General features: G+C 44.6%; 1 long non-coding RNA gene across 1 annotated transcript; it reads left to right on the top strand.

Annotated features, from left to right (window-relative positions):
• The first annotated feature begins 14,197 nt into the window (after window positions 1–14,197).
• LOC147109312 (uncharacterized) lies at window positions 14,198–64,698 on the top strand. The gene is made up of 2 exons (XR_015080229.1): window positions 14,198–14,403; window positions 64,278–64,698. It is a non-coding gene; the product is annotated as an uncharacterized LOC147109312 (long non-coding RNA).
• The last annotated feature ends 7,391 nt before the right edge of the window (window positions 64,699–72,089 follow it).

Here is a 72,089-nt window from a genome sequence, read left to right as displayed (position 1 = left end):
CGAAGTTAGCAGAACAAAAGTAAGGCTTTTATTAACTCAGAACATAACACGTAAAATAGAGAGATGTCTTCCTTCAGGAGGCTGATGCCCGACTGAACTTAGATTACAAAGGAGCCAGGTATGGGCGGAGCCCTGCACACAACCAGTTCCAGCACATTCCAATACATAATACATGAGGACTGGGGGAAGGGAAAAGACACAGAAAGCAGGCAGTTACAAGACACAGAAAACAGGCAGTGATGAATGGAATATATTTCATCACAGTAGGGCAAGTTGGCTAAGATAGATTGGGAAACTACATTAAAAGGTATGATGGTAGACAAGCAATGGCTAGCATTTAAAGAATTCATACATAATTTACAACAAATATACATTCCTTTAAGGCACAAAAACCCCACAGGAAAAGAGGCCCAACTGTGGCTAACAAAAGAAGTTAAAGATAGTATTAGATCAAAGGAAGAGGCTTATAATGTTGCCAAAAAGAATAGTAAGTCTGCGGATTGGGAGGATTTTAGAATTGAGCAAAGGAGGACCAAGAAATTTATGATAAAGGGAAAGCAGAATATGAGAGTAAACTAGCGAGAGACATAAAAACAGACTGTAAAAGCTTCTATAGGTATGTAAAAAGGAAAAGATTAACGAAAGTAAATGCGGGTCCCTTACAGGCCGAGACAGGAGAAATCATAACGGGGAATAAGGAAATGGCAGAGAAATTAAACAAATACTTTGGGCTAGATTTTCGTGGAGCCATCAGGCGGGGTTTCAGGCGTGTGGGGGGGGGGGAAATCCTGAATTTGGGGGTCCCGACACCATCCCGCCCAAAACCCTGCCCCACGTAAGTTTCAGGGGCGGCGGGTACCCGCCCCACACTGGGACCCGCCGAAACCAGGCGGGAAGGGATTAGTGCCAATTAACTGCCTGTTAACAGTTAGTTAACAGGCAGTTTTTAGCCTAATCTCTATTTTGAGGGGTTTCGTGTGGGTTTCCCGACGGTTCCAAACCACGCCAGGTTAGAGCAGGCGGTCCGTCGGGTTGAAGGAGTTGGAGGGGTCGCGATGTTGGTGCTCAGGTGAGTGATGGGTGCATGAGTGTAAAGGTAAGTGTGTTTGGTGTGTCTAAAGTGTGTAAAGAACTTTTACTTACCTGTACTTACCTTCACAGCCTTTCTTCCTGTAGCCGTCGGGAGTGCATCACTCACCGGAACTTAAAGCTGAATGGCTGCGATCTCTCAAAAGTGACAGCCTTCAGCTTTGAGTGCCGGTAAGAGTTCTAACTGAGTCTGTGCAGAATGACTCATGGTAGAACTCAGACTATCAGTGTTTGACAGCTTTAAACAGCTGTGAGACACTGATATTTCATCTGTCAAGAACTCTTGACAGATGAAATTTCAGTCTGTGACGTCACCTGTTGCCGGGTGGCCCTTAATTGGCCTGCTGAGCCCGCTGGGTGGGCTCAACAAGGTCAATCAAGGGAAAATCGCGCAGATTGGCCGGACGTCGAAGTAGGTGGGTCAAAAACCCAAAAGGGGAAGTCCCGCCTTCTTCCCAACAGGTTCAGGAAAACCTACCCCTTTGTGTCTGTCTTCACAGAAGAAGACACAAAAAACCTCCCGGAAATAGTGGAGAACCAAAGCTGTAGCGAGAATGAGGAACTGAAAGAAATTAGTATTAATAAACAAATAGTACTGGAGAAGTTAATGGGATTGAAAGCCGATAAATCCCCTGGACCTGATGGCCTACATCCTAGGGTTTTGAAAGAGGTGGCTGTAGAGATAGTAGATGCATTGGTTGTAATTTTCCAAAATTCCATAGATTCTAGAACGGTTCCCACAGATTGTAAGGTAGCAAATGTAACCCCACTATTTAAGAAAGGAGGGAGAGAGAAAACATGGAACTACAGACCAGTTAGCCTGACATCAGTAGTAGGGAAAATGCTAGAATCTCCTATTAAGGATGTGGTAACAGGGCACTTAGAAAATAAAAATAGGATTGGGCAGAGTCAACATGGATTTATGAAAGGGAAATCATGTTTGACAAATATGTTAGAATTTTTTGAGGTTGTAACTAGCATAATAGATAAGGGAGAACCAGTGGATGTGGTGTATTTGGATTTTCAGAAGGCCACAGGAGGTGCCACACAAGAGGTTATTAAACAAAATTAGGGCTCATGGGATTGGGGGTATTTTCTAGCATGGATTGAGGATTAGTTAATGGACAGAAAACAGAGAGTAGGAATAAATGGGTAATTTTCAAGTTGGCAGGCTGTAACTAGTGGGGTACCGCAAGGATCAGTGCTTGGGCCTCAGCTATTCACAATCTACATCAATGATTTGGATGAGGGGACCAAATGTAATATATCCAAGTTTGCTGCTGATACAAAGCTGGGTGGGAATATAAGTCATGAGGAGGATGCAAAGAGGCTTCAAGGGGATATAGACAGGCTAAGTGAGTGGGTAAGAACATGGCAAATGGAATATAATGTGGAGAAATGTGAAGTTATCCACTTTGGTAGGAAAAATAGAAAAGCAGAGTATTTTTTTAAATGAGAGATTGGGAAATGTTGGTGTTCAGAGGGACCTGGGTGTCCTTGTACACGAATCATTGAAAGTTAACATGCAGGTACAGCAAGCAATTAGGAAAGCAAATGATATGTTGGCCTTTATTACAAGAGGAATTGAGTATAAGAGTAAAGACGTCTTACAGCAATTATATAGGGCCCTGGTGAGACCACACCTGGAGTACTGGGTACAGTTTTGGTCTCCTTACCTAAGGAAGGAGGAAGTGCAACGAAGGTTCACCAGACTGTTTCCTGGGATGGGGGGATTGCCCTATGAGGAGATATTGAGTAAACTAGGCCTACATTCTCTGGAATTTAGAAGAATGAGAAGTGATCTCATTGAAACATACAAAATTCTTACAGGGCTTGACAGGGTAGATGCAGGGAGGCTGTTTCCCCAGGCTGGGGAGTCTAGAACCAGGGGGTCACAGTCTCAGAGTAAGGGGTCGGCTATTTAGGACTGAGATGAGGAGAAATTTCTTCACTCAGAGGGTGGTGAATCTTTGGAATTCTCTACCCCAGAGGACTGGAGGCTCAGTCGTTGAGTATATTCAAGACAGAGTTCGATAAATTTTTGACTATTAAGGGAATCAAGGGATATGAGGATAGTGCAGGAAAGTGGAGATGAAATAGAAGATCAGCCATGATCTTATTGAATGACGGAGCAGGCTCGAAGGGCCAAATGGCCTACTCCTGCTCCTATTTCTTAGGTTCTTATGTTCTTGCCTGGATGAGTGCTGCTCCAACAACACTCAAGAAGATCGACACCATCCAGGACAAAGTAGCCCACTTGATTAGTACTCCATCCACCACCTTAAACATTCTCTTCCTCCACCACTGGCGTACCGTGGCTGCAGTGTGTACCATCTACAAGATGCACTGCAGCAACTCACCAAGGCTTCTTCGGCAGCACCTCCCAAACCTGCTACCTCTGCCACCTAGAAGGACAAGGGCAACAGGCGCATGGGAACACCACCACCTCCAAGTTCCCCTCCAAATCACACACCATCCTGACTTGGGCATATATCGCCGATCCTTCATCGTCGCTGGATCAAAATCCTGGAACTCCCTCCCTAACAGCATTGTGGGAGTACCTTCACCACACGCTCTGCAGTGGTTCAAGAAGGCGGTTCACCACCACCTTCTCAAGAGTAACTAGGGATGGGCAATAAATGCTGGCCTTGCCAGTGATGCCCACATTCCATAAATGAATTTTTAAAAAATGTTTTAATGGCCTACGCAGCCAATTCAAAATTCCACGCCTGCGCTGTTTTCCATTCAAAAGCCACTGAGCTGGCTGCGCAGGACTTCCAGAGCGGCCGTGCAGCTTACGGGGAACATTGCTTGAGACTCTCTCTGGACTGTACAGAAGGACCTCTCCGAGCTGTCCAGACAGTGGAACTGTTGTTCCAGGACACCAATGAGTTGCTCAGTCAGAACCCTTTGTTGATGCATGGCTCTTAATATATCGGTGCTCTGTGTCTGTACCCAGATTCTTGTCAGAAATCATGAGCCAGTTGGTGAGGGAATAGCCCTTGTCCCCAAGCAGCCAGTCTGCTAACCGAAGGTCTGCGTATTGAGGACTAGCACAGTAAGAAAGCGTCATGACTACTGCCAGGAAACCGGGCACTGTCTTGCATGACTCGCTGTCTGTGGTCAGAAACAAGTTGCACATTGAGCGAATCGATGACCTTCCTGTTGAGAAACAGAAGTGGTTCCTGATGGGGAGCATGCAAGGCTACGTGTGTGCAATGTATGATGCCCTGCACCTGCAGAAGTCCAGTAATGCAGGCAAGTCTCGATGCTCTTTCTTCCTGCTCGTCAGCCTCCATGGGGAAGCTAATGAACTGTTGACACAAACAGTGCGTCAGTAACTTACTCGCCGTGTGCACAGCAAACTGACTAATGTGGCTGATTTCTGCAGAAGCTGTTTGGAAGGAGCCAGAGGCATAAAAGTTTAGGGCCATGGTGACCTTCACTGCCACTGTTCTGGTTCTGAATGCCCGCACGCTATAATGCCTCCCGTGCCCTCGTCTCCTTCACCCTCTTATTGCAGCCTGTGCAGGTGTTTGCTGCATTCCTTGCTGCTGTCCCTCCTCCTGATTAGATGGCCTTAATGATAAGCCCAGCAGCACGCCCCTGTTCAGCAATTCAGAACAAGCAAATCCTGTGAAATAGTTCTTGCCCTCCACAAACTCATGCTGCCCATGTAGTAAACAGACAAACACTTGCCAAAGCAGCCAGAAACCTGGCCCAACAGTACCCTAGAAGCCTAAAACGTCTAACCAGAGACTTATCTTAATGGAGGTGAGGGTCCCTTTAAATACCATTTGTGAAAGCTGCTCATCATTTGTACCCACCATGATTTGCTGGACGGGATAAGGAAGTGACGTTTCAGATGTGCACGGACACCAATTTAACAAAACTGCCCTGATTCAGGTGCAGGCCTCCTATTAACATATTTAAATGATGCCGTAGATGCCTATCGAGCACCTGGACCAATATGGCATTGTGTGCACATCTGGCGCGGAACATCACGATGCTGAATTCGACTTCATGGCGATCGCTTTGGACCCTGAAAACATGCAAGTTGCATTCAAATCCCCTGAAATGTCAGAAATTACTTGCTCATGGTATATCTACTACAGTCTTTCACCGTGTCTTTAGTTCATTGTTTCAATGATTTAGCACCATGTTGCAGTGGTCAGATGGAGCTCCATGGAGCCAAGTGCCAACGTCACATTAATCTGAGTTAAAAGATTCCAAGAATTTCAAAAGGATTTATTGGTTTGTTCGCAGGAAATGGTTTAAAATGTGTGAAAGTTAATTACTGTATTGTCATTTATTTTATTTTTTGGTGTGTGTGTGTGTGATCACCAGCATTGCATTGTGCAGGTCTGTGCCTGCTTTCCTGGCAGCGCCAATCCTCCATTCCCCACTCTTTTCGATTCGTGGGGCACTGGCATCAGTACTGGGGAAAGAGAGAGCTGTTCCGTTGGGATGGACTACACCTGAACCATGCTGGGACCAGAGTTCTAGCAAATTGAATAACTTGGGAGGTAGATAGGGCTTTAAACGAAATAAGTGGGGGTGGGGGGGGGGGGGGAAGGGTCCCGGTGGAGAAAAATCTAGAATGCTAAAGAGAAAAGACAAGGAAGCAGTGCAGGAAAGTGATTGGGGTAAGGATAACCAGATTGTGTCAGGAAGGGACAGAGTGTACAAACAAAGGAGTGCACTAACAAATAGGCTCCGGGTAAGAAAAAATGGTAATAAGGCAAATAGGGCCATAATACAAAAAAATGTTAAGAAGTCTAAAAATGTTAAAAAGACAAATCTAAAGGCACTGTATCTGAATGCTCAAAGCATTTGTAATAAGGTAGACGAATTAACAGCGCAAATTGATGTAAATGGATACGATATAATTGCAATTACGGAGACATGGGTACAGGGTGACCAAGGCTGGGAGCTAAATATCCAAGGATATTCGATATTTAGGAAGGACAGGCAAAAAGGAAAAGGAGGTGGGGTGGCATTGTTAGTAAAGAATGAAATCAGAGCAATAGTGAGAAAGGATATTAGCTCAGAAAAAACAAATTAGCAATAATACTGTGGTGGATGAATTCCTGGAGTGTGTACGAGATGGATTTTTAGACCAGTACATTGAGGAGCCAACTAGGGAACAGGCTATCCTAGATTGGATATTGTGCAATGAGAAGGGGTTAATTAATAATCTTGTTGTGCGGGGTCCTTTAGGGAAGACTGACCATAACATGATAGAATTTTTCATTAAGATGGAAAGTGAAGTAGTCCAATCTGAAACTAGGGTCCTAAATCTAAACAAAGGAAACTACGAAGGTATGAGGAGTGAGTTGGCTATGATAGATTGGGGGGCTTCATTAAAAGGCTGGACGGTGGATAGGCAATGGCTAACATTTAAGGAACGAATGCATGAATTGCAACAGTTATACATTCCTTTCTGGTGCAAAAACACAAAAGGAAAAGCAGCCCAACCATAGCTAACAAAAGAAATTAAGGATAATATTAGATCCAAAGAGGAGTCACATAAAGTTGGCAGAAAAAGTAGCAAGCCTGAGGATTGGGAACAGTTTAGAATTCAGCAAAAAAGGACCAAGAGATTGATTAAGAGGGGAAAAATAAGAGTATGAGAGTAAACTTAAAAGGAACATAAAAATGGACTGTAAAAGCTTCTACAAGTATGTAAAAAGAAAAAGATTAGTGAAAACAAATGTAGGTTCCTTACAGTCAGATATGGGAGAATTTATAATGGGGAACAAGGAAATGGCATGGCAATTAAACAAATACTTTGGTTCTGTCTTCACGGAAGAGGACACAAATAACTTCCCAGAAATGCTAGGGAACCAAGGGTCTAGTGAGAAGAAGGAATTAAAGGAAATTAGTAATAGTTAAAAAAAATAGTGCTGGAGAAATTAATGGGACTGAAAGCCGATAAATGCCCAGGGCCTGATAATCTGCATCCCAGAGTACTAAAAGAGGTAGCCATGGAAATAGTGGATGCATTGGTTGTCATCTTCCAAAGTTCTATAGATTATGGAACGGTTCCTGCAGATTGGAGGGTGGCAAATGTAACCCCACTAGGAAGACAGAGGAAGCCCTAGAGGAGTATAAAAAGTGCAGGGGGATACTTTAAAAAATAAATTAGGAGAGCGAGGAGGGGCCATGAAATAACACTGGCGAGCAAAATAAAGGAAAATCCTAAGGTGTTTTATAAGTATATTAAGGGCAAGAGGATAACTAGGGAAAGAGTAGGGCCCATTAGGGACCAAAGTGGCAAACTGTGTGTAGAGCCAGAGGATGTAGGTGGGGTTTTAAATGAATTTTTTGCATCTGTGTTCACTATGGAGAAGGATGATGTGGACATAGAAATCGGGCAGGGGGACTGTGATATACTTGAACATATTAGCATCGAGAGGGAGGAGGTACTAGCGGTTTTAGCAAGCTTAAAAGTGGATAAATCCCCAGGCCCGGACGAGATGTATCCCAGGCTACTATGTGAGGCAAAGGAGGTTGTTTTCCTTGGAGCAGTGAAGGCTGAGGGGGGACCTGATTGAGGTATACAAAATTATGAGGGGCATAGATAGGGTGGATAGAAAGGAACTTTTCCCCTTAGTAGAGGGGTCAATAACAAGGGGGCATAGATTCAAGGTAAGGGGCAGGAGGTTTAGAGGGGATTTGAGGAAAAACTTTTTCACCCAGAGGGTGGTTGGAATCTGGAACTCACTGCCTGAAAGGGTGGTAGAGGCAGGAACCCTCACAACATTCAAGAAGCATTTGGATGAGCACTTAAAATGCCATAGCATACAAGGCTATGGACCAAATGCTGGAAAATGGGATTAGATTAGACAGGGCTTGATGGCTGGCGTGGACACGATGGGCCAAAGGGCCTCTTTCTGTGCTGTATAACTCTATGACTCTATGACTATTTAAAAAAGGAGAGAGAAAACAGGGAACTACAGACCGGTTAGCCTAACATCAGTAGTACGGAAAATGCTAGAGTATTATAAAAGATGTGATAGCAGGACACTTAGAAAATATCAACGGGATAGACAAAGTCAATATGGATTTATGAAAGGGAAATCGTGTTTGACAAACCTACTGGAGTTTTTTGAGGATGTAACTGGTAGAATAGACAAGGAAGAACCAGTGGATGTGGTGTATTTGGATTTTCAGAAGGCCTTTGATAAAGTCCCACATAAGAGGTTAGTGTGCAAAATTAAAGCACATGGGATTGAATATATATTGAATGGATTGAAAATTGGTTAACAGACAGGAAACAGAGTAGGAATAAATGGATCTTTTTCGGGGTGGCAGGCGGTGACTAGTGGGGTTCCGCAGGGATCAGTGCTTGGGCCCCAGCTATTCACAATATATATCAATGATTTGAATGAGGGAACCAAATGTAATATTTCCAAGTTTGCTGATGACACAAAACTAAGTGGGATTGCGAGTTGTGAGGAGGATGCAAAGAGGCTTCAAGGCAATTTAGACAAGTTGAGTGAGTGGGCAAATACATGGCAGATGCAGTATAATGTGGATAAATGTGAAGTTATCCACTTCGGTAGGAAAATCAGAAAGGTAGAGTATTATTTAAATGGTGATAAATTGGGAAATGTTGATGTACAAAGGGACCTGGGTGTCCTTGTACACGAATCACTGAAAGTTAACATGCAGGTACAGCAAGCAATTAGGAAAGCAAATGGTATGTTAGCCTTTATTACAAGAGGATTTGAGTACAGGAGCAAGAATGTCTTACTACAGTTATACAGGGCCTTGGTGAGACCACACCTGGAGTACTGTGTGCAGTTTTGGTCTCCTTACCTAAGAAAGGGTATACTTGCCATAGAGAGAGTGCAGTGAAGGTTCACCAGACTGATTCCAGGGATGGCAGGACTGTCGTATGAGGAGAGATTGGGTCGACTAGGCCTGCATTCACTAGAGTTTAGAAGAATGAGGGGATCTCATTGAAACGTATAAAATTCTGACAGGGTTAGACAGACAGGATGCAGGGAGGATATTTCCCCGGCTGGCGGTCTAGAACGATAGGTCACATTCTCAGGATACGGGGTAGGACATTTAGGACTGAGATGAGGAGAAATTTCTTCACTCAGAGGGTGATGAACATGTGGAATTCTCTACCACAGAATGCTATGGAGGCCAAGTCACTGAATATATTTAAGAAGGAGATAGATAGATTTCTAGACACAAAAGGCATCAAGGGGTATGGGGAGAGAGCGGGAATATAGTATTGAGATCAGCCATGATCATATTGACTGGCGGAGCAGGCTCAAAGGGCCTACTCCTCCTCCTATTTTTCTATGTTCTATGTTTCTATGTTTCTATATTTCTTTGCCCCTGTACAGCAATTGAGAGATGGTTGCTTGGGGACAAGGGCTTTCTCACATTTGTTCGTGATTCCTCTCAGAAACAACACATAGAACCACCATTGGATGAAAACCTTCAACCAGATGCCGAAGATGACAGATGACATTGAGGATGGTGAAAGAGCAGGAGAGCACCATTATCTGCCTGCAGCCAGAGCTCCTTTAAGAGGTGCAGCCTGACTTAAAGAAGCATCAGGCCCACTAGATTTCCTGCCCTCACAAATGGCAAGCTACCTGTAAGCAGCACGATTAGCTGGCAGCTCGTCAATCAAACTCAAATGAGGCCCGACCACGGAAATTAATCAGGCCTCCCACTGACATCACCGAGTGGGTGGAGCGAATGCCTACCCACTGCCTGTCCAATGTACATGGAGAAAATTGAGCACTGTGTGTTCTTCATTAGTGCATTCTGTAAATACAAAAATATAAGTTCTAACAGCCTTGTTGCAAAATTTCATTAACAGAAATGAACACAGCAATGAGAAATACTGTGATGGACGTGACTGAGAATCTTAGTTCAGCTTTAAAAAAAAATAGTTTTGATAAGGCGTAGACGTGAATCCAGGATGGTTTGTTGCCTCCCTGGTGCCAGGGTCAAGGATGTCACTGAGCGGCTGCAGGGCATTCTGGAGGGGGAGGGCGAACAGCCAGAGGTCGTGGTCCACATTGGTACCAACGACATAGGTAAAAAGAGGGATGAGGTTCTGCAGCAAGAATTTAGGGAGCTGGGTAGAAGATTAAAGAGCAGGACCTCAAAGGTTGTAATCTCTGGATTACTCCCGGTGCCACGTGCTAGTGAGTATAGGAATAGGAAGATAGAACAGATGAATGCGTGGCTAAAGGGATGGTGCAGGAGGGAGAGCTTTAGTTTCCTGGATCACTGGGTCTGCTTCTGGGAAAGGTGGGACTTGTACAAGTCGGACGGTTTACACCTGAACTAGAGGGGGACCAATATCCTTGCGGGGAGGTTTGCTAGCACTGTTTGGGGGGGGGGGTTTAAACTAACTTGGCAGGGGGATGGGATACAGAGTGGAGCTATAGTAGGGGGTGATTTACAGCCAAATACGGAGGAAAAAACAAGTCAGCTGGGAAGGCAGAGCAAATATGTGAAGGCAAAAGGCAATATGGGAAGGCTGGAAGGCATTTATTTTAATGCAAGGAGTCTTGCAAATAAGGTGGATGAACTGAAGTTGTTGTTGAACACATGGGAGTACGATATTGTTGCTATCACGGAGACATGGTTAAGGGAGGGTCAGGACTGGCAGCTCAATATTCCGGGGTATAGAATCTTCAGGCGAGACAGAGGGGGGTGTAAAAGGGGAGGGGGTGTTGCAATATTAATTAAGGAGTCAATTACTGCTGTAAGGAGGGATGATATATTAGTGGGTTCCTCTAATGAGGCCATATGGGTAGAACTTAAAAACAAAAAGGGGGCAAGCACTTTGCTGGGAGTGTACTATAGGCCCCCAAATAGTCAGGGGGAGATAGAGGAACAGATATGTAGGCAAATCTCAGAGAAGTGCGAAAATAATAGGGTAATAATAGTGGGAGATTTCAACTTCCCCAATATTAATTGGGATAGTCAGAGTGTGAAAGGATTAGAGGGTGCAAAATTCTTAAAGTGCATCCAGGAGAGCTTTTGGAGCCAACATGTAGAAAGTCCTACAAGAGAGGGGGCGGTACTGGACCTAATTCTAGGGAATGTAGCCGGGCAAGTGGTGGAAGTGTCAGTAGGAGAGCATTTTGGCGACAGTGACCATAATTCGGTGAGATTTAAGGTGGTCATGGAAAAAGACAAAGACGGCCCGGAAATAAGGGTTCTAAATTGGGGGAAGGCCGATTTTAATAATAAGGCAGGATCTGGCAAAAGTGGACTGGGAGCAGATACTTATAGGAAAATCCACATCAAAGCAGTGGGAGACTTTCAGAAGGGAAATAGAGAGAGTACAACGCCAACATGTTCCCGTAAAGGTCAAGGGTGGGACCAACAAGCAAAGGGAACCTTGGATGACAAGGGATATACAAAAATGCATTAGGAAAAAAAGGGGGGCTTTTGGCAGTTACAAAAGACTTAAGACGGAGGAAGCCCTAGAGGAGTATAAAAAGTGCAGGGGCATACTTAAAAAAGAAATTAGGAGAGCGAAGAGGGGCCATGAAATAACACTGGCGAGCAAAATAAAGGAAAATCCTAAGATGTTTTATAAGTATATTAAGGGCAAGAGGATAACCAGGGAAAGGGTAGGGCCCATTAGGGACCAAAGTGGCAATCTGTGTGTAGAGCCAGATGATGTAGGCGGGGTTTTAAATGAATTTTTTGCATCTGTGTTCACTATGGAGAAAGACGATGTAGACATAGAAATCGGGCAAGGGGACTGTGATATACTTGAACATATTAGCATCGAGAGGGAGGAGGTACTAGCGGTTTTAGCAAGCTTAAAAGTGGATAAATCCCCAGGCCCGGACGAGATGTATCCCAGGCTGCTGTGTGAGGCAAAGGAGGAGATTGCAGGGGCTCTGACACAACTTTTCAGAACCTCTCTGGCCACAGGGATGTACCAGAGGACTGGAGAACAGCTAACGTAGTACCATTATTCAAGAAGGGTAGCAGGGATAAACCAGGAAATTACAGGCCAGTGAGCCTAACATCTGTGATAGGGAAATTATTGGAAAAGATTCTGAGGGACAAAATTAGTCTCCACTTGGAGAGGCAAGGATTAATCGGGGATAGTCAGCATGGCTTTGTCAAGGGTAAATCATGTCTGACCAATCTGACTGAATTTTTCGAGGGGGTGACTAGGTGTGTGGATGAAGGAAATGCTGTGGATGTGGTATACATGGACATCAGTAAGGCTTTTGACAAAGTCCCGCATAGGAGACTGGTCAAGAAGGTAAGAGCCCATGGGATCCAGGGTGCCTTGGCACGTTGGATCCTAAACTGGCTGAGTGGCAGGAGGCAGAGGGTGATGGTCGAAGGTTGCTTTTGTGACTGGAAGCCTGTGTCCAGTGGGTTACCTCAGGGATCGGTGCTGGGTCCCTTGCTGTTTGTGATCTACATAAATGATTTGGAGGAGAATGTAAAAGGTATGATCAGTAAGTTTGCAGATGACACGAAAATTGGTGGGGTGGTAAATTGTGAGGAGGAAAGCCTCAGGCTACAGGACGATATAAACGGGTTGGTCAGATGGGCGGAAAAGTGGCAAATGGAATTTAACCCTGAAAAGTGCGAGGTGATGCATTTTGGATGGACAAATAAGGCAAGGGAATACACAATGAGTGGTAGGACCCTAGGAAGTACAGAGGGTCAGAGGGACCTTGGTGTACATGTACATAGATCCCTGAAGGCAGCGGAACAGGTAGATAAGGTGGTTAAAAAGGCATATGGGATACTTGCCTTCATTAGCCGAGGCATAGAATATAAGAGCAGGGAGGTTATGATGGAGCTGTACAAAACGCTGGTGAGGCCACAGCTGGAGTACTGTGTGCAGTTCTGGTCGCCTCACTATAGGAAGGATGTGATTGCATTGGAGAGGGTGCAGAGGAGATTTACCAGGATGTTACCTGGGCTGGAGCGCCTCAGCTATGAAGAAAGACTAAACAGGCTGGGGTTGTTTTCCTTGGAGCAAAGAAGGCTGAGGGGGGACCTGATTGAGGTGTACAAAATGATGAGGGGCATAGATAGGGTAGATAAAGAGGAACTTTTCCCCTTAGTAGGGGGGTCAATAACAAGGGGGCATAGATTCAAGGTAAGGGGCAGGAAGTTTAGAGGGGATTTGAGGAGGAACTTTTTCACCCAGAGGGTGGTTGGAGTCTGGAACTCACTGCCTAAAAGGGTGGTAGAGGCAGGAACCCTCACAACATTCAAGAAGCATTTGGATGAGCACTTGAAATGCCATTGCATACAAGGCTATGGACCAAATGCTGGAAAATGGGATTAGATTGGGCAGGGCTTGATGGACGGCACAGACACGATGGGTCGAAGGGCCTCTTTCTGTGCTGTATAATTCTATGACTTCTATGGCTACAGCGAGAGAGGAGGGTGTCTGCAGACTTTTCATTCATTGCTTTTAAAGCTCCATAAGAATTTAAGTAGTGTCAGTGACAGATAATGGCCACCTTCTCCCTTCTTCCCCCTCCTGAGCTACAGCACGACACTACAGCATGGTGTTTATCTAATGGGTTGGCTGAGAGCTAATGAACTCAACTGACTGAGGCATGTAAGTTTGAGTCACAGGCAGCCTAAATAATAATAATAATAATCAACTTTATTGTCATTGTTAGTGCACAAGTGCAGTACAACGAAATGTAAGCTTGCGGCTCCCGAGAGTGTACATTTTGATTAAGACATTTAACATACATTTGGCTTGTAACATAAACATAAACATAAAGTGCATTGACAGGTGTGCAGGCTTTAGAGTTTATTAGCAGAGTTCAGTAGGATGACAGCCCTGGGAAAGAAGCTGTTCCTAAATCTGGTCGTGCGGGTGCGAATGCATCTGTAGCGTCTCCCAGATGGCAGGGGGGCGAACAAACTGTGGCTGGGGTAGGTAGGGTCTTTGATGATGGTCAATGACCTCCGTAGACAGCGTTTCTGGTAGATGTTCTCAATGGTCGGTAGCCGGGTGCCGGTAATGCGTTCGGTCACTACCTTCGCTTGAAAGTGAACTGTTCTCATGTGAGCATACAAACAAGGTCTCATTCCTAATGATAAATGTAACATAGTACTGCTGCTGTACCTTTAAAGATGCAGAAATTGAACTCGGTGCAGTACATTAAGTGTGTACAATGAGGCAATAATCACTGATCAAACTTGCTCAAGAATGAGGTAATAATCACTGACCAAACTCACTCAAGCGGAATCACAGACGTTGTGCTGCTGTGGAAGCAAGACTTATTTTAACATCAAAGAATTCTCCGATGATTAAAACTGGTAAGAGCCGACTCCAGTTCAATTCCATTTAGTTTGTCTGTTGCTCTTGCAGGAAACACGCAGGCTGCCTCTTACTTTGCCAGCTGCCATTTTTACGATTCTTGGTTAGTGTCTGTGGTGAGCCTGTACTTCCTCAGACAGGAACACATTTATTCAGCAACATTTCTAATTTCCTCTTCAACCTTTCATAAGTTTCAGTTGCCTCTGAAATTTCTGGAAGTTTATTTTATTTTAAATATTGATGATGTTTCAATTATTCTCATCAAATAAAAACTATAATCTTTAATGTCTATTACCTTTCTCTGTACTATATACATAAATCGGATTTAATGTTGCAAATCTTGATAAACATCTGTGCATGGGTGGAGCATGTTGCTACTCAATTTCCTTGTAACCAACAGAAGGGGGGAAGCAAATTTCTCAAGTGTCTACAACACTAACTGCTTTTTGTATCTTGCAGTGTATATGCAAAGATGGTGGAAGGCAACTTTGTGACAAGATCATTGATTGAATTCACACTGTTTCTAACTAGGACTAAACTTGGAGTTCCACAAGCTACTTCTTGAACACCAGATACAATTAAATAGTTGTATCCTAGCACAGAGTGTAACAGCATTGGTTAGAAAGCCACAGGAATTTGAATTCTAATTGTTAGACTTCACATTGCATCGTTTTTAGTTCTGTTTGATTCTCACACCTATGGGATCTGGGACAGGTTTACCATATTTTATTTACATTCATTTTTATATATGAGGATTAGCTTAATATTTGCACCATGTGTACAATAAATCATTTAATTTTCCCTTGTCCGACATTTTTTGTTTTTACAGAGCGTTTGTACTAAGTGCCAGTTTGGCTCAATTAGTAACACGCTTATCTCTGAACCAGATGGTTGTGAATTCAAACCCCACCACAGTACTTGAGCCCACAATCTAGGCTGACACTCCATGGTGGCACAGAGGGAGCGTTGCCTTGTTGAACATGCAGTCCTTCAGATAAAATATTAAGCTGAGGCCCTCTTTACTGGTTCAGTGCAATGAACTCTCTGAGTTTCCTGATCAACATTCCTTCCCCCATTCAAAAACAGATTAACTAGTCATAGCTGTTTATACAGAAATAGCTGTTGCATTGGCCCCGCATAAAAAGTCACTGCAATTCAAAATAATTTGTTTGACATATTTCTGGACGATGTAATAAGGTTCTATAGAAATAAATGTATTTTCCATTTTCCTTGCTATTTCACAGTGAGTTGTTAATTTGATAGAAATGGGAAATTGCCCTGTTTCAAATAATAATATATTTTCAGGTTATATATTTTTATCTAGATTGTAATGTGGACAGGGATTTTTTTTTTAAAAATGGAGGCCATGGTTGTTGTTTCTGTTAAGTGTTTTTGTCCTTTTAGCTTGCAAGCCTGTAATCAGTGAACTGCAGGTTGGTGGTGGGGGGCGCGGGTGTTAGTGGCACTAAATAAGAGGCTCTTTCAGGAGTTTTAGTGCTAGCTTTAGAGGATGATCAGTCTCTATTTGTATCAATTACTTACAGGCAGACCTTTATCAAGACAAAAATGTTTTGATCAATTCCTCAGCAATATAGGAACATAGGAACAGGAGTAGGCCATTTAGCTCCTTGAACCTGTTCTGCCATTCAATGAGATCATGGCTGATCTGTATCCTAACTCCCGGGCTTGGCTCCATATCCTTTAATACCCTTGGCTAGCAAAAATCTATCAATCTCAGATTTAAAATTATTAATTGAGCCCCAGCATCTACTGCTTTTTGTGGGAGAGAGTTCCACACTTCTACCATCCTTTGCGTAACTTTTCTCCTGAATGGCCTGGCTCTGATTTTAAGGTTATGTCCCCTTGTCCCACCAGCGGAAAAAGTTTCTCTTTATCTACCCTATCAAGTCCTTTCAAAATCCCAATACCTCAATCAAATCACCCCTTAACCTTCTATATTCCAGGGAATACAAGCCTAGTTTATGTAATCTCTCCTCATCATCTAACCCTTGGAGCCCTGTAACATTCTGGTGAATCTGCACTGCACTCCTTCCTAGCCCTCTAAATATAAAGGCTAACATTCCATCAGTCATTTTGCTTATTTTTTTGTACCTGACTATGACTACTACATATTAGTGATCTGTGATCCCTAAATCTCTTTTCACTATTTAAAAAATACTTGGATCTATCCTTTTTTGGTCCAAAATGGATGACCTCACACTTACCTGTGTTGAAATCCATCTGCCGCAGTTTTGCCCATTCACTTAGCCTATCAATGTCTTTTTGTAATTTTATGCTCCCGTCTACACTACTTACTATACCATCAATCTTTGTGTTATCGGCAAACTTGGATATATGGCTCTCAATTGTGTTATCTAAGTCATTAATAAATATAGCGAATAGTTGAGGCCGCGGCATAGATCCTTGTAGAACATCACTAGTCACTTCCTTCCAATTCGAGTACATACCCATTGTTCCTACTTGCTGTCTTCTACCATCTAACCAATCTCCTAACCAGGTCAATAATTTGCCTTCAATTCCATGAGCTTAATTTTAGCTAACAGTCTCTTATGTGGAACCTTTTCTACTGCCTTCTAGAAGTCCTTTTAAACTATATCTGCAGACATTCCCCTACCTACTACTTTAGTTACTTCCTCAAAAAAATTGAATTAGGTTTGTTAGACGTGACCTACCCTTTACAAATCCAATTTGGCTCTCTTCAATGTATGCAACTTTGCCACTGTGAGAAAGCGACAACGCCATTGGGGGTGAAATTGATCCTTGTCAGTGGCGCAAAATGGTCTGATAACAAATCGGCAGCCTGTTTTACACTGCACCCAATTTGCTTTTCCATGAAGTCAATTCACTAATAGCCTGTTTTGTGCCAATTTCCCCCCATTATCTGAAATGGCTGTTCCTTAATTGGTGTCCTATTAGGGAAGTCATTGTTCTCTAAAAATTAGCACCTGTGATATGAAAGGCTTCTTTTTAGCATAAAAGCTTTGAGATACCTTCTCTACTTTGATGAGACAGACCTCTGAGGCAGAGGTGTGTATTTAAATTAAAGAGAATAATCAAAAGACTGTTAAAAAGACTCTGAGAATTTGAAATGCTTTCTTATTTTGGTCTCAGAACATGGTTAAAAATATCAGTGACAGATAAGCACTGTACTACAATTTTATTTGCTGCTTTATTTTGCTTTGGTATAATTTAAGTCTTGCAATAATTTATGCTCCCATCTACACTACTTACTATACCACCAATCTTTATGTCTTGTCACTCCAGTGCAGTACTGAGGGAGCGCAGCACTGTCGGAAGTGCCGTCTTTCAAATGAGACATTAAACCGAGGCCCCATCTGCTCTCAGGTGCACGTAAAAGATCCCAGGGCACTATTTCGAAGAAGAGCAGCGTCGTTATCCCTGGTGTCCTGGCCAATATTTATCCCTCAATCAACATAACAAAAACAGGTTATCTGGTCATTATCACATTGCTGTTTGTGGGAGCTTGCTGTGCGCAAATTGGCTGTCGCGTTTCCTATATTACAACAGTGACTACACTCCAAAAGTACTTCATTGGCTGTAAAGCGCTTTGGGACATCCAGTAGTCATGAAAGACACTATATAAATGCCAGTATTTCTTTCTTTATAAGTTTGGTGAGTAGTTTTGCCTTAACCTATATGATTTATTAGCAAGGTGTTTTTCTGTCTATTGGAGAGATCAGGTTGTATATTGAACATTCCATATGACTTGTCGTGTACAGGAGTATTGGCAGCAATTTTAAAATTGTACACAGCCCTCACAAATAGAGATTCCCCCCACCCTGATGACCTCAGTACATACTATTATGGATATTCCTGGGTGGGGGAGGGGGATGGAAATCTGGCAGCATTCCCTCCAGAAAACGTTTGAATTTTATATTAAAATTATGACTCTGAAAATCCATGGCTGTTCTGGTGGACTCCTGCCATAAGAACTCCACTGGAATGGCTGCAAACTTCCTCATTTTTTAGTGGGGGAATTCATCACTCTTTTTACAGCGAGACAGCATCACTTTTGAAAATAATGGTTTTTGAAATCATTTTTAGTAAATAATTCCACCATTTTTGAATTCAATTAATTTTACAATCATTTTTAATAAAAGTTCCATTTTTTTTACCCAGAAATATTCAACGTTGCTGTTCAACTGGTATATTGTGACCAGAAGCAGCTAATGTTACACGTAAAAAGCACCACATATAATCTAAGGTTAATAAATTAAGTTCATACTGCTTCCAGATCCAGAGGCTGCTCCCTGCTGCTTTAAAATATCTTGGCTGTTTAGTCTTAATATTTTTACATGTTGGCAAGTACGGAGCACCATGTGGTTCTGCATGCGTGTGCGTGACTCTGTATGACACCAAGGGTGCATGTTAGCTGGCTGCTCTGTTACGCACATTTGTGTACACATGATTGGGTATTGCTGATTTTGAAACTGTGTGTCGGTTGGGGTTTTTGCCTGAAGCACAGGGACATCACCGTGTATAGTTGCACTCATGCATGTAGGTGTTAGCCGTGGCTCAGTGGTAGCGCTCTCGCCTCTGAGTCAGAAGGTTGTGGGTTGAAGTCCCACTTCAGGGACTTGAGCACATAAAGCTGGGCTGACACTTCAGTGTAATATTGAGGGAATGCTGCACTGTCAGAGGTACCGTCTTTCGGATGTCTTCCCTTTCAGGTAAAAGATCCATTGCGCTATTTCAAAGAAGAACAGGGGAGTTCTCCCTGATGTCCTGGCTAATATTTATCCCTCAACCAGCATCACTAAAAAACAGATTATCTGGTCATTTTCACATTGCTGTTTATGGGACCCTGCTATGCACAAATTTGCTGCTGCATTTTCTACATTACAACCGTGACTACTTGGGATGTCCTGAAAGGCACTATATAAATGCAAGTCTTTCTATCTTCACGCTTGCTTTTTTCCTCAGTTTTAAAATCAGCAATCCCTGATCCCATTCCATTAAAAAATTGTACAGTGCATATGCCTGCTTATGTGGACACCAGTGGTACTAGGGAGGATTGTTAACCCTGAGGGCATGCTATTCTCAGTCATAAGATTACGCTGTGGCTCACAGGAAGCATGGGCCTTGCACATGGAAGCTGTCTTTTGCCATGAGCATGAGTTAGAGTGTTGGGAGAGGAGCCCAAATTGTAATAGTGAGTTCTTCTGTGTAAATGTCACCTCTTTTTTCTGTGCAGTTTGAAAGAAACACCTAGCAGGAGGGAGCATGCTCAGGTTCATGGCCTACAGGGGGGTGTAAAAGATCCGATGACACCATTTAAGGAATAGCAAACAAATTATGTGCGTGTCCTGGCCAACATTTCTCCATCAATCTACACAACCAAAATAAAACAGATTAACTGGTTATTCATCTCATTTGCTTTTTGTGGAACCTTGCTGTGCACATATTGGAAAAGAAAAAAGAAAACTTGCATTTATATAGCGCCTTTCAAGACCTCAGGACGTCCCAAAGTAGTTTGCAGCCAATGTAGTCATTGTTGGAAATATGACAGCCAATTTGTGCACAGCAAGCTCCCATAAGCAGCAATGTGTTAATAAATCAGATAATCTATTTTTGTGATGTTGATTGAGGGATGAATATTGGCTAGGACACCAGAGATAACTCCCCTGCTCTTCAAGAGAACAGACGGGGCCTCTGTTTAATGTCTTATTTGAAAGACGACACCTCCAACAGGGCAGCACTCCTTCAGTACTGCACTGGAGTGTCAGCCTAGATTTTTGTGCTCAAGTCTCTGGAGTGGGACTTGAACCCACAACCTTCTGACTCAGAGGCGAGGGTGCTACCCACTGAGCCACAGCTGAGACTTATTGGCTGACGCGTTTGCCTACGTAACAAGTGACTGCACTGTAAAGATAGTTCATTGATGGTCAAGAACCATACATTGGCCTAGAAATTGGATCCCATTAGAATTGGGATGCGATTCTGCTGCTGGTGCTAATGAGGTCAGCGGCAGCACCACGGCAAATTGGTCATCCAGCCTCATTTGTATGGTACGATCAGCCTGCCCACCCCCCCCGCCACCCTGCTATCTTCTAACAGGCCCATCTGCTGTTTGTCCTGGTTGTTGAGGCTGTTCCTACTGCTCCTCTTCCTCCATCCAAAGCAATAAAGCAAAAATAGCAATCAGGATAAGCGTTGAGAGCTTAATCACTGATAGTAAGGCAACAAAACTCCCCACAGAAACATGCAATCTCCAAACTCAAAATCCCTTAGAAATCCACTAAGCACAATATGACCTGAGTGTCCCTTTTAATAGGGCTTCCAGTCAGTCAGTGCTGAAACCAATCCCGCGAGGTTCCGTCCTGTCCAGTTAAAATCGCGTCGGGGTTCTAATTACATCTTAGGACCCCGATTTGAATGTATGCCTGAGGCACCAGCCTGCTTCCAGCAGGCACCTCAACCACCTAAATGAAATCAGGAGTTAAAATGGCTTGCCCATGGGATTACAGATGGAATAGGGCGATAAGTCAAATTGATCGATTTTAACGGCCCCACTGCTCTGTTTCTGCTGGGCCATGTGGGTTAAAATTGATCCCACCATTTTGTCCCTGGTGATGATTGATTCCAGTGTCTGCTGGACTTCCTGCTTATTTGTTGGATTCCTTTCAGACCTATAAGGGACAACCATTTTTATTCCCTTGTGCTGTCAACTACAATAAATTACAGGGCATAAGTAAACCTGGGTTTTCTGCACCTTGCTCATTCTAAACTGTAGTTTACTCACTGATTGTAACCCCTACATACCAAATGTGCTGGTTAAAGAGTGATTAAACTTCACAGCAAGTGTGATTTTGTTAGCTTTTCTGTTCTTCATTAATAATAATGTACCAGACCTCAAAGATATTGCACTGGGTAAAGTTGTGTGGAAATAACAGCACACTAAAAAAAACAGGAATTACAATGAACTCATATTCAATGCGCTTGCTCGCTAATATTAACTAGATGCCTACAGGTGTTAATTGAGTCATGAATATCTCACTTAAAATTGTAAATGTTATTTTAAATGGAATATACCATCTTGCAAGACAGCTCCTTGGCATTCTGTAACCACAATGTCAATCAGAAAGTGAAAGATGCTAGCAAGTGCACAGAACAGCAGAGAGACTGCAAAAAACATGGAACTGCTTTACTTGCTGCAAAGTGAACGTCCCTTCACTAAGAAATATTGTAGCCTCACAGCACAGGCTGTTATATCTGTAAAACTCCAACTCAAGGCAACACAACCCATGAAATAAACAAAAGCAAGGTTATTCCTAAAAATGTAATAGCCTCTCTCCAAACAGTTTCTCTCTATGTGTCAGTTACACCCATAAGTATTGCAGCTACATTCTTCCCCTTGAGGGTGATATAAATATATATTTTTATATAGCCACTTGACTAAAACGTCTTTGTGCATGCAACCATTACAGGAAATAAGAACTGCATGACTTAAGTGAAGAGTAGTCTATCTGATAAAGGATGTGGTGAATCTGTACATACTGCTCTTATAATTCAGGCTTTGCGTGATTAACTACTGGTCACTGGTCACACACAGAGTTTGCTGTGTTCAATGACTGTGCAAAGTTATAAAAAGTGATTGTGCTTATCATGAAATCTAAGGTTTACTACTGTGATAGGTAGAAGCATGGAAGAGTATTTCACACACTGACAAATTTACATAAATGTAGACAACAAAATTCAATTCGATTTTAGAGTTAGCAGTCAGCCTGCACTCAATCATTAGTCAAGTGATGGAAGGAGTCGTCAACAGTGCAATCAAGCAGCATTTACTCACCAAGAAGCACCTCACTGATGCTCAGTTTGGTTTCAGCCAGGACCACTCGTCTCCAGACCCCATTACAACCTTGGTGCAAACATGGACACAAGACCTGATATTCCAGAGGTGAGGTGAGAGTGACCACCCTTGACATCAACAACAACAACTTATTGTATTTATATAGCGCCTTTAACATAGTAAAACATCCCAAGGCGCTTCTTCTTCTCCTTCTTAGGCAGTCCCTTGGAACTGAGGATGACTTGCTTCGACACTAAAAATGAGGCTTTTAGGGTGTCCTTGAAGCATTTCCTCTGCCCACCTGGGGCTCTCTTGCCGTGCCGGAGCTCCAAGTAGAGTGCTTGTTTTGGGAGTCTCGTATCGGGCATGCGGACAATGTGGCCCGTCCATCGGAGCTGATCGAGTGTGGTCAAAGCTTCGATGCTGGAGATGTTGGCCTGAGCAAGAATACGGACGTTGGTGCGCCTATCCTGCCAATGGATTTGCAGGATCTTGTGGAGGCAGCGTTGGTGGTACCTCTCCAGTGCTTTGAGGTGCCTGCTGTACATGGTCCATGTCTCTGAGGCATACAGAAGGGCGGGTATCACTGCTGCTCAGTAGACCATGAGCTTAGTGCCGGGTTTGAGGTCCTGGTCTTCAAACACTCTCTTCCTCAGGTGACCGAAGGCTGCACTGGCATACTGAAGGCGGTGTTGGACTTCGTCGTCGACGTCTGCCCTTGTTGACAGTAGGCTCCCGAGGTATGGAAAGTGGTCCACGTTGTCCAAGGCCTTGTCGTGGATTTTGATAATTGGGGCTGTATAGCGGGGGCAGGTTGGTAGGGGACCTTTGTCTTACGAATGTTTAGTGTAAGGCCTATGCTCTCGTATGCTTCAGTGAAGGTGTTGACGACGGTTTGGAGTTCGACCTCCGAGTGAGCACAGACGCAAGCGTCGTCTGCATACTGTAATTCGACGACAGAGGATGAGACGACCTTGGATCTGGACTGGAAGCGACGGAGGTCGAACAGTTTCCCGTTTGTTCTGTAAATTAGCTCCACTCCAGCGGGGAGCTTACAGAGGGTGAGATGGAGCATTGCAGCAAGATCGAGAAGGGCGTTGGTGCGATGACACAGCCTTGCTTGACCCTGGTTCGTACGTGAATTGGGTCCGTGGTGGAACCATTGGTCAGGATCATGGCCCTGCATGTCGTCGTGAAGCAGGCGGAGGATGGTGACAAACTTTTGAGGGCAGCCAAATTTGAGGAGGACACTCCATAATCCCTCACGGTTGACAGTGTCGAAGGCCTTTGTGAGATCAAAGAAGGCCATGTACAGTGGTTGGTGCTGTTCCCTGCATTTCTCTTGTAATTGACGTGCGGTGAAGATCATGTCCATTGTGCCCCTTAGTGGGCGGAATCCGCATTGCGACTCTGGGAGGAGCTCTTTGGCCACTGGGAGAAGGCGATTGAGGAGGATTCTTGCGATGACTTTCCCTGTGGCAGACAGCAGGGAAACTCCTCTGTAATTACCGCAATTGGACTTGTCACCTTTCTTGAAGATGGTCACAATTATGACATCTCTGAGATCCCCTGGCATGCTCTCCTCCTTCCAGATAAGAGAAATTAGTTCATGAATTCGTGCCAGTAGTGCTTCTCCACCATGCTTTAGTGCCTCGGCGGGGATTCCATCTGCTCCTGAGGCCTTGTTGTTCTTCAGTTGTTGGATGGCCTTTTCGACCTCATGCGGGCTGGGGTTGTGCTGAGATGGTGGCGGGTAGCATGCTGCGGGATGGAGTTGCGGGCACTCGTGTTGAAGACAGAGTCGCAGTTAAGGAGATCTTCGAAGTGCTCCTTCCAGCGGGCACTGACTGCCTCTCTGTCCTTGATGAGTACCTCTCCGTTCTTGGCCCGCAGCGGGGTAGGGCCTTGGGTGCTTGGGATGTAGATGGTCTTGACTGTGCTAAAGAATCCATGCACATCGTGGTTGTCGACTAGCTGCTGGATCTCCTGGGCTTTCTCCACCCACCATCTGTTCTTTAGGTCCCGAGTTTTTTGTTGGACCTCAGCCTTCAGGCGTCTGTAGAGCTGCTTTCTTGCTCTCGAGTTCTGTTGCTGTTTCCAGATCAGGAATGCCTTGCGCTTGCGGATTATTAGCTCCTGGTCGTTTTCGGCGAGCCAGTCTTGGTGTTTCCTGGTCTCTTCACAGGTGCTGATTATGGAGGCCTTGAGTGCAGACCAGGCACTGTGGGCACTCTCTGTCTCTGCATCACCGGGAGTTGTCAGGTTGTTTGTGAGGCACAGGCTGAATAGGGTTTTCTTAGCGGGGTCTTTGAGTGTTCCAGCATTAATTTTCCTGCGGCATTGTTTCTGTTGCTGCCACTGTTTTGGGGCTACATCTGCTGGACTACGTCATCGTCCGAGCGAGGGACCGCAAGGACGTCCGCATCACCCGCCCCATGACAGGAGTGGACGACTGCTGGACAGACCACCGCCTAATCCGTTCTGTCATCTCCATCAATGTAGCCCCAAGGCGCTTCACAGGAGTGTTATAAGACAAAAAATTGACACCAAACCGCATAAGAAATTAAGACAGATGACCAAAAGCTTGGTCAAAGTGGTAGGTTTTAAGGAGCGTCTTAAAGGAGGAAAGAGAGGTAGCGAGGCGGAGAGGTTTAGGGAGGGAGTTCCAGAGCTTAGGGCCAAGGCAGCTGAAGGGACAGCCACCAATGGTTGAGCGATTATAATCAGGAAATCCTGGAACTCCCTACCTAACAGCACTGTGGGAGTACCATCACCACACAGACTGCAGCGGTTCAAGAAGGCAGCTCACCACCACCTTCTTGAGGGCAACTAGGGATGGGCAATAAATGCTGGCCTTGCCAGCGACGCCCAGATCCCATAAGCGAATTTAAAAAAAAATAATAATTAGGGATGCTCAAGAGGGCAGAATTAGAGGAGCGCAGATATCTCAGGGGGTTGTGGGGCTGAAGGAGATTACAGAGGTAGGAAGGGACAAGGCCATGGAGGGATTTGAAAACAAGGATGAGAATTTTGAAATCGAGGCGTTGCTTAACTGGGAGCCAATGTAGGTCAGCGAGCACAGGGGTGATGGGTGAACGGGACTTGGTGTGAGTTAGGATTTGATCGAGTGGAGGACCAACGAGCCCTAGTAAAACTGGTATCAATGGAGATTAGGGGGAAATCTATCAAGTGCTTGGAGTCCTAACTGGCACAAAGTAAGTTTGGGCTTATAGCATTAATTAGAACGTGTAGTGTTTCTGATCCGCATGCACCTTTGTATGCTGTCCCTTAGAGAATTAGACTGTATTCTGCTCTGTAGTGCAATCCAAGAGGTTTAAAATGATACGATCTTGGAAAGTGTTTTTGTTTGGCTCACACAAAAACGGGCCTGTTGTTAAAATGTTAAAAATCTGAATCCCGCCTCCAACTTGCCCACTTCCGTTTTTAATGGAGGTGGGATGGGAGGTAGGCAACCAACTCGCTTGCAGGAGGCAGGTTGGCAATTTAAATATAATGAGGCTGCATGCCTCATATTTATCCATCATTTTAAATTTAACCCTGGCCGGCCGGGTTTCCCGGACCTCCGGCGACTAAATGGAGGCGAGAACTGCTGGATCCAGGAGGTAAGTACCTTTCCACTTACCCGCTGGATACAGTTTACCTGCTTCACCCAACCCCCACGATCGGACCCCCCCCCCCCCAAACTCCCCCCTGCTCTGGCCTCCGATCTTCCTTGTGGCCTCTGGAGTCTGATCACACCCTGCTCTGGCCTCCCTGATGTTGCCTGCGGACTCCGATCTTCCTCTCCTCCCTGCCCCGGCCGCCCTGATCTCCCCTGGCTCAGGACTCCGCTCTTCCTCCCCCACCCACCCCACCCCAGGCGCCTGATCCCTCCCTCCTTCCTCTCCGCTCCCTGGCTGCGGCCTGGTGCCGAAGGGTTACCCACCCGACAGTCAGACAGCTTCTCAATCTAACTGGCTGCGGCTGGGAAATGGAGACAAAAAATGGTAATTAGGCTCCACGTTAAAATTGGCAGGACCCGAGGGAGACAACGCTCCTTCCCGGCCTCCAAATTAATATCCAGCCCATAGTTTACCTTTGGCAATGCAGGATGATTATCCCACTTTGTATGATCTAGCAGCCCAACTTGTAACACTTATTACAGGGTATTTCTAAATGTTACTGTGTTGCTACGCTCCCCTTTGTTTGAGTGGTATTCTGTTAGTGTGTCCAATCCTCCCTGCCTGCTTGTGGGTGCAGCCAATCGGACAGTGATGGCTCTCGATCACCCTAGCATGCCATTTTTCATGCAAGTACCTTCCAGCATAGCAGCCAGTCAGGCATTCACATCTTGTAGTGGTTGGGCCCTCTGTCCTTTGCTCCATGCTATGGCACGGGATCCCAAAGCACTCTCACATGCCTACAGAGATGTCAGAGCAGCCCTTTGAGAGCTGCTGCTCTTTGGATTGGCTCCCCTCCCACACCCCAGGTTCAACAACACTCCCTGCGGATGTGCAAAACATAAAAGGAGCTAATTTAAATTATTTAAAAGACTCAACCCCACGGAATCCAGTGGGTTCCATGCAAGCAATGCACTGAGAATGCTCCTGTTTTTGGCACAAATGGGAGATTGGCCCTTTTGTTCTATATGTAATTTATATTCACAGCAAATTAAACATCCTGATAGGATTTATTTAAATCATTCCTGGTTGAACTAAAATAAATCGACTTTCATGAACTAATTAGAATTTGAATTCCACTTTTTAAATATTGATTGAAGATTGTCTCTGGGGAACTTCCTTTATGGGACACAGTCAAATTCTGACTTTTACAAATTTCACTATAACTCAGTAACTAGAACAATGATTCATCAGATAAACCAATCATAATGTCATGATAAATCCCCTTTCCACGCTATCAGCACAGGAAGTGAATAGTAATTGAAGAAACTGAACCAGATCTAATGAGAAAAGATGCTTTGAAAGCACAACTTGTGTGTTTTTCCGTTGAGGTTAGACAGTGAAACCGTGAAAGGTTAAATGCAGGGATTCTGTTGAATGAAGGAAAAAGTTGTAGTAAATTACCATCACAAGCCAAATGAAACTGTTATTAGAAATTGTTGTACAGCTGTACTACAATGGGGAAAAAGAGGATTCACATGAACTGCATTGCTTTCTTTTTAAAAAATAAAATGACCCTCGGTAAACTCTATCTTATCATTGGTACTATTATTGTCAGTTTTAATTGGATGGAGATACAGTTGGAGGAAGAGAAGCAGCAACAACCACCAGCAGCAGCTGACCTATTAGAAGACAGGTTGTGAGGAAGGCTGCTCTTAGGAGGTCATACCCAGGGTGTACAGGCCAAGAGTCACTTTGTTGGATCTATCTGAAGAGCAGTGCACCAGGAGGCTGCGCTTCACCAGACAGGATGTCGCAGACCTCTGCAGCCTCCTGCAACAGGTCCTGCTGCCTGCTGAACCAGGGGGCCATGCTTTGTCAGTGGCTCTCAAAGTCACCACAGCCCTTAATGTCTTTGCCATTGGCTCCTTCCAGTCTGCTATAGGGGACGTCAGCCACATCTCCCAGTCTGAAGGACACAGTCCCATTAAGTAGGTCACCAATGCCCTGTTGCCAGGGCTGACTAATATATCACCTACACATTGACCCCAACAATCAACACAAGCGAGCTTGGGGATTTGCTGTCTTTTCCTTCATGTCCAGGGCATCATTGACTGCACTCATGTTGCCATAAGGACGCCAGAACACCAGCCAGCTGAACTTGTGAACAGTAAGGGCGGCTACTCCATTAATGTCCACATACTGTCCAATCACAGAAAGAGGAGCATACAAGTATGTGCAAGGTACCCAGGCAATTGTCATGATGCATTTATCCTGTGCCAGTCCACCATCGTCCCCAACATTGGACCATTCCACCATCATGACAGGGTGGCTGCTTGGGGATAAGGGATTTCCCTTACATGTGTGGCTGATGACATCCCTCGGTAACCCCACCACGCTTGAGCAACACAAAATGCCATGGGATGACCAGGATGATTATTGAGCACACATAGGGCTGCTGAAGCAGAGTTTCAGGTGTCTGGACAGGCCTGAGGGCTGGTGACACTGACTCCCTTTGTGAGGGCCCAGTTGCAGTGTATCTGGAGGTGGCCACATTCTCCTTGTAGACGGCCGAGTGCTAATGCCATGTGAGATGAGACCACACAGGCTGGAAGCAGACTCCGCCAAACTCCTTGGCAGGCCTTTTAATACCTAATATAGCTGCATGTGAGGCAAGCAGTTTTCCCTTCATGCTGGGTCCCTGAAATTCTCATCTCTTTCCTTCTCAGCAGAGCTCAGAGAGGAACTCACCCTCCAGCAAGCTCTCTCTTTGGCAGTACCCGATGCTGCTCACTTTACCACGTGCAGACACCTCTAGTTAATCCAAGCGGAGCGCCAATGCCTGTGCTGGTGCTTGGGAGGGATGGAGCGCATGATGGTGCATCTTCAGTAGGTGTCTTCTTCAGGGAGCCCTTGCTGCTGAGAAGGAACTGGAGGAAACAAAAAAAGGACAAGAGTTAGGATAGCATTGAGAGACTGGACATTAGCAGGTGAGAGTTTTGAACTTGCAGCTTGAAGTTGTGAAGCTTGATGACTATTTGCTGTTACAAGTAATATCCAGACACCCTGCTCGGAGAAGCTGCCAGCCTTGTCTTCCCTTGATGCTCATAGTTTTGCCCAGATGACTAATCTCCAGCGCTTTGTCCTCCACTTGGGTGAGGGTTACAATGTTAGGTGCTCCTCCCCCTCACATTATGGGCTCTTCTGTCCTGCAGTAAGAAAGGGGGAGAGTTAGTGAGTGGATGTTGAAAAGTTGAGTGGAAATGTGTAGGGCTTGTGCATATAGTGCATGTGCTGAGAGCTAGAGAAGAACCAAATGGAATAAGGATGGACAGGTGATGAATGTAAAGCCAGGTGTGTAGAATGTGATGTAAAGTGCTTGGAGGGGTTGCTGGTTGTGCAAGTGCTAGGATGTGAGAAGAGAATGCTGTTACTGTCTGGTGTGAAGAGAGCAAAGCAAGAGCTGAGTGTGTTTGCAATTAGAAAGAGAGGTGTTGCAGTGTGCACTTGTGATTGTATTCTGAGGTATGTGATGGAGGGGAGAGAATTGCTGAGAGTTGTGCAGGAGAGGGTGAAAGGAGTGTTGGCAGATGTTGTTGAGAGAGATGGAGAGATGAAAAGCTGTACTCACCCTTTCTGCTCTTGTGTTGTGAGGTCTTTGAACCACTTCCTACACTGAAGCTATGCTGCTGGCACTGACCCCATTAGCCACCTCTGTCCAGGCCTGCTTGATAGTGGCTCTAGGAATGCCCTGCTGGGTTAGTGCCCTCCTTGTCCTGACCTTCTCTACAAGGACCTCCAGGGAATCACCTGAAAACCAGAGGGCTGCCTTGCGGCTCATTAATGTGATGATTATCCTTTAAGCACTGTTGAAAAGAAATCTGGCATCAGGGAATGCAGCCTCGCTTTAAGAGGTGCGTTCCCACTTTAGCCCTTGGGAGGCCTGCCGGAAATTGCACTGCGAAAATGTGCAGGTTGCCCATTTCCTCACCGATCCCGACGGACAGGCAGCCCGTCAATCATGAGGTCTGGAGTTAAAATCATACGGCCTTCACGCAGGCAATGTTATGGGGGTTTCTCGCTTGCCCTGCCCACCCAATTACCATCTCCCCCTCCGCGAGCTAAAATTGGGGTTTCTGTTGTAGGATGAGAAGGAGTTTGCATTGTTCAGTCTCAAAAACCTGTAAGAATGTCAGAGCAGCAGAATTTCAATGACATTTTAAATGTGTGTGATATAAGCTTTCATTCTGATTTATATTTGTGGCTTTCATTACAGTAAAGTATGCAAACACTTGTGTTTAATGATTTTCCTGCGCTGCATTTGCTGAGCTTTTTCTACTTTTAGTCTTGCCCCACTTTACATTAAGTCACCAACATGCTCGATCCATTGTTTATAAGGTCAATAACAAGGCTCAGCTGGACGGTTGCACATTAATGGAATAAGGCAGATGGAATGTCAGTTCTTTCAACATTGTATGTGTGCTGCAGCTGGGCACACTGGCTTCCTCACTTATATGCAGATTAATCGATTCTACTGTTGCCTATGACTGGATTTTATTAATAGCGCCCTTCTGTTGTGACCAGTGTGAGGCCTGAGCCATTTTGAGGCCCAGGCCTCATTTACGTGCCACCTGTGAACTGCGGGTGCCGAGCAGGCATACCCGCTGCATCTCGCCTTTTGTGGGAGGATGGAAAATTGGCCAGCTCCCACACTGAGCTTCCTGACAGATTGGATTTGGACTGGTGGCGGGCAGTGAGGGCTCAGCAATCCAGGGGTGTGAGGTGAGGGACCCCTAAATAGGCCAGCAACGGATCTGGCCCCTCTGAAAAACAAATTAAAAGTTGCCTGGGCTGTTTTGTGAGCAGTGTCCAGCAGTCCCTTTAAGGACCACTGGTTAGGCTGCTCAATGCCTGTTACAACTAGGAGGAGCGTGCATGGCGCATGGTCCATCCGCTTGTACCTGAAAATTGTAATCGAGGTCATACAAATGGCGGAGAACCCTGATTTGCATATTTAAGCAGCCTGTTTCAGGCAGGTGGGCTGCTCGCCCATTTACAGACCTGCCTTAAAATTGCGTCAGGTGGGCCTTGGCGTCAATGGCTGATCTGCCTCCCAATTTTCAACTACTCCCCACCCGTTTTTCAGGCAAGAAAATTCTTCACAGAGTACAAAAGTGAAGAAGTAATCATAAAGTTGTATGGGTTCTCCATTATACAAAGGTCAATAAAGCAAGTGAGAGTGTGTGGCATAGATTCATCAGGATGACATTAAGGATAAGAGACTTGAGATGCTGTGGGGAGCAAAATTGGACCTCGCTTCACAAGTTTTTCGGGTGCAAAATGTGTCGACAGCCTACTAAAATTTGTCGCTGATCGCACATGGCCAAAACTTACAGGAAGTACATCGGTCGCTATGTTGATTAGAGCACTCGTTAGTCATCCCAGGGGCTTGCCTGATACGAGTGTTAGGCCCATTGCCTGTGCAAATGGAGGGCCTAACATCAGTTCCATAGAAACATAGAAGATAGGAGCAGGAGTAGGCCATTCGGCCCCTCGAGCCTGTTCCGCCATTTAATGAGATCATGGCTGATCATCCAAATTCAGTACCCTGTCCCTGCTTTCTCCCCATATCCCTTGATTCCTTTAGCCTTAAGAAATATATCTAACTCCTTCTTGAATATATTTAATGAATATATTTAATCTGCCTTTTGTGGTAAAGAATTCCACACGTTCATCACTCTGGGTGAAGAAATTCCTCCTCACCTCAGTCCTAAATGGCTTACCCCTTATCCTTAGACTGTGACACCTGGTTCTGGACTCCCCCGCCATCGGGAACATCCTTCCTGCATCTAGTCTGTCTAGTCCTGTTAGAATTTTATAAGTTTCAATGAGATCCCCTCTCATTCTTCTAAACTCTAGTGAATACAAGCCCAATTGACCCAATCTCTCTTCATACGTCATTTCTGCCATCCCAGTATCAGTCTGGTGAATCTTCGCTGCACTCCCTCCATGGCAAGAACATCCTTCCTCAGATAAGGTGACCAAAACTGCACACAATACTCAAGGTGTGGTCTCACCAAGGCCCTGTACAACTGTAGCAAGACATCCTTGCTCCTGTACTTGAATCCTCTCGCTATGAAGGCCAACATACCATTTGCCTTCTTAACCGCCTGCTGCACCTGCATGCTTACCTTCAGTGACTGGTGCACAAGGACACCCAGGTCTTGTTGCACTTCCCCTTTTCCCAATCTATTGCCGTTCAGATAATAATCTGCCTTCCTGTTTTTGCCACCAAAGTGGATAACCTCGCATTTATCCACATTATACTGCATCTGCCATGCATCTGCCCAATCACCCAAACTGTCCAAATCATACTGGAGTTTCTCTGCATCCTCCTCACAGCACACATGCCCACCCAGCTTTGTGTCGTCTGCAAACTTGGAGATATTACATCTAGTTCCCTCGTCTAGATCATTAATATATATTGGGAATAGTTGGGGTCCTAGCACCGATCCCTGCGGTACCCCACTAGTCACTGCCTGCCACTCGGAAAAAGACCCGTTTATTCCAACTCTTTGCTTCCTGTCTGCCAACCAGTTCTCTATCCAAGTCAGTACCTTACCCCCAATCCCATGTGCTTTAACTTTACACGCTAATCTCTTATGCGGGACCTTATCGAAAGCCTTCTGAAAGTCCAAATACACCACATCCACTGGTTTGCCCTTATCTATTCTACCAGTTACATTCTCAAATAATTCCAGTAGATTAGTCAAGCATGATTTACCTTTTGTAAATCCATGTTGACTTTGTCCGATCCTGTCACTGTTTTCCAAGTGCTGTGCTATTACATCTTTTATAATAGACTAGCATTTTCCCCACTACCAGGGTTCATTGCTAGATTGGATTGTGTCTGACTGTAGCGTGCATGGCTGCGATCAATTTTCTCAAGCCTTGAATCAGCCAAACCAATGGTCCTTAATGGAGCCTCTGCAGGCTGCTACCAAAAAGATTTCACTTACTTGAATGTGGAGCTAGAAGGTACAGGCGTGCTCCTCCCGTCTCCACAATGAAATTGCGGGCCGCATCCTTAAACCCACAATCCCCCCACCCTGATCTCCTTCCAAACTTAAAACGGGCCCAGTGCCAGCGTCCAGGATGGCTGATCTTCATCATCGTTAGGAACAGTGCATTGTCTCTTAGGGTGTAACTAGCGCACCCAGCACACTGGTCACGAATTGATGATGCAAGAGGACCAATTTTGCGTGGTCCTCTTGCATCATCAGTTTTAGTGCCACAATTTCTACCCCAGGAACTATTTCCACTGGAGCAGAGAAGGCTAGGAGGAGATTTAATAAAGATTTTTAAAATTGCGAAGGGTTGTGATTGGACGAATAGGGAAAAACTATTTCCTCTGGTTGGGGGGTCAGTGATGAGGGATTATCAATTTAAAATGATCATTAATAAAGTGAGGAGAGAGATTAGGAGACGTTTCTTTACACAGAGATTTTAGAGCATGGAATGCTTTGCTACCGAGAATGGTTAAGGCAGAGATAATTGCATACCGAGAATGGTTAAGGCAGAGATAATTGCATCTTTTATATAGAATTGCAAAGTATTTACAGCACAGAAACAGGCCATTCGGCCCAACTGGTTCATGCCGGTGTTTATGCTCCACGTGAGCCTCCTCCCACCCTCTTCATCTAACCATATCAACATATCCTTCTATTCCCTTCTCCCTCGTGTTTATTTAGCTTTCCCTTAAATGCATCTATGCTATTCGCCTCAACTACTCCTCATGGTAGCGAATTCCACATTCTAACCACTCTCTGGGTAAAGACGTTTCTCCTGAATCCCTATTGGATTTATTAGTGACTATATTATATTTATGGCCCCTAATTTTGGTCTCCCCAAAAGTGGAAACATCTTATTTCACTTACCTCATCAAACACTTTCATATTCTTAAAGAACTCTATCAGGTCACCCTTCAGCCTTCTCTTTTCTAGAGAAAAGAGCCCCAGTCTGTTATCATCCTTGTAAATCTTTTTTGCACCTTCACCAGAGCCTCTATATCCTTTTTATAATATGGAGACCAGAACTATTCACAATACTCCAGATGTGGTCTAACCAAGGTTCGATACAAGTTTAACAGAACTTTTCTGCTTTTCAATTCGATCCCTCCAGAAATGAACCCCAGTGCTCTGTCTGCTTTCCTTTTATTAACCTGTGTCTTTTAGTGATTTGTGTATCTATACCCCTAGATCCCTTTGCTCCTCTACTCCATTTAGACTCTTATTTCCCAAGGAGTATACAAAGGGAAGAGTGGGACAATACAAGGCTATGAGGAGAGAACAACGCAGTAGGATTCATTTTGGATTGCTCTTGAAAGAAAAAGTTGTTAATTAGGGATGCAATCTAAGGTAGGACAGGAATGGTTCTTATCAATTCTATATGTAGAGCACAAGCTTATTTATATTTAGAAGTGCATTTGATTTATATTTTTGTGTCAAATTTCTTTGCACATTTACAATGCTTTAATGTTCAGCTTCAGAAACACCTTGTTATTACAATAAATCCTAGATTCTAGACTCAGGATTACAGTATGCTTTATGTAGGGGGTGGCGTGTGCCCAGTCAGCTTCACCTCTGACTGTCTCTGAGCGGTTCGAATCGCTCCCACACCCCTGGGTTCTAGACACCGGACTTAGGTACAGGCGGCGATACAGAAAATCGAGTAGGCAAGTGGTTTGGTGCAAGAAAACCAAAATTTTATTAAAAGCAGAATAAAACACAATCTTATTGAGAATTACTGATATGAATACAGGCATAAACAATTACACTTATATGGGAATGGGGAACACACGGCACATCGAGGGAAACAAATACATTTAAAAAAATCCCCTTATCCTTATCCCACCCCCTATACCTAACTAGATTAAGCTATGAGGGGCCAGGAATTCATGCTCACCAATCCGAAACCTGTTGCTTTAACTGGTGGAGTTTTGAGGTCCACTCTTTCTGTCCTTTGGGGTATCCCGTCGCCACGTGGTGACAGGGCGCGGCGCTGAAGTTGTTTGTGCGAAGCACCCTCCTTTTCCTCAGCTAACGTCGTCGTCGAGTTGTGATGGGTCATCTTCTTCCTTGGGCGGTCGTCGACGGTATTGCTGCGGTTGGGGGTCGGTTGGCAGTCTTTACCATTTAATGATTTTGCTATCCAAGCTTCGAACACCAGCTTATTCTTAAACTGGGCTATTATTGTCCATGTAACAAACGCCAGCTCATAACTAGGCCATTTGTCTTGATTTTGCTACCCATCCTTCGAACGCCAGCTTATTCTTAAACTGGGCTATGATTCTGGGGTTTTACTGTCCATGCATGTAACGTCAATTTATTCTTCAAACGCCAGCTTATAACTAGGCGTTTGTCCCCCAACGCGTCTTTCCGCTGCTCTTCTCTGCCCTTATCGGTTTACCGTATTCTTCGTCTCATCTGCCCGTTTGTGGCCTGTGTGTTTTCGAATCGGGTTCCGTTCTCCTCCCGCGTTTGGCCCCGGTGTAATGGCCGTCCTTGGTGTTGAGCGGCGCGGGGAGCGAGAAGAGAGCCCGCCACGAGGCCAGGGCACGAGAACGAGAGGCAGGAGCAAGAGCTAAGAGCAAGAGCCAAGAGATAAGAGACCGATCACTGCCGATGGGCCTACAATTATACCCGGCTCTTCATTCCTTATCTGCGTGCCAAATCAGGTCAGTCCTTTGTCTAACTTTTGGCGGGCTCGTTTAAAATGATTACAGCCATTTACTTTAACGGCTTCTGGAGTGGTTGTCTCCATGCTTAATGGCCTCGATGTCCTGGCTGTTTGTCATTTATGAAACTTAATTGTCCTCATCCTGGCTTGATGGCTACTGTGAGCTGTTACTGATTAAATATGCAGAAACCTAATGGCCTTGATTTAGGCCCATTCTAACCTGATCTGTTCCAAGGTGAATGAATGCATATTCTGTGTTTGCTTAGCTGTCTGGCTCCACAAAGTCTCTTCACAGATTCATGCATTTTAGGTTTCGTTTCAGGTTTTGAAAAGTGCCTGCCCTTTTGCAGGGCCTTGCTTTTAAAATCCTGCACTTTTGGTCACGAGGTTAGAGAAGCCATTTTGGGTACCCTTTTTAATAACTTGTCCATACAGGGTCCCTTTATCCATAACCTTTTGGGGAATGTGGGAATTTTGAGAACCCTACATTTACAATGCCCACAAAGAAGCAAAAAAAGATAAGACAGGGTAAAACAGAGTTGAATGAGTTAAGTCAGACAAAACTTAAACCAATTGATGATTTAAAAAAAACTCTGGAATTAACCCTGAAAAATTGGTTAAGATTTAGGATCACACATGGGGAATTTTAAACATTTAAGAGCTTTGGTTCAGTCAGAATATTCTTTACATTGCCCTAAAATTACTTAATTAAAAACTATGTTCTTGTTTATTTTTGCTTATTGTCATAAATCTTTGAGTATAGTTATACATCTCATTCCCCTTAAAAAAAATTGTCCAAAATTTGGGGGGGGGTGGGGGGGGTATATTATACACAGAATTGGAATGCTCTCCTTTTTTCTTCCGAATCACTCCAAAAGTCACACTTAAGCTTCAATTACATAGAACACTTCCCCAGCAGCTCCATTGACCACACAGCTCAATGTACTCAGCTATCTTAAGCTTTTGTGCTGTGCTGTAGCTCTTACATGAAGTATTTGGCCATGTGCCCATGCAACAGTTCGAAAGCCAAAAGCAGTGTGGGGGTGGGTGGAGGGAACATATTACACATGGATATTATGTTTTTCCTACAGTTCACAGTCCAAAGTATGAGTGTGTATTATACAGGGGGAGCATTGTCATCAAAGATTTACAGTAAGCATTCAGAATTTTCTGAAAACATTCCAAGAAAGAAAAATCTGTATTTCTGAAAAATATATTTCAGTTCAGTTCTTTAAAAGTGAGTGCTTTCATGTATGAAAGCTTGTTTAAGCGGCTCCTCCCTACCCCAGCTTGCCTGGTTGTAGTTCAACAAAACAACAAATCAAATCCATGCATCACTTGGTTTTACTGAACTAGAAATTTCCTGATACGTTCCATGTGTCTTTTTAATATATTTTCAGTGAGCCATTAAAAACCATTCTATTGAATTTTGTACAATCCTGAAATGTTCTCCGCTCGAAATTTATTGAAAAACCCTTGAATTTCAAAAAACATTTGAAAAAACTTGAAATATCAAAGGGGTGAAATAGGCCTGGGACGGACATGCAAAACAGATGATAGCAAATCAGCAGCTCGTTTTACCCCCGTTTGATTTTCTTGAGTGAGGGGCTGATTGGAGACCATAGGGAGGAAGAGAAAATCAACAGCCGAGTGACCATAGGCTGACCTTGCACAAAGGCTGGTTTATAGAGCAGTATCAGCAGAGTTCTGGGAGGCTCCCTATCCATCTGCCCTCTTGGTCAAGGTATGGTGTGTAGGCTGACCTAACTAAAGGAAAGCTAAAAATAATTGAGTTTCTTGCCTTGCACACTTTTGCTGTTCAGGATGCTCCATCAGTTGTAAAAACAGAAGTCAAAACCACTGATTTCTTCAGAACTGTAGTTAATGATACTGCATGGGGAGTGAGTTAGGAATATTGGGGGGGGGGGGGGGGGCGTGGTATTTCTGTGGAGGTTGTCCCGCTTGTACACTATAACTTAGTTTTTCCTGAGTTTCTGCAGCTCTTCTGCCAAAGTTATGACGGAAGAGCGAGAGAATCTTTGCAGAGATTCAACCATCCTTTGGGACATGTGTTTAAATTCATCCCAGATGTGCTAAAAGACTTCTTTCTGACAGATCTTATGGGCCCTAAATGAAATTAACTTAAGACATTCTCAACTCGTTCCTAAGGTCACAGCACAAAAACGGTCTGTAATTTCACGCTAATTGGCAGGATGGTTTGCATGACAAATGGAAAATCACACTGATATAGAACAGGACATGGTTCCTAGTTGGAGGTGAATGCACAATGTTAAAGCAGGCTAGATGATGCTGTGAACTGCATCTAACCTGGGGCTCATCAAATCTGGTAGCGTTTGCTACAAACAGTGGATGTAACATGTGGAAAATATTCCATTCAGCAGCACTGCCATCCTTCATCCTGATGAGCAAGAAAAAATTAATGTCAATTTTATATTGCTCCGTGATTAACTGGCAGTAAAAAGTATCTGCTATTCCCCAAGATGAAACACTTTGTATCTACTTTACACTGAAACTGGATGTTAGGTGAGAAGAGATGAGATTCACCCCTCTGAGGCAAACAGATTGGAGTGGCCAGAACAGGACTTCACGATCAGGATTTAGGGAGGTGAATTTCCACATGGGTTCTCCCGTTCATCCGCTGTATCTTCAGTGGAAGAGCTGCAGAAACCTTGGAGAAACAATGTAAATGGCGCTGCCGTTTTTCTGGGGAGCCCCTGGCTCTTCCACTGTAGTTCCTCATATTACTTGTTGTTCCACCAGAGGTGCGGCGGGATGGGACATCCAGTCACATGTCTGCCGACAACATGATTCTGTCCCAAAGCCTAGGCACGAGATCATTTAAATGTTAGGGTCATCACCACTGGGCTGAGGGGGATGACGACACCCTGCAGACCTAGTGGGATTTCAGAGTGGCTTCTTGCCGTTCCATGAGAGGAGGGGGGTGCAGACCGATCTGGGTAGTCAGTGGAGGGCCAAAAATAACCTCAAAGGTTCTGCCAGCTTGTCTCCATAGGCAATCGATCCCTCTAGGAATGGTTGACCTTTGGAAATGGCATTGTGGAGCACACATCTGGTCCTGCTTCATGCATGTGTACTTACCACAGGCTGTGCAGCAGGTGTAACTGGCTGGATTCCTCTCAGACATGGCCCCAAAATTGACATTGGACTGGAAGGGATGTGGCTGGAAGTGCCTCACTCTTTGGAGTGAGGAAGGGCAGAAACGGCTTTGACCCAAAGTTTCTGGCCTTCCGCTCCCAGTCTGCTGGATTCCTGGTCCAAAAATTCTCAGAATTTCTCGGCCCTTTATTTTTTTTAAATTGAGTATTTGTTTAATTTCCACCTGTTTTTATTTTTATTTATTTTCCTGGCCTGATGCCTGAATGGATGGGGACATGATTTGCCCCCAGACCGCCGTTACTGCCTCCATATTTGGCAGCCAGGAGGTGCCAGGGATTTCTCAAGCATAACTCCCTTCTAATTTTCCCTCCCACTCAGCTTCAATGAACATCTATCTGCTGTACATGTCCCAGACTGGGAATTTTGTGAAGTAGATCTCATCCCTGTTACTGCTTATTAAAAAGTAACTGACCCGTGTGAACTAGCAAAGAGGGCAAACAATTCTGTAAATTTTTACAAGAATTGTTAAAAGAAAAATGCCCTTTCCCCTGATCCCCATGAGTTGCTCAGGTTTCTACGCTGCATTTGCAGGCAGAACAATCAAACTTGCTGACTATGACCTTGATGTCTGTGTTGCTTCAGGAAACATAAACTGAACTGAGAACTGAAAGGCTACCACTGAGATAAGAGCCAGGAATTTGCCAAGTCAAAAAGCAAAATTCTAATGGAAAAATAATTATACATTTTATAATTGTGGTATGTTGTTATATAATTAGATACCGAGACAAAAATGACAGACTGAACATGGTTCAGATGAAACAGATTTTAGGAGTAATGCAGGTTGGAATGCAAGGTTGCAGAAAAACATTTATTGCACACTTTTGAAAGTTATCTCCCATTTTCATCTCCTTCCTTGGTTATGAATGTTAAGATAAGGCGTGTCTATGTGTTCCTACAGCAGCTGAACTATATCTGGTTTAGGATGAAATAGTTGGAGGATTGCAATAAACACGAGTTTAAAAAAACTTACATTAATGACAATTATGTCTGAAGTCTTAGAAAGTTGTAAAAATTCTTTGGTTAGTTAAAGTATTACACAAGAAATATAATTGGTGAAGGTATTTTACATCTGTACTATTTTCTCCTTTCTAGGACTTTACCTGAAAGAATGAACAAGTTACCTTCCCTCAGGTCTCTGCAGCATTAATCTATAACCTGCTACCCGGTGGAGTACGCAAGTGTCTAGCCTTCACTTGGCACTTCTCCCAGTGGCAGTATCCCCCCAGCCGAGTGGGAGGGAATATTGGCAAGGAGTTATGCTTGAGTAATTCCTGGAGCCTCCTGGCTGCCAAATATAGAGGCAGTGATGAAGGTCTGGGAGCAGATCGTGTCCCCATAGCGTGGAATGTGGGGAACAGCAGGCACAAATCTGTTTCCTACATGGTGCAGCACAATGAAACTCAAGTACACTGTGTTACCATCTCAGCCCATGGAAATTGACATTTTGGATGTTTTTCTGGTGAGCACTGAAAGTATAGGTGTAACTGTTGGTGTGGATTTGGGAAGTTGAGAGTGTTTTTGGGAAGGGTTATGTCCCCATCAGCTCCCTGAACCCTGGTGTCTTCTACCTGGCCCCTCCCCCACCCCCAAAACATGCACACCTTTTAGCTGTAGTTGCAGCTCTGGCTGAAACTACACCCAGTGCGCTCTCTGTGTCTTCTGATTCTGGTAACAGGCAAATCAAATCAACAATGGTATAACTCTGACACTTTCTTTTCCTATGTTACAAATGTAATAGACAAGAAATAATAAAATAATGACAGTGATCTCAGTAAAAAATAAAATAATGATCTAGTATCTACTCAGCAACAAGGTATAATCCAGTAAACATAGAAACATAGAAACATAGAGATAGGAACAGGAGTAGGCCATTCGGCCCTTCGAGCCTGCTCCGCCATTCAATGAGATCATGGCTGATCTTCGTCTGAGATCATAGCTGATCTTACCAGTTCAGTACCCCGTCCCCGCCTTTTCTCCGTAACCCTTAATCCCCTTAGCCTTCAGAAATATATCCAATTCTCTCTTGAAAATATTTATTGAATTAGCCTTCACAGCCCTCTGTGGCAGGGAATTCCACAGGCTCACCACTCTTTGAGTGAAGAAATTCTTCCTCATCTCTGTTTTAAATGATTTGCCCGCTATTTTTAGACTGTGGCCCCTGGTTCTGTGCTCCCCGGCCATTGGAAACATTCTCTCTGAATTCAGCCTGTCCAGGCCTGCCATAATTTTATATGTTTCGATGAGATCCCCTCTCAATCTTCTAAACTCCAGTGAGTACAAGCCCAAACTATTTAATCTCTCTTCGTAGGTCATTCCCGCCATTCCAGGTATCAGCCTGGTGAATCGCCGTTGCACTCTTTCCATGGCAAGAACATCCTTCCGCAGATGGGGCGACCAAAACTGTACACAATACTCCAGATGCGGTCTCACCAGCACCTTGTACAGCTGTAGTAAGGTATCCCTATTCCTATACTCGAACCCCCTTGATATGAAGGCCAACATACCATTTGCCCTCTACATATAGGATTATATATAGGACAATGTTACACAAGGGATTAGTTCAAATCCAGCCCAAACTGGATTTAAAAAACTCCTTTCTCTTAGTCACGAGCACCTTAAGTGAAATGCATTTGAGCAGTCTCTCAACACTGCTGCATTTCCAACTTTTGTTTATGCGCAAAAAGGGGAATCCTTCTATTCCTTGCACTAACACGATCACCTGGATAAGCTTAAAACCTCACCAAAATAAAATGTTTATATTTATGAATGATCCAGCTGACATAACCAGTTTAGCAAAAGGACATAAAATAGAATGCACATAGACCACAGTTTTTATACATTAATTAGCAACGTATTTCTTATTTGCAACCTCTGTGAATATACAAGTCGTGTGTATAGGGCACATCCATGGGAAATACTTTAGGGCATCATGGCCTAGATTTTCACCTGAATTACCGCCTGTTTTGGGAGGGATTTTGGTTGGTAAATAGAGCAAGATGGGTTCTTAGAGACTAACATCTCAAATACACAAGACATCTGCATCTGAATTATTCTCTAAAAAGTGCCAGTCTCCTTTAAGGCCTGATCCACTTGATATAAATTGGGTCAAGATGGCGGGGCTAAACTCTCTGATCCAATTCCCTCAATTTCCACGTCTGCAAAAAGGTATGCCTGAGGACGCCATTTTGTGTCCTATTACTGAAGATTAGTGTTACTTTGGAGGCTCAGTAGACCTTTTGACAGTTTCACTCAGCTCTGCTCAAAGTATTGCTTTGCATTGAGGACATGGACCTAAAAATGGGAATCCTCTATTCTTCTGCTATTAAGAGGAGGAGGATGAAAACATGGAAGAGGCTAGAGTGGAGGCTCTTAGAGTCAGGCTTCACTGAAGACATCTGTTCGCTACATGCTCATATCCACTTACTACAGACCAAGAAGGTTTTACTTAGACTTTTCTGACCATCAGTGCCTCAGAAGGCTACGTTTCCATCCCTCTCTCCCTCCTCCCCCAAGTTGTTGGGAAAGTATGTCAACTGCTGGCTGAAGACTTGCAGCCCACCAGAAGACCAGTACCGTTTGCACCGCCTTGCATTTCGTTGCTTCTGCATCCTTCCACACAACAGCAGATGATCTTTTCCACATTCTCAGGCAGCTGATCAAGAAGGTCACTGATATTCAGGAGGGTTATGCATTTCATATCCTTCCCAATGGAAGCAGACAAAGAGAGATTTCCAGTTGTACAGACTGGCAGGGTTCCCACTAGTGCAAGGATTGGAATGCATGTGTCTCTCAAACTCCCCATATGACAACACACTCTATCTCCATTCTATTAATGTTCAGCTAATGTGTGGTGCCAATCTCCTTATCTTGCATGTCAATGGCAGATATCCAGGAAGCTACCAGCATACTTTCATCATATGACAATCTACCACACCAGCCCTCATGAATTAGAGCCATTTATCCTGATGGTTCCCTTGTAGCAAACCTTCCACAGACAGAGAGGGACAAGAGATATAAGGCCCATGCCACTACAAGAAATGTCATTGAACAAACTGGTCCAGCCACGTAAATGCTGTAGCTACTAGAGCTGGTCAGAGGCTGGATATCCTGCGACGAGTGGCTCACCTCCTGACTCCCCAAAGCCCCTGCACAGGGGAATACTCTCCACTTGCCTGTGTAGATGAAGCTGCAACACTCAAGACGCTTGACACCATCCAGCACAAAGCAGTTCATTCGATCGGCAGCCCATCCACCACCTTAAACATCTACTCCCTCCACCACGGCGCACCGTGGCTGCAGAGTGTACTATCTACAGGATGCACTGTAGCAACTCGCCAAGGCTTCTTCGACAGCTCCTCCCAAACCTGCGACCTCCACCACCTAGAAGGACAATGGCAGCAGGTGCATGGGAACACCATCACCTCCAAGTTCCCCTCCAAGTCACACACCATCCTGACTTGGACATATTTTGCCATTCCTTCTTCGTCGCTGGGTCAAAATCCTGGAACTCCCTACCTAACAGCATTGTGGGAGTACCTTCACCACACGGACTGCAGCAGTTCAAGAAGGTGGCTCACCACCACCTTCTCAAGGGCAATTAGGGATGGGCAATAAATGCCAGCCTTGCCAGCGACGCCCATATCCCCAAAATGATTTTTTTTTTAAATATAGGAATTCCCAAGTCATGTTTGAAGGGCCTGGACAAATCTGGTAGATCCCTGCCATGCAGCCCAGTGAGAGGTAAAGAATCATTGTAGCTTACTGTGTTCTGCAAACTATAATAATGAACAATGGGAAGGCAATGATGATGAAGAGAGAGTGAAAGGACCTCACTCCCCTTAGCATGAGGAGAGTGCACAGGAAAGAGAGGACATGGGACAGGACAGCCCAGCCAGAGACAAGAGGGTGCAACGGATAGCGGTTGCTTTCAATACATGTTCACTCACCAAACAAAGGTCACTTCAAACCTGCCTGTTCAATCCTCCAACCCTTACAAAGTTCCTCACTGACGAAGGAAACTTCCTTCAGGACAGTTGTCTACATTCCCTCTGCCATCATTCCGACCCCAAAAAGTTGGAAGTATATTCAGAAATAAACTGAAAACTGCACAAGCTGTGTTTACTTCACACAAAAAAAGTTAAAACAAACTTAGCTCTTGGCCCTGGATCCCCTCTGCATGTCTTCACCTAGCAGGAAAGCCACAACAGCTTCCCCACTCAGGCCACCACTTAAAATTGCAGTCAGGGCCCGATGATGTCATCGGACTCCAATCTGCATATTCAAAGAAATACCCTGTCGGCTTCAGGCAAGCATCCTTGTAGATCAGGTTACAAAAGACGACAGCGGGATTGGTGCGAAATGTCAGCGGGAAAATCTCCCAGCCGATTTTAACTGCCCGCTCAGTTTCCACCAGATGAATAGGGTTAAAAAATGTCCTTTTTCGTTTTTGGCTGTCACTCACTTTCCAAAGCAGAACTACCTCCAGATCATTTGCATCTCAATAGTTTCAAAAACAGTTTACTCAGCTATTAAAGTTTGGTGATGGACCAGTAAGACTAAAAGATCAAAGCAACCAATTCAAAGGTTTGGCCATAAAATAACTAAATCAAGTAGTTGCAGTTTAAATTATGACAATATCCCTTTTAGACAGATGAGTACAGTTCTTTTTTGCATATAGCAGAATCATTTTGTTAATATATTACTAGTTTTAATCAAATTAGATAATGAAAGGAGATGTAATGTCTGCAGGCCTACAAAACATTACACTACAGGAAACAAAACTTTGACAGATGGTTGAACTTTTTGCACATTCAGCTCGCTAGACAGTGCCATCAGTGGACTGGATAAGCTGACAAAAAGAAATACTGGTTCTTTTAATTCTATCTTTCTGCATTAATTTGGACTAGTCTTATTGGAAGAGTGATTTGATTTGGGGGCAGAGAATTTCCAAACACACTTATCTTAACCTTGCATTTATTTTCAAGTTTACACTGTAAGGGACTAAATTTTGTATTCTGATGTGGTAGTCTACATTGAAAGTAGCAAAGAGACTGAACTAAATTGACTTCTTATACTTCTGCTGAAAGGAGGCCTTTCTCTTTACTGCAGTTTTGTTCAGATACATTTAAAGAGGCAGCAGCTGCTTGGTAAAGCTGACAGAAATGGCATTATACAAGGCAATCCTGGAACTGAATACATCAGGTTACGTGCACCAGTGAGAGACTTCAGTGTGTTTAATAGTCTAACAGTAAATTTCATTCAAGCAGTAGTTTGGGGGCATTTAACCAAATATATTTCAGTTATTCAAAATCTATAGTGAAGTGGGCATACACACTGCACTAGTCTAGCCTAACACAACTATCACCTTTCATCCAAAAATCTCTGAAACTAAAGCGAATGTGCGCTGCTACTTTATATCTTTTTATAGTTAATAATTTATACACAATGAACAGGTTGTTATGCAACAGAGGTAGTCTAATTGACTGCCTCTGATGACCTAGTTCTAAAAGACCTGCATGTAACAAGGGTAATAATACAATAATCATGGGGGATTTTAATCTACATATAGACTGGGTAAACCAAATTTACAGTAATAGTGTAGAGGACGAATTCATGGAATGTATACAAGATAGTTTTCTAGATCAGTATGTTGAGGAACCAGCTAGGGAACAGTCTATTTTAGATCTAGTATTGTGCAATGAGAAATGGTTAATTAATAACCTTGTAGTAAAGGGGCCCTTAGGGAAGAATGACCATAATATGATAGAATTTTATATTGAGTTTGAAAGTGATTTAGTTAAATCTGAAACTAGGGTCTTAAATCTAAACAAAGCAAACTACGTAGGTATGAGGGGCGAGTTGGCCAAGGTAGATTGGGAAACTACATTAAAAAGGTAATAAAACAGAAAATGCTGGCAATACTCAGCAGGTCAGGCAGCATCTGTAGAGAGAGAAACAGAGTTAACATTTCAGGTTGATGACCCTTCGTCAGAACTGGAAAAAGTTGGAGATGGAACAGGTTTTTAAGCAAGTGTAGGAGCAGGGAAAGGGGGTGGGGAGGAAAGAACAAAAGGGAAGGTCTGTGATAGGATGGAAGGCAGGAGAGATTAAGAGACAAAAGGGATGATGGTGCAGGGCAAAAGGAGATGGTAATGGGACAAGTTAAGAAACAAAAGATGAAGTGTAAATGGCAGAATGATCGACATGGCTTATTTCTTATGTTCTTATGAATGCTGGTTGCAGTAGCCTCAAGGGTTGAATTTTTAAAAATCTAGTAATTTGCAGGCTGGCATCAGGAAAAAATTACCATGAAAGTTGCCAGATTGTCATAAAAACTCAATTGCTACCCTACCCCGGTCTGGCCTACATGAGACTCCAGTCCTAACTATGTGATTGACATAATGCCTTCAGGGCAACTAGGGATGGGCAATAAATGCTGCCTTGTCAGTGTCACCCACATCCCAAGAACACACTTTTAAAAATGCTTACGGGTAGAGAGGAATCTCCAGTTAAATTAATTAAACTCGATGCCTCAAGGATTTTGGCAACTAAAACTGGATGAAGAGAGCACCAAATACTGTACCTTCAACACACCATTTGGCAGGTATTGTTTCCTCAGAATGCCTTTCGGGATAATATCTGCATCTGAAATCTTTCATAGAGCGATGGAACACATAATTGAAGGTCTGGAAGGAGTTCGGGTCTATGTTGATGACATCATCATCTGGGGCTCCACACTGAAAGAACACAATGAGAGACTGACTAAAGTGCTACAGAGCATATGCCGGAATGGACTGAAGCTCAACAAAGCCAAGTGTCAGTTTGTCATCCAGGAAGTCACTTTCCTAGGAGATAATCTATCTGGTAAAGGAATAGAGCCAGATATGGAAAAAGTAAACGCTATACTCAACATGCTCCGACCCACTGACAAAAAAGGAGTGCTACGCATCATGGGGATGATAAACTTCATTGGAAAGTTCATTCCTAACTTGTCAGCCAAGACAACCTGTCTGCGAAGACCTGCTACATAAAACAAATGAGTTCGCATGGACAGAAAGACATGAGCAAGAGTGGATGAATCTCAAAACAGTGCTGGCAACCACACCTGTACTCACCTTCTTTGACCCAACAAAGAGAATCAAAGTGTCAACGGATGCATCAAAGGATGGCCTAGGCGCGGTTTTGCTACAAGCAGAGGGTGAAGATTGGAAGCCTGTTGCCTATGCCTCCAGGTCTATGACTGATACTGAGTGTCGATACGCCCAGATTGAAAAGGAATGTCTAGGCTTGGTAGTTGGACTAGAAAAGTTTCATGGCTACATATATGGACTTCCCACCTTCACAGTTGAGACAGACCACAGCCCACTGGTTGCCATCATAAAAAAAAATCTGAATGAGATGTCTCCAAGGATTCAACGACTCATGATGAAGCTGCAAAGATATGACTTTGAACTGATCTACACACCAGGCAAATACATAGTGTTAGCAGATGCACTATCCCGAGCACCCACAATAAGTCATGTGAGCTCTACTGAAGAAGACGTGGATGTTCATGTGAGTATGGTCACTGCTGCGCTGCCTGTGTCAGACACAAAATCAAAGCAAATAGCAGAAGAAACAGTAAAAGATACAGTGTTACAAACAGTAATAGAGAACATTCATCATGGTTGGCCAAAAGGTTCCTGTCCAAAATACTTTCACATCAGGTCAGAGTTGAGTGTCACAAGTGGACTATTACTAAAACAGAACAGAATAGTCATTCCACAGGCTCTACATCAAGACATGCTCAAAAGGATTCATGAGGGACACCTTGGAATTGAAAAATGCAAAAGGAGAGCAAGAGACACTGTTTATTGGCCTGGCATAAATAAGGACATTGAGAACATGATAGGCATATGAGAGACATGTCAGAAACACCAAAACAAACAAACAAACAAACAAAGGAACCAATGATAGTAGCTGACTTACCAACAGCACCATGGCAAAAGGTTGGTATGGACCTCTTTCATTTGAATGGTAAAGAATACCTAATAGTGATTCTTCTTATCATGTCCACGGACAGTCTATACATGGCCCAGCCAGAACTGGACACATTTTTGCGCCTTGTTGGATTCGGCAAGATCTGCTATTCTAACTACTATTCTAACTATCCTGAGATGGCGCTGCTCTCAAGCACCACAGCAAGCAGTGTCATAATGCATGTGAAATCCATCTTCGCCAGACATGGAATTTCCAGGATTGCCATTAGCGACAATGGTCCGTGCTTCAACTGTAAGGAGTGGCAACAATTTGCAGCACATTATGACATTCAGCACATCACATCCAGTCCTTTGTATGCTCAGTCAAATGGTAAGGCGGAGAAAAGGTGTTCAAGTTCTCAAGCAGCTACTGAAGAAAGCGACAGAAAGCAAGTCTGATCCTTATCTCGCCCTGCTGAGCTACCGAGCCTCACCTTTAGACTCTGGTTCTTCACCTGCTGAACTACTAATGGGTCGCAAGTTGCGCACCACGCTACCCTGCTGTGCAAAAGAACAGCAAAGTAAGGAACTGAGACAGAGACTTCAACTGCTAAAGCTGAAACAGAAATCATACTATGACAAATCATCCAAAACTCTGAAACCATTGACAAGAGATGATGTTGTCAGGATTGAGGATCCAGATGCATGGAACAGGAACGCTACAGTTCTTGAGGAAGTAGGACCAAGGTCATACACTGTTAGAACTGAGGAAGGGCAGATTCTCAGGAGGAACCGTCGTTCCCTCCTGAAAACACAAGAAACTATCCAAGAGCAGATTGATGACAATGCCGCAACTGAATCTGGTCATTTACCACCAGAACAATCTCATGAAAACACATCAGACTTACCCGTGTTAAGAAGATCCACACGTGAAGTAAAAAAGCCTGATAGACTTAATCTTTGAGTACAAAGAAAAACTATATTGAAAATGTATTGACTGTTGTGAAAATGTTTATGTTTATAGAGCACTAACAAAAGTGTTACTGATATCATCTTTATCATTTTTCTTGAAAGTTGATTGATATCGATTTTGTTTAACCTCAAAGAAAGGGGGATGTAATGATCAATAACATGTCATTCTAGAGTGGTACATTAGATGGAGACGTAGAGCTGTATATTTAGTTGTATGTGTTTAAGACTACACTACCCATGATGCACTAGGCTACCCACAAGGCAGTAGTCAAGATGGCTGCCTGCACACAGAAGTACACATGCTGAATCTCTACAGATGCTGTACCTAGAGAATGTGTACTGAATAAATGACTAGCTAGAAGCTAGCTGTTCATAATAAGAATGTCTAGTTATTAATGAACATAACAAACGGGGGCCGAGGTGACATGTCTGAAGTCAGTGGTGGGCCAGGGCAACCTTCTCCCAATGCTCTCCGCCCACCACCTCCAATGGTGAACAGGCACCGGAGCTTCCGAATACATGGGGCATAAGTGTCGAGGATTGCATCCGAAGGAATTTTGGACTAATTATCTAAGCCTTGACTGATAATCTAATTTCTCTAATTAGAACTGCGTCATCATAACAGAGTATAAAGCAGAAAAACCTAAATCAAAATATGGGTCTGTTCCCACCACCAAGTTTTTTAAAGTGGGTAAGTTCTGATATTTAATGTACTAAATAGTTGTAATATATATAATTATATTCTAAACTTCTCTATTTTCAACTTTGCTGTAAAAAAAATTTAAAACTATGTATTAGGTTGCTTTGAGCCTCATGGGTTAACTTCCAGCATGATTATTAATGTGGTGAAAATGTCACAACAGGTGCCAGAGACACAGTTAAGCCTGTTGAACATGTTTGTTTCAGCTGTTAACTCTGTGCTGCAAGTTGACACTGATCCAGTCAGAACTCAATGTTACTACTGCCTCTGCCTTTCATTTAGCAAAGAGGAAACTTAAATAACTGACATTTCCTGTCTGTTCAGATCCAAACCAGGAGAGCTTGAATGTGGAGGTCAGACGAATTGAAATGAGAGCAAGATGATGCTTCTTGAGGATAACAATGTGCTGTGTACTTACTCTTAAACTAATGGTTCAGTTCTTTCTCCCAATGTGTATACCGGTATCTGTGACTTGTACCACCTTGTACAATCTGCTACTTTACAGCTGTAAGTTTGGAGAGATTCTGAAGTTACTGCAGAATATTCATTACATTATATTCATTTGGGTCATCCAGCTGTCTGCTGAACATGCTATTGAATGTGACAATGTCCTCAAACCAAATCCAGTCTGAATTTCAAAAATAGAATATTACAAGCTCTACCAAGTGAACTTTCAGAACATATATTATTAACTAGCAATTAAGACCATTTGAGAATACATAGCTGGCTTTAGTCATATGCGAATATGATGATTCCTGTTCCACATAGATCAGGACAGACAAGCAAAGTTGCTGATAACAAGATTTACATATTTTTATATCGTAATTAAGAATTTGGTAAAAAATCCATTTATACTGAACATGATAGCCTGGGTTTGGGGATCAGTTATGCACTCATCCAATTTTCTGCTTTCGCTTCCAGAGGATAGTAGAAGTGCTCTCTCTAAAATGGACGGAGATATTTAAATGATGTGGTAATGATATGGTGACATCATACATCCCATTTTTAGCCATTAGTGGCTCACCTACGCTCAGTGTCAATCACATTCATATAAAATGAACAGCCAGCATTGCTAGGTAGTGATGAAAAGGCACAACTTGATTTAAAAAGCCCAACAGGTAATTTAGAAAGAGTCATAAAAGTTTATTTCTAAACTGACTCTGACTGTTAGCTGCAAAAAAAAACAATTACTTTATCATCTACTTTTGTGTCCTTTGCTGAGAGGCTGCCATTTTCTCTACATCACCCCATCCATCCTAAAGAGGACACAATGGGGCTTATTTTCATCTTGCTACCACCCCGTTTTGGGCATGAACTGGGAGGTAGAGGAATGAAAACCACACAAAATAAAATCGCTGACTTACTGCCGGAGGTCGGCCTGTTCCAATATTCGGGCAGACCTCAATTTAGGTGGTCAGTGTCTCGCTGGATACAGGCCTGGACCCCATTAATATATTTAAGTGAGGGTTAGATGATGCAGTTAGGACCCCAATGCGATTTTGGTGTCAATAATAACTGTCACACACCCACATGCCATGGGCAGTACAGGTCAGGAGGCTGCCATTTGCAGCTCTACTTAAAGAGATCATAAGCTGCAGTTGGGTAAAGCTGGAAACAGGCAAAGACTTTTACTTCATTCATTTTGGGACTTTTAAGCCTTAAAGGTTCCCTTAAGATTAACTCCTGCCTGCTTGCTGAGCTCTTTACATTTCCCTATCAGTTAAATCTGCTAATCCATTGACCTCACTTCACCAATCTTTTCAGTCCTCCCCTTTTAAGGTGATATTACAGGCCCACATCAGTCTATTCCGCGCATAATCAAACAAAAATCGATACCAAGCCAAAGAAGAAGCGATTGGGAGTGGTGACAAAAAGCTTGATAAAAGAGATGGATTTTAAGGAGGGTCTTAAAGGAGGAGAGGGAGGTGGTGTGGCAGAGAGGTTTAGGCAGGGAATTCCAGAGCTTAGAGCCTAGAAGTTTGAAGGCACAGCCACCAATGGTGGGAGAGTGGAGAATCCACAAAAGGTCAGAATTGGAGGAATAGAGTTCTCGGAAAAAGGCATCAGGCCACTCATCAACACGTGCAAGGGGCCTAATGCCTCTTTTAGGTGGCCATGGGGGACGACTGAAAAATTTCCTGACCCATTATGGGGTCGTCCATATTTCAGGCATACTTGGGGTTTGGGATATTGCTCCGCAAAATTGGTACTTTTCCCCCTTGTTTTCCTCTGTGAAAATAGACACAACAGGGACCAATTTCTACCCAGTGAATTTAATCTAAGTAAAAAAAGGTAAGAGAGAAAATAATGGGACTTAAGATAGACAAATGTCCAGGAACTGATGCTTTCCGCCAATGTTCCCTCTAGTTTTTTTTTGGGTGCGCGGCCCATTCACAGCTTCGCGCATACGTGAAACTTAACATTCAAAAAGCCGGTCCCGGGCTGCGCGGGACCGGCAGAGAGGGAACATTGGTTTCCACCCCAGGGTATTAAAAGAAATAAGTGAAGAAATTGCAGATGCGTTAGTCCTAATTTTCCAAAGTGTTCTCAATTCAGGAATTGTACCTTTTGGATTGGAAAATTGCAAATGTCACAATGTTATTTAAGAAGGGCGGGAGGAAGAAGACATGTAATTACAAACCTTTCAATTTAACATCAACTTTGGAGAAGTTACTAAAATCTATCATCAGGGACAGAGTGATTGAACACTTGGACAAGTATGAGCTGATCAGAGAGTCAGCATAGATTTGTGAAAGGTAGGTCATGTCTGACTATTCTAGTTGAAATTTTTGAGGAGATCACGAGCAGGGGAATATCTATGGATATTGTCTATATGGACTTCAAGAAGACTTTTAATAAGGTTTTGCACAAGAGATTATTAGCAAAAATTAAAGCGCATGGAATTGGAGGTAACCTTGTGAAATGGGTCAGTGATTAATTGGGAGGTAGGAGACAGGGATAAAGGGAACGTTCTCTGATTGGGGGGATGTGACAAGTGACCTTCATCAGGGATCTGTACTGGGGCCTCAGCTTTTCACCATATATTTCAACTACTTAAATGAAGGACTGGAGAGTTGTATATATAAATTTGCAGATGACACTAAGTTAAGAAGCACAGTAATTGTGCAGATGGGGCAAAAAGTTACAAACGGACATAGATCGTCTAAGTGAGTGGGCACAACTGTGGTAGATGGAGTTCAATGGGGGAAAATGTGAGGTCATCCGCTGAGAAAGGCAAATTGGAATATTTTCTTAATGGTGAGAGACTAGGAGTTGTGGAGTATCAAAGGGATTTAGGTGCTCATGTACTCAAATCACTAAAAGCCAGTGCACAGATATAAAATGCAACCAAAAAGGCTAATGGAATGGTGCCCTTTATCTCAAGGGGATTGGAATATAAAAGTAAGGAAGTTATGCTTCAGTTATACAGAGCCTTGGTCAGAGCCAATCTGGAGTACTGTGTTCAGTTTTGGGCACTGAACCTCAGGAAAGATATATTGGCCTTGGAACAGGTACAGTGCCGATTCACCAGAATTATACCAGGGCTTAAAAGGTTAAATTATGAGGACCGGTTGCATAAACTTGGTTTGTATTCCCTGGAGTTTAGAAGGTTGAGGGGTGATCTAATTGAGATGTTTAAAATTGATGAACTGATTTGATAGGTTAGTTACAGAAAAACTATTTCTTCTGGTGGGAGAATCCAGAACAAGAGGGCATAATCTTAAAATGAGAGTTAAGCCATTCAGCAAGCACTTATTCACACAAAGGGTAGTAGAAATCTGGAACTCGTTAGCTCAAAAATCTGTGGATGCTGGGTCAATTGAAATTTTCAAGACTGAGATTGATAAATTTTTATAAGGAACTCTTTTGGCAATATAACTTCAATTCATTTTTCTTGTCTGTAAGGTCTGCAGGAGGCTAAGAGCCCCCTGTTTGGCCAGGGAGCAGTTATTTCTCACAAAATAAGACAAGAGAAGGGTGGGAGGGAGAGATGCACATTCCAAAGGAAAGCAGCATGAGGACAGGGGCAGGCATTTCGTGCTAATAGTATCAATGATCCCTTTAAGTAGCGCGGTGGCACAGCCACGCAGCTCCCGCGCAGACAGCTCACCAGCTTTTAAATAGGAAAAATCGCGCATGTGCAGTATTTTGAATGAGCCCCTTAAAGGGCTGTGCACCCAAAAAAAAACCACAGGGAACATTGACTAGTACCACACTCCTTGTGTTTTTGCCCATGTGGAAAATCAAGGCTCATTGTTGTTGGCCTTAAAGCAGGTTTTTTTTTTAATCTACATTACCATTTTTTCTTCATAGTATTCATTTTTCTTCTTCTCATTTCTAAACACATTTTTTTAATGTATTTTTTTACTAACAAGTTTAAAAGCCTGCACTTTCTTCTCATGCCCTAGAAATAATTCTGTCTTCTGAAGCACAGTCGGTTTAGCTAACTCACATAGTCACTTGACAGTCATGGGAAGAACGTGTTCGTATGCGGCACACTCTATGCAAGAGAACAGAGAGAATTTGGAACTGTGCAAGAAGCCAAAAACTGGCCCAGGAAGTGCGCCAGGTACTTATAGCTGCACGCAGCTCCTGTCAACATAAGTAGTAATATAGCATCATTTTTCTCTCTGATCTCCGCCAAACTTTTCTCTTATTTTACTGATATTTTACCTGTTTTTGAAACGTCAAAAATAATTGATTCCAGGAATTAAAAAACAAATATAAACTGAGGCCCTGTTGTGTCTCCTTGTGTTCTTTTACTATATATATTACAGACACTTTTAGTTCATTTTTAGTTAGTGCTTTTTACTTAGCTGTATTTGCTTTGTTTCAGTGCTGCCGCATGGTGCGGGGTGATACAAGATGTCCGATGCTGCACTGTGCACTGCCCGTGCACAGTGTGCCACATAGCAATATAACTGCACCATACCAAAGTAGTTCCATACCAAAGTAGTTCCATTTAATGATGTGATACTATAACAATGTAACATCCCTCTTTCTCAAAAAACTAAAACATGACATTTAACAATTTAAATTAACAAATATATCTAAACTATTATCAACTACAAAGAATCGTGAGTTTTTTTTTATTCGCGATATCGCTCAGGTGGTTGGATGTTGTCCCTCCATCTTGTGGATTTGGTGGTGACCATTCCTCTCTGCAGTGTTTTGGTGTGTTCCGCTCTCGTTGTTGTTGTTGCTGTCGCCTTTGGAGTTGGAGTGTGCATGCTCGTGGTTGTCTGATTTGTAGCGCTTGTTTCTGGTGTTGTACTGCTTGTGGTAGCTGGTGCTGTCAATGTTGCTGGTGTTGTCTGCTGCTTATCCAGTTCAGGTGAAGGTCTGATGTGGAGTCTGTTCCGTCTGTATTGGTTACCATGTTCAGTCTCTACGAAGTAGGATCTTGGAGTATCAGCTTTTCCAATGACCTTGGCTGGATTCCAGGTTTTCAACACTGGGTCTTGCACATGCACTGATTGTCCATTCAGCAATTCTGGTAGCGTCTTTGCATGTTTATCGTAATGTTTGCTTCCTACGATTTGTGCTTCTGCCAGCTTTTGTCTGAAGTCCTCCTGGTCCTGGGGAAGATATATTTTTGCTGGTAGTGTAGTCTTAAACTTCCTCCCATTCAGCAATTCCGCAGGTGATTTCATGTCTGCTTTCAGTGGTGTTGATCTGAGTGATAGGAGGGCAAGGTCTTGGTCTTCCCCCATCTCACTACTTTTGATGAGAGTTCTCTTGACAGTCTGGATCTGTCTTTCGATGAACCCGTGTCCCCTTGAGAAATGTGGGGATGAGGTTACTATTTTGAACCCATACTTTTCTGCCAGAGCTCTGAATTCACTCGATGTGAACTGGGTTCCATTGTCACAGATTACCTTTTCCGGGATTCCTTGTTCAGCAAACAAGCTTTTTGCAATCCTGGTGGTAGTTGTGGCTCTCAAGTCTTTCATCCTTCTCACAAAAGGAAACTTGGAATAGTAATCTGCCACTATGAGATACCATTCTTGATTGCACACGAAGAGACCTGCCCCAACAGTGTGCCATGGTCTTGACGGTATTTCACTAGGTATCATCTCTTTCTGTTGTGCATTTCTGTATTTCTGGCATGGGCGGCGCAGACACGATGGGCCGAAGGGCCTCTTTCTGTGCTGTAAAACTCTATGACTCTATGACTCTATGACTACCCTTTATCCGAACTTCCGAAAACCGAAACCCTCTAAAAACCGAAGGTTTTTTCGGTCAGCGTAAGTCGTGCGCACGACATGACCAGAGTGGCACACGACTTACGCTGAGCAGAGGGTCAGCGTAAGTCGTGTGCACGACCCCCCGCGGACCCCCGCCGACCCCGACCCCCGCCGACTTACGCTGAGCATAGGGTCAGCGTAAGTCGTGCGCACGACCCCCCGCCGACCCCCCCCGCGGAACCACCTAACTCTCTTCCAAAGGCTCGAAAGCAACGAGAGCTCTGAGCCCGCGGTGGTGCCGGCCCCTGTTCCGACCGAGCACGATGACCTGTTGGTGGAAATGCGGAACTTCATTGCATTCCAGGCTAGCAGCGACGGACAAGCCACGACTGCGGACCCCCCCCGCGGCCCCCGCCGACCCCCCCGCCGACCCCGACCCCCCCGCGGACCCCCGCCGACCCACCTTTCGAAATCCGAAATTTTCCGAAAACCGAAACACGGCTGGTCCCGAGGTTTTCGGATAAAGGATAGTCTACCTGTACCACATGCAGAGACCATCTGTTCGATATTTTTTACATGCCTATCCAGTATACAGCTGATCTGGCTCTCAGCTTGCATTTCTCCATTCCCATGTGGCCTTCATGTATGAGATGGAGAAGTTGTGTCTGCATCGTCTTTGGCATGATGATCCTCGATCCAGCAAGGAGAATACCGTCTTCTACTGCAATATCGTCTTTAATCGTCCAGTATTGACGAATTGTCGCCTGTACCTGCTGGATTCTCTCCGGCCACCCCTGTATTACTTGTTGTGTGAGTAGTTGCAATTCCTCATCTTTGCTAGTCTTATCTCTGATTTGACTGAGCTTTGTAGGGGTAACATTCACTAGGTGGTGGATTTTTACTGTTAGGCCCTCCACCTCGTGTTTCTCATATGGTGACAATCGAGACAACGCATCTGCTAGCACCATTTCCTTTCCTGGCTTATATTTAAGCGTGAAGTCATAGCTTTGGATCCTTAGAAGTAGTCTTTGCAGTCTTGCAGGCGCTTTGCACAGATTCTTCTTATAGATCTGTTCTAGTGGACGATGGTCACTCTCTATTGTAAATCGCCTGCCATATAGGTATGTATGGAATTTCTCGCATCCGTACACTACTACTAATAGTTCTCTTTCGATGTTGGCGTATCTCGTCTCGGCTGACGTCAAGGCCTTTGATGCGAAAGCTATCGGCTTTCCTTCCTGCACCAGAGCTGCCCCTAGTCCTCTGGTAGAAGCGTCTACTTGCAGAGTGACTGGTTTTCTTCTGTCATAATATGACAGACTTGTTTCTTTGCACAACAGTTCTTTAAGTTGTTTGAAATTCCTTTCGTGTGATTCAGACCACTGGTATTCGGCGTCTTCTTTCAATAGCTCTCTGAGATTTGTTGTATGTTCCGACATGTGTGGGATGAAAGAACTCATGTATTGGACCAAGCCGAGGTAACTCCTCAGCTCTTTCTTGTCTTTGGGTGGTTTCATTTCAGCAATCGCCGCAATCTTCTCTGGATTTGGCTTGACTCCCTCTGGTGTATAAATCATACCGAAGAATTGGCATTCCTTGACTTTAACTGTGCACTTATCTGCATTTAACTTGATGCCAGCCTTCCTGGTACTCTCCATGGCCTCATGTAGGTGCATGTCATGGTCTCTTTCATCTGCTCCATAGATCTGAATATCATCAGCTATTCCTATAGCACCTTCACAGCCTCTGTATGTCTCGTCTATTTTCTGCTGAAAGATATCTTGACTGACCTTTAACCTGAATGGTAGCCGCAGGAATTTGTAACGCCCAAATGGTGTGTTGAATGTTGTCAGTGTTGTTGATTCCTCATCCAACTTCACGTTCCAATATCCATTTCTGGCATCTAGTTTTGAGAAAACCTTGGCTCCTGCCAGTGATGGTGTAATCTCCTCTAGCGTTGGGGTGGGACAGTGGTCCCTCTTTATCGCCTGGTTTAGATCTTTGGGGTCCAAACATATTCTGAGACGCCCGTTTGGCTTTTCTCGTACCACAATTGAGTTTACCCAGTTTGTGGGTTCAGTGACCTTTACGATCACTCCCTTTTCTTCCATCTCCTTTAGCTCTCTTTCAAGCTTTGTCTTCAGCTCGATGGGTACTTTTCGTGGAGCATGGATAACGGGCTTTACCTCCGGATCGATGGTGATGTGGTATTGGAAATCTCCAAAACATCCCACTGTATCATCGAAACATTCCAGATACATGTCTATCAAGTCTTTTTTACTCTTGATTTGTGGGCGGTCCTCCAGTGGGGTGTTGCTGTCTATCTTCAGTGGCATTTCCGTCAGCTCGTGATGCACTGAGATCAATTTCAACTTCTCGCAGCTGTTTAATCCCAGGATCGCTGGCCCCTCAGTGTCGGTGACATAGAACATGCAGTTGATGTTCTTTCTTTTATGTGTCCCTTTGATAAAGGTTATTCGGAGTTGTTTAATCTCACTCCCCCCGTATGCTGTCAATGTGACATTACTTGCCTTTAAACAACCATTTTTCGGGTAGCCATCTTCTCTCAGGTTTTCGGGAAAGATCTGCTGGTACAGTCTCAATGGGAGAATGTTGCTCTGAGCCCCTGTGTCCAGCTTCAACTTTAAGTTGATGGTTTTGGGCCGACCTTTGATCTTTTTTTTGATTTGGATGATGGTGTGCAATTCTCTCCTCGGAGTATTTTCCGCTCTGGACATCTTGTGAAGCTGTATCTTTATGGTTTCGATGTTTAGTGCATTGTCGTGATCATCATCATCATCAAGCTCATCCATGGCATGGATATTGTGTTTCTTTCTCTGGTTCTGCTGTCCGCCTTTGTTTTTGATGTATGTTCCTTCTTTCTTCGTTCTACACCTCTTTTCCCTGTGGTTTAGTTTGCCACATGCATTGCAGCTTGTTCCATATGCTGGACATTTCCTCTCGTCTGTGTAATCGTGCGGTCTTCCACAATTTCTGCACGTTTCCCCCGTAGTCATGTGCATGTCTTTGTGTGTTGTACTTTTCTCTCACTGCATCCACTCTGTTGTCCGTCTCAGAAGCCGTCCGCATGTCAGCTGTTTGAGAAATCAGCGTTTTCATTTGCTGCTTCATGGCTTCATGAGCTCTCGCAGTATCTACAGCTTCTGTTATTCCGAGCTTTTCTTTTCCTATCAGGGCTTTTTGTACCTCTACATGCGCTGACCCCCATATTAGCTGGTCTACAAGCCTTTCTTCCATTTCCTTAAATTTACACTTGCTGGCTTCATTTCTCAGCCTTGTCAGGAAATCGTCAGCTGTTTCATCGGGTTCCTGTCTTAGACTCTGGAATTTGTATCTGTGTATACGGTGATTGGATTTAGGCTCTAGATGGTTGCTGAATTTATCCAAAATTTTCGCAGGGTTTTCCTTTTCCTCTTCAGCCAAACTCCAGCTATTATACAAATCTAGACCTTTTTCTCCTGTCCACAACAGAATGTAACTAACCTTTTCCTCGTTGGTAGCGCCCTTCAGGAAGCTTTTGAATGTAAGCTCACATTTCTGTTTGAACTTGCGGAATGCTTCTACTATATCGTCGACTTCCCAGTTCATGAGGGGTTGCATTTGCACCGTCGTCATTTTAGTTTCCCGTACGATTCACTCTCAAATCACCGCAGACATCGGCACTCACAATCAGCTCATAAAATCACTTTTCGTCTTATTCGTAGTTCGTATAGCACAATTTTTTTACTCACTTATACCGCTGCCACCATGTTGTGTCTCCTTGTGTTCTTATACTATAAATAATACAGACACTTTTAGCTCATTTTAGTTACTGCTTTTACTAGCTGTATTCTTGCTTTGTTTCTGTGCTGCCGCATGGTGCGGAGTGATACAAGATGTCCGACGCTGCACTGTGCACTGCCCGTGCACAGTGTGCCACATAGCAATATAACTACACCATACCAAAGTAGTTCCATACCAAAGTAGTTCCATTTAACGATGTGATACTATAACAATGTAACAAGATGTTTTGCCACTTGTAGGGAACTGTAGCAAACAGATCTCTGCTGCTTTCCAGGGGTTCCGTCAGTCTCCTGCCACAGTCACAACAGAATTTAAGCCCCAATAACTTCAATTTATTAATTTTCTCAAAGCACTCATTAAAATTAACTTTTTAACTGACTAACGTCTGCTCAATTGGAAGGTCTCCAAACTCTATTGCATTAATTACAGCGAGTCCTCTAAGCTTGGTATTAGAGAGTTGTGGGAATTGGCAAAACATTTTTCTTAAGTGATTTTAAGGAGTGGCATTTATGATCAGTTAGAGATCCAGATTACATTTAAACAATTTAAAATCAAAATGAATGACATTTGGGAGGTCTGTGGATGATTTTCTGAAAGTGTGAATAAGGGCTTCAGCAGCAGGTAGCAGCGCAAGTGGTGTTCCAGGGGGACAAGAGTTCCATTTTGGTGATGGAGTAGAAGAACTCAGCACAAATTTGAACAGAATGCCAATGTTGTGTATGACCAGGCAGCCAGGGAGGTTGATGGAGTCAGAGACAGAACCACACAGATGCTGGTGGGAGCTAAAAATAAATCATTTTGGTTTTATTGACAGGGAATCTGGAGACAATTGTGAGCCATTGATGTTGAATAGATAGATAGATTGCTTTGGAGTTAATGGTGGTGGCAGAGAGTTGGAATTGGAAGTGGCTGGAATGCATGTGGAAGCTGACTCCATGGGCTGGATTTTGATTCAGGGACGGGCTGGGGTCGTGTAATCCGCATTTCGTGTTAGCCACCCAATTCTAAATCGATGTGGGAGAATGATGCGATTTTAACTTAATTGGCCAATTGAGTTCCAACGTGTGGGAACCCATGGCAAATGAGCTTTTCCAGTCTGAAAGTCGCCTCCGATGATGTCATCATTGCTGCTGCATTTAAGGTCTGCAACAAGCCTTGCTTCTTCTGCAGACTGCCAACCTTTTGGCCTTTCACGTTAGAGGGACCTGGAGGCAGAATGACCAGCGAGACCTAGGCCTGCTCCCAGGTTTGATGATGCTGCCCTGCAAGCTCTAGTAGAGGGAGCAAGAGCACATAATGAGGTGCTCTTCCCTTGTTCAGCGAGAAAGAAGCCTCCCCAGCAAACAAAGGCTGTGTGGATCCAGCCGGCAGAGGAGGTCAACTCGTTGTCAGTAACCCGCAGAACCTGGATTCAGTGCAGGAAGAGATTTCATGACCTTCTGCGCACTGGAAAAGTGAGTATGAATTTCCCATCACCCTCAATCTGATCCCCATTGCCTCTCCTCACCAGCACTCAGCTTTAGCAATCTCTTCCTCCACATCCCACTTGACACTAACATCCATGCACCCTTACCCATTCCCTCTCTCTCTATGGTCACATTCACCTAACTATTCGACTATGCAGCCCTCACACTCCCCATCACTGTGATGCTATGAAAACAACTGACAAAACACATGGAGGGCGCTTGGTCTTGCCACCTCACTCCATCTTTGTCTCCTTCTAACCATCTATGCTATGGATTCTCTACACTCACTCCTTCATTCCCGCTCAACCTCCACTTGTCTCCCTCATTGCAGGAAAAAAGAACTCATAATAAGAGAGAAAGAGCGAGGACAGGAGGAGGGCCACCTTCAGTAGCCCACCTCACCCCCCGGGAGGATGCGGTCCTGGAGATCGTGGGAGTGGAAGACAATGCGCAAGTGGGGGACGGACAGACGGGTGCATCACAGCAAGCTGGTGACAGAATAGTTTTCTATCTCTTTCAATGACATTGCATGAGTTGCTGATAATAATTCTGAAGCTCTAACGGACTTATGATCATCTGCAATATGCAGTGTGCATGTAACCTTGGCATCACATCTCTGACTCTTTCCTTTACTCCCCCACAGGACCATCGCAAGCACCCATCCCCACTAGCCAGAAGGAAGAGCCTGAGCATCTAGACTCCTCAGAGGAAGTTGTAACCTCTGAGGGCGCAGCGTCAGCAGAATTCAGGACACCGAGCACCAGCGCAGACACACCTTGGTGGGACCATCGCGAGATAGAGTAGTGTTGTCACCTGGTGTATCACAGCTCACAAGTGAGCATCAGCAGATTGTGGAGACAGGGACAGCAGTGAAGAATCCTAGTTGGAGGGCGCAGGACTCTGCCAGCTCAGCTCAGCTGCATGTCAACCCTCTGCCTCTGGATCCATCCATAAGATCAGCGGTGCTGGAACTCCAGGAACAGATGCAGGAGTCTCTGCAGGTTTTGTCTCCAGGGTCGCTGTGAGTGTGGAGCGAATGGAGGAGTCCATTGCGAACATGAGCAGAGCCTTTGTGGAGTCATTGGCGCACAAACGCATCACCATGGAAAGGATGGTAACCTCCATGGAGGTGATAAGTCGCCAGAGTGCTGAAAACATGGTGAGTGTTCTGAATAGAATGACATCTCTGGAGGAGCGATGGTCATCTATTGAACAGAGAAACCAGACCTTCATGGAAGTCCTTCTGAGTAGGACCGCCAGTGCAGATACGGGCCCCCATGGCCCCCCTGATGTGCAGCAAGGTACTCTCAAGCCACTTGCAAACGCTGAGGGGGACCTGACCCATGAGAGGGAAGTTGGTGGCAGACATCAAGGAAGTGGGGGCTCCTCTCCAAGTGCTCACACTTCCATGCCACTGCATAGCCCTCGGTCAGAGCCCCAGCAGAGTCCCCACCCAACTGAGATCGGCATCTCAACCCCTGCACAGCCGTAGGAGCAGCAGACTGTTGCCGAGCCCTCACAGGTTCGCAACTCCAGAGGATGCCCGCCAAAGGTGTTGAGACAGGAGAAGCAAGAAAGTGAGCAAGGGGCCTCCACATCTGCTGAAGCCACAGGGGAAGCACCATGTAGGAGCACGCGTAAGAGAAAGATACTGCACAAATAGTCACAAGGGTAGTCACTTGGGTGAAATTTTATGTTTTATGTTAAAAAGCCATCAGATGATTACTGTAAATAAAAAATCTGATGGCTACTGCTGTAGTTGTGGCGTGTGTCATTTTGCAAATGGGAATTCCACATTGAGGGCTTAGGATTACTTGGTATATGCCTCAGTTGAGGAAGCGCTCAGTGAAGGTGGTGAGAGGGGTTTCCCAGGAGGTAACACTAGAGATGGGTGTCAGGCTCCAAACTTCCACAGCTGTGGTTATGCCTTCTAAAAGTTCCCCCAGACCTGAGACATCAAAGTCCTGCCACCTGCAAATGATGGCTGATCAAATATCCTATTTAATGGTGGAGCTGCAGCTAATAGCCAGCAATCCAATTGTGCTCCCACCAGGTTTCACCGTCATGTTTCAGAACAGGCGTGCTTCACAATGTCATTCTATTCAGAACACTCACCATGTTTTCAGCACTCTGGCGACTTATCACCTCCATGGAGCTTGCCATCCTTTCCATGGTGATGCGGTCATGCGCCAATGACTCCACAAAGGCTCTGCTCATGTTCGCAATGGACTCCTCCATTCGCTCCACACTCGCAGCGACCCTGGAGACAAAACCTGCCAGAGACTCCTGCATCTGTTCCTGGAGTTCCAGCACCGCTGATCTAATGATCGAAAAGGGTTAAAATCACCAAGGCCTATCAAAATGGCATTATAGAGGCAATTTAGTGCTTGTTAAGGGCCTTAACGGCCTATCCCACCTCTTGGAGGCGGGACGGAGACAGGACCAGTAGACACGATTTAATTAAAATTGCTTGGAGGCAGGATGGAGGCGGGGTTGGGCTCGCCCACCAGATTTTGCAATTTTAACCCCCCACACGCCTCGAATCCCACCTCAACGGCCCGATGAAAATCGAGCCCCATGTTTTCACATGGTGTGACTGAGGAATGGCACGTAAGGGGTACATTGAAGGTGACCATTCAGGCACATGAGGAGAAACCATTGAAGGATATGAAGGGGTTGATAGAAGATGAACCAGGAGAGTGTAGCCATGGAGGTGGATGGCAGTGGAGAAGAATGGAGTAGTTGATTGTGTTGATGGAGGCAGAGAGGTTGTGTTGATGGAGGCAGAGAGGTTGAAGAGAATGAGGAGCAAGAGCGAGCCACAGCCTCAGTTACACAGGATGTCATTGGTGATTTTGACAAGATATTATATACAGGTAATTATTGAACCCAAATAAAAAATTCAGCCACATTGGGTAAACTGCAAGAAAGGTCATCATACCCATTAGCAATAATGTTAACATTCACTTGAACAAAGACTATTACAGTTACAGAATGTTAATAGCTTGTTGCATAGCAACTAGAAAAAAAGCAAGGCACAACATTACGTTAGAAAGGTATGACTAATAAAGTATGTCATACAGTGCTGGGTGATAACTATCTTGATAATGACTGAAAAGAATGCATGAATTCTGTTAATGGAGCTTGTCAAAGTTTCAAGGCACAATGTAATTGTACAGCTTGGCACTTGGAATAAATTATAACTGGTGAACTGATTCTGCCACTTACCATGCTGTAAGATTCTGAAAAATGTAATAAAACCACTGCTACCGTGTGGAGATCGAAAATGTGAACGAATTGTAAGATGATAACGGACGGATTTAAAATGTAGGAAATCAGCACGTGTTCTTTGTTTGTGAAGTCAAAATAGTGGTCAGTATGTGTTCTTTGTTTAAGAGGCCACCTGGACAATGATTGACAAGGAAGTCCCGCCCCATACATCTCACAGGAACAGGAACGTGTCATGCGGAAGGAACTCCAATCAGGGAAGGCTTGGAGTGGGACTGACCTGTCAGAGGGAGGCAGAGTGTGATTTACAATAACCCAGGGGCGGGAGTTTTCAAGTTTTCCAAAGAAAGAACATCAGAGAACACAGAAGAACACCGAAGACAGCGCAGGAGGGAGATCACCCAGAGTTGAAGGAGTATGTATGGGAATCTGATATAAGCTTAGATATTGTTAAAAGGGTACTTTTATGTACATTTGAATTAATAAGTTGCAGGCATATTTATTGCCGAGAGTTCTTTGAATTTATTGCCAAAGGTGCTTCTATGTACACTTGAATTATAGTGTGAATAAAGACCAATTTTATTGATCACATTCTTGTCTGTCATTGTTAAGCTAATTCGTAATTCTCGAGTTCCGAACAGTAGTAAGAGAAAGTGCTACGTAAATTGGCGACCACGAAGGGACCTCGAGGGGAAAAAGCATTTTTATAACACTACCAGACAAGAAAGTGAGAAGTATGGAGGATTTGGTAGCAAAATATATTAGTTCAAAATTTGATACAGATAAAGCATGGGTTAGAGATATTGTGCAGAACGATGACCCTGTACAAAAAGCAAAAGAATGGACGGAAGGTCCGTTTGGAAAGGTGCCATGGTGTAAAGTGGTATGGCTGTTAGCCTATCACAGACAATTAGTTCAAAATAAGAAAGAGATTGAGCAACTGAAACAAAAGGCGAGCGACAGGGAAGCGGTGGTGAACCATTTGCTAAAAGATTTAGAAGAATTAAAAGAACAGAGACAAGCTGAGAAAGTGAAAGGGGAAAGTAACATAGAATACTTGCAGTGTCAGGTGATGGAGTATTGGCGAAGAGCTGATCGATGGGAGAAAGAAAGCCATAAGCAATATTGGTAGGCAGCCTTGGCTAAGGAAGAGTTAAGCAATGTAAAAACAGCATTTAAGGTATTGCAGCAACAAAGGGGTCGATTTTCATTAAGCTGTCGGGAAGGAGGTGGGACTACAACTTTCGGGTTTTAGTCCCGCCTACATCGACGTCCGGCCAATCCATGCGATTTTCCCTTGATTGGCCTTGTTGAGCCCGCCCAGCGGGCTCAGCAGGCCCAGCAGGCCAATTAAGGGCCACCCGGCAACAGGTGACGTCACAGACTGAAATTTCATCTGTCAAGAGGTCTTGACAGATGAAATATCAGTGTTTCACAGCTGTTTGAAGCTGTCAAACACTGACAGTCTGACTTCTAACCTGAGTCTTTCTACACAGACCCAGTTAGAGCTCTCACCGGCAATGAAAGCTGAAGGCTGTCACTTTTGACACCTTGCAGCCATTTTGCTTACAGTGCCGGCTGAGTGATGGACTCCCGAAACCTAGAGGAAGAAAGGCTGGTAAGGTAAGTACAGGTAATTTAAACTTCTTTACATACTTTAGACACACCAAACACTTACCATTGCACTCATGCACCCATCACTCACCTGAACACTGACATCGTGACCCCTCCAAGTCCTTCAATCCGACGGCCGGCCTGCTCTAACCTGGCGTGGTTTGGAGCTGTCGGGAATCCCACACGACACCCCTCAAAATAGGGATTAGGCTAAAAACTGCCCGTTAACTACCTGTTAACAGGCAGTTAATTGGCACAAACCCCTTCCCGCCTTGGGTCAGTGGGTCCCAGTGCGGGGCGGGTACCCGCCTCCTGTGAAACTTACGTGGAGGCGGGTTTTGGGCGGGATGGTGTCGAGACCCCCGAATTCGGGATTTCCCCCCCCCCCCCACACGCCTGAAACCCCGCCTGACGGCTCCAGGAAAATCGACCCCAAAGAGTGGGAGAAACTGATCACACTAAATGCCAAAAGGAAATTGAGCGATTGAAAGCTCGTCTATCGGTAGAGAAGGGGATAATATGCTTAATGATCCCAGAGGAAAGGGATATCGAGGGGGAAGGAAAGTGGTCTGATGATGGGCCACAATATGGGCAATTGAGATCCCCGCCAGAAGTACCGGAACCTCCGGTCCCACCGCCAATGAATCCTATGAGGCAGCAGAAATTTGGTCCCCCTGCAGGAGCACAGAATAGAGGGGCGTTAGAGTGATTTTACCATACCGCATAACACCACGCAATGGAAAGAAATGGTGGGTGATTTAGGGAAACTAAAAATGGGAGATGACCCTACAATTATGTTTCAGGAAGTAGCAGCTGCAGCCGCAATAAATGAGTGTGATGAACCAGAACACATTAAGAGGTTACTATTTACGCTGTCTTACCAGCTGCCACAAAAAGGGGTGCAGGAACATTGCAGGAAGTTAAAGATCAAATCACGATAGCACTAGGGTCTGGGTCAGGTAATCCATTCGAACAGGTGGGCAAAACTAAGCAAAGACCCGGGGAGAGTCCTGAAAGTTATGCAGAAAGGTTGTGGCTGGTATATAACACGGCCTGTGGAGGGATACTTGTTAGAGCTAACCTTGCAGCAGGGCCCCTGAATCATTGGCTGCGAGCATTAATAGCCAATAGCCTGCCACATATTAAAGCAGTGACAGAAGCATGGTATGACCCACAAGGCAACCAGACTGAGGTAGAGACCGTGCGGAAAATGACCCTAGCATTTGAAAGAGAAAGACAGGAAGTAGAGGGGGGCCTAATTAAGTCGAGACAAAAGGATAAGGTGTGAGAGACTAGGGGATGGAAACAGGAAGGAGATTACCCCCCTAAGGAGGAGAAGCGATGCTTTAATTGTGGAGAAAGGGACATTTTATTAGAGACTGCAGAAGACCAGAAAATAGAAATGAAGAGCCGATTACAAGGCCCACTGCGCCTACAGAGCAGACAAAGGCAACCGTAACCGATCAAGCGGTGCTGGCCTTAGTGGAAGCACTGAAACAACTAGGGGTCAATGGGAAGGTGGATGCTGCAGAAGGAAGCGATACACCACTAAGATCACAATGAAGGGGCCGCGCCCAGCCAGAGTACCTGTATCCCCTCAGGTACGACAGTTGGGGACAACCATGTGTGGAACATAGAAACATAGAAGATAGGAGCAGGAGTAGGCCATTTGGCCCCTCGAGCCTGTTCCGCCATTTAAAGAGATCATGGCTGATCATCCAAATTCAGTACCTTGTCCCTGCTTTCTCCTCATATCCCTTGATCCTTTTAGCCTTAAGAAATATATCTAACTTCTTCTTGAATATATTTAATGAATTGGCCTCAACTGCTTTCTGTGGTAGAGAATCCCACAGGTGCACCACTCTTTGGGTGAAGAAATTCCTCATCTCAGTCCGAAATGGCTTACCCCTTATCCTTAGACTGTGACCCCTGGTTCTGGACTCCCCCGCCATCGGGAACATCCTTCCTGCATCTAGTCTGTCTAGTCCTGTTAGAATTTTATAAGTTTCAATGAGATCCCCTCTCATTCTTCTAAACTCTAGCGAATATAAACCTAATCGACCCAATCGCTCTTCATACGTCATTCCTGCCATCCCAGTATCAGTCTGGTGAATCTTCGCTGCACTCCCTCCATGGCAAGAACATCCTTCTTCAGATAAGACGACCAAAACTGCACACAATACTCAAGGTGTGGTCTCACCAAGGCCCTGTACAACTGCAGCAAGACATCCTTGCTCCTGTACTCAAATCCTCTCGCTAAGACCAATATACCATTTGCTGTCTTAACTGCCTGCTGCACCTGCATGCTTACCCTCAGCGACTGGTGCACAAGGACACCCAGGTCTCGTTGCACTTCCCCTTTTCCCAATCTATTGCCGTTCAGATAATAATCTGTCTTCCTGTTTTTGCCACCAAAATGGATAACCTTGCATTTATCCACATTATACTACATCTGCTGTGCATCTGCCCAATCACCCAACCTGTCCAAATCATACTGGAGTTTCTCTGCATCCTCCTCGCAGCACACACGCCCACCCAGCTTTGTGTCATCTGCAAACTTGGAGATATTACATCTAGTTCCCTCGTCTAGATCATTAATATATATTGTGAATAGCTGGGGTCCTAGCACCGGTCCCTGCTGTACCCCACTAGTCACTGCCTGCCACTCCGAAAAAGACCCATTTATTCCAACTCTTTGCTTCCTGTCTGCCAATCAGTTCTCTATCCAAGTCAGTACCTTACCCCCAATCCCATATACTTTAACTTTACACGCTAATCTCTTATGCGGGACCTTATCGAAAGCCTTCTGAAAGTCCAAATACACCACATCCACTGGTTCTCCCTTATCTATTCTACCAGTTGCATCCTCAAAAAATTCCAGTAGATTAGTCAAGCATGATTTACCTTTTGTAAATCCATGTTGACTTTGTCCAATCCTGTCACTGTTTTCCAAGTGCTCTGCTATTACATCTTTTATAATGGACTCTAGCATTTTCCCCACTACCGATGTCAGGCTTACCGGTCTATAATTCCCCATTTTCTCTCTACCACCTTTTTTAAATAGTGGGGTTACATTAGCTACCCTCCAATCCATGGGAACTGTTCCAGAGTCTATAGTAGAACATACAAACGGGACGTGTCTGGTGGATACCGGAGCCTCAAGCACCGTGATTCACTCGGAATGTCCTGATAGTTCCCCATGGTCGTCAGGAACACCATACTGTTAGCCGGTTTCATGGGCAACCAAAAGGCAGGGGCGGTATCAAGACCTTTAAAAGTTAAGTAGGAGGACTAGAATTGAAGTGGGAATGTGTTTTTATGAACTGGGATAAGGAAGGGCATGGGGTGCTAGGCTCTGATTGGAGGCTGGCCCACAATGTGATAGTGGACCAGCATAATGATTGTTTGTGGGGCGTAGCAGAAGAGGATAAATCAGGAGAGGCGTGGGTAATCCCAAAGGGAAATAAAGGGGACGGTTGGAGCTGCATGATGCAACTGCAAGTGAGATATGACTGGGAGAATAAGTTGTGGAGGCAATTTAAGAAAAGGAAAAAGGGAAAAATTAAAGTTTTACCATCATGAAGCTATAGTTTCTGTCCAAAACAAGTAAAACACAAGGTTTGCTGAGTGAAAGGATCAGAAAGGAATGCCGGAATCTCAGTTTGTGTGAAAGTGTGCGTTAAAAGTGTGGTAGTTTTCTGTCTTTGAAAGAAAGTGCCTGGTGTGTTTGTTTCAGCTCCACCTACTTTTCTGTACTGAGAGCTGGTTTTGTCTTGAATGATGGACAAGCGTGTGCTGTTTTAAGTTTGTTAATTGTTTTACAAAAGATAAGCTTCATCCTTGAAGTTAATGTGCCTGGAATAAAATGAATTTGAACGTTTACAAAGCATGTGTGAATGTTTCATTGTTAGTGTGGCTTCTTCCTTTGTTTTTCAAGTGATACTGCTTAGTTTTAAAGTATTGGTTTGAATTGAATTGGAGTTATTGAGGTTAATTAACCTATTAAAACCAGACTTTTATTGTGGCCATGGTGAAATTCTGGTTGCTGTAAATTTGTGTGGAAGCTACTAGTTCCGGATATGTGGCAAAACACATCAACAATTTTTGGAAATTTTTGACTAATTGCAAGTATGGGTGACCAGGGGAAAAAAGAGGAAATGCTATTGTGTGAAGTTGCTTCACAATGTTTAGGATATCTCATTTTAAAGGTACAAGACTTTGCAAGCTGTGAAGTTGTGAGACCAAACCTGACAGCGATTGGCGTCTGTGTTTGTCTTCTTTTGAAATGCAAAAGAAATAAGTTAACTCTTTTCACAAGCAGCTGAACTCTGTTTTTAACTCCACAGGCAGATGTGGGTTTTGTGAACATTTTGGGCATTGTTAAATTTTTAAGTTTTAAATTTGAATGGATTGAAGAATTAACCCATTTGGCTCTTAGGAAAGTTGCAATGGATTGTCTGTTTTTTTCTTTTAAGCAGGAGGCCAGATGAGTGTTGATGGTGCAAGATTACCAGCTCCAGGATGGGGAAACTCCTGTACGCATTGAGTGCTTTGATGCTCGTAGTGGATGGGATTGAACTATATCAGGAATCACAGTAGCTCGGAAACAGCACCAATGGAACCATAACCTCACTGGATACAGGGTTTTCTGTTGTAAATGAGATGAATGTAACAATTAAAAATCTGTGGCGACACGCCACCACTGGACATAATCCGCTCACGGCGGCACGGACAGTTTAAGCAGACGCCCCCAGCCGGGTGCCCTTTCCTCCAGCAACTTGTTTCCCGCAGGGACAGGCTGCGGGGAGCACTTCCTGTCTGGGGAGTATTTAAGTGGTTGCGCGGGCTTTTCCAGTCTCTCTTTGCCATGAGGTTGATTAAAGCAGTTGTGTTTCACCAACTCTGGTCTCGACTCCCACGTTTGCCGCGGTATCTTAACACTGGTGACCCCGACGCTCAGGACGAATCCTAAGCTAGCATGGCGGATACAAACGCAGTCACGGTTAAACTACCGGACTTTTGGGAGAACCTGGCCGAGGCGTGGTTCGTTCAAGCTGAGTCCAGATTCTGGCTGAAAAACATTACAGTCGACGCCACGAAGTACGACTATCTCGTCGCCTCTCTCACCTACGCCACAGTCCCCAAGGTTTGGGCAGCGCTGCAGGATCCACCAGTGGAAGGCAAGTACGAACATCTGAAGGCCGCGCTCCTTAAAAAATTTCAAGCGTCCTCTTACCAGCGCAACTGCCAACTCCTCGACCTCCCCGGCCTTGGTGACGCTTCACCGTCGGATCTGCTTTCCCACATGCTGTCCCTCTCGGACGACAAAAACCCCGGCGCCCTCTTTCGCACGCTTTTCATTCGGCAGCTCCCCACCAGCATCCGCCCGCTCATTGTGGAGTCTAGCTCCACGGACCTGAATGAGATAGCCGCAAAGGCCGACCGGCTGCTCTCTGCGCAGACCGCCCGCGACGTCGCGCCCGACCTCACGGCAACGACCACGCGGTCTCCCCGGCCCACTAGGCCCGACCGCCCTACCACTCCGGGTCACTGCTACTACCACACCCGTTTTGGTACTAGGGCCCAACGCTGCACGGCACCGTGCACTTTCAAACCCCCCCCCCGCACCGGCCCCCACGATGGCCGCGGGGCAAAAGGGGCCTCTACTGTATGTCACCGATGACAGCACCAACCGCCGCTTTCTGTGCGACACGGGCCCAGCACAGCATCACCCCCGCCTCCGCCCTCGAAATCCAATGCGGCGCATGGGGTATCACGCTGGCCGCAGCCAATGGCTCTGACATCCGCACATACGGCACCCGCATGGTCACGCTCGACCTCGCAGGCCGCCGCTACCACTGGGAGTTCCTCACAGCCAGGGTCCTCTGCCCACTCATCGGCGCTGACTTCCTACGCGCCCACGGCCTCCTTGTCGACATTCAGAGGCACCGCCTCGTCGACATCAATACTATGGCCCCCATCCCTGGCGCATTCACCCCGGCCCGTTCAGCCGGCCTGACGACCTACTGCCTCGCCAGAGCCACGGACGACTACTCGGCACTTTTAGCCGAGTTTCCCGCCCTCACTAACCCGACCTTTTCGGCCAAAGCCGCCAAACACGGTGTGGAGCACTATATCCCCACCACCGGCCCCCCGGTTTCTGCCCACGCCCGCAGACTCAACCCGGCCAAGCTGGAAATCGCGCGGGCCGAGTTCACCACCATGGAGCAACTCGGCATCATCCGCTGCTCCAGCAGCCCTTGGGCCTCGCCCCTCCACATCGCCCCCAAGCCCGGCGGAGGCTGGCGCCCCTGCGGGGACTACCGCCGCCTCAACGACGCCACCACCCCCGACCGATACCCGGTG

Source organism: Somniosus microcephalus, chromosome 12, assembly GCF_052327205.1.
Source record: "Somniosus microcephalus isolate GS21.2 chromosome 12, FLI_Smic_1.0, whole genome shotgun sequence".
Taxonomy (NCBI): domain Eukaryota; kingdom Metazoa; phylum Chordata; class Chondrichthyes; order Squaliformes; family Somniosidae; genus Somniosus; species Somniosus microcephalus.
The sequence above is the reverse complement of the archived record's forward strand: the minus strand, read 5'-3'. Positions and strand labels throughout refer to the sequence as shown.